This window comes from Lupinus angustifolius, unplaced genomic scaffold, assembly GCF_001865875.1.
Source record: "Lupinus angustifolius cultivar Tanjil unplaced genomic scaffold, LupAngTanjil_v1.0 Scaffold_2_2, whole genome shotgun sequence".
Lineage (NCBI taxonomy): Eukaryota > Viridiplantae > Streptophyta > Magnoliopsida > Fabales > Fabaceae > Lupinus > Lupinus angustifolius.
The window spans coordinates 108233-172176 of NW_017716413.1; the positions used below are offsets into that span (position 1 = coordinate 108233).

Genomic DNA, 63944 nt, shown 5'->3' on the forward strand with positions numbered 1-63944 from the left:
CTATTTTTGTATGAAAAGTTCAACCATAGGTTGTCGTGACTTGTGACGATGATTATCCAACAATTATTCCAACTTTGGAAAATGAAGGAAATAAATATTTGATTCATAATAACACACACATGGTTATTGGTTATTGGTGAACTTAAAAAAAAAGTCGGTTGTTGTAACTGAATAAAATTGTAACTCATTTAATATCGTTTTTGTGCTACAAAAGACTTAGACTTGGTAGATGACGCACGTGCTAGTATGAGGGAATATGAATACTTTAATTTCAACAATTTCAATCTCCTTTCATAATCAACTAACAAAAAAACATATATTATTTGTGCCTAAAACTGTCTTATTCTCTACTCTGAATCAATTAGATTGTTAAATTTTACTTTTTTAAAATTTTGTTTTTTCTTTATGTGGCAAAAGGGTGGAATCAAGATTATCTATCCCCAAATATTCATGTTCTCATGTCCCAAGTCAATTAAATCCCAAAAAATAACATAAAAAACTATTTTTGGTTTTTATGTTTTTTATTTTGAAGTATCTAACAACTTTCAATTGAATTGAGATACAATAAGAGGTAAATGGTGGGATACTTGATCTACATTCGTTATGGCAATGTCTCAAAGGGCCATCAATGTTACAAAGTCAACCAATATGAATAAACTTTGACCAAGCCCTCCCCACATTCAACCAAATTTTCTATAACCACCCTGCTATATCATTTATTACAAATGAGAAAAAAATTATTATTGAAAAAAGTAAATTGATATATATATAATATATAGTCCCAAAAGTCATTACCAAGTACCAACAAAATACCTAACAATAAAAATAATTTAGCCAAAAATCACATATGTCTATGCATGTAGTTCAAGTTTAAAATGAATCCAAAGATAAGAGGCAAATTGTTTTAGTGCATGAGACAAAGGAGAATGTTTAGAAGGGATGGAAGTTTCAAAATATCTTTATCATCATTAGGCGACATAATGTTGTGATCAAGTGGTAGTAACCTTTATCATTTAGTTTTAATTGTAATGATTGAATACATTGACCATATATAAAACCCTCTCATGGAATATCCTAGAAGTTGGTAGTAAAAGGACAAAAAGAAATGTCAAAGACTTTTGTTCCTCCCTCAATGTTAACTAGTGGGCTTGCCATACACACAACTTGCAATTATACTCATCATAACTAAGCTGAGAAACATGCTACACACCCTCTATTAGAAGGCTAATATTTTCTCCAGGTCATCAGAATAAACATTTTTTTAATAAAAAGGTTATTTGAAATAAATAGGTTAGGGTGGTGTTTCTTATAAACTATATTAAGCCTGACTTACTTAATTTTACTATATATTTATATTAATTATTTTATATAATAGATAAAAATAAAAAATAAAAATATGTAAGTCCTATTAACAATTTGACATTGGGCTTTTAGATTTGTCAATTTTAAGGCAAGCTTATTAGTCTATTTAATAACCAATTACCATTTTAAATCTCTTACTTTAAAATATATTTTTAAATAGGCTAACAAATCTAATATAAGTTTGTAAATAAAATATTAAATAATTAAATATGTTAGGTTTAAGCTACAATCTGTTAAAGATTGAACCTGAACCTGTTACGGCCAATGTCTTACTTAACTTATTTTCACCTTTAATCATAACTAAGAATGAAAACAGACTAAGCCATTTATCAGGTGCTTACTATATGATCTATGACCGATTAAGTGAGGCCATATCTTTTTAATAAACAACTAAGATTTAAGCTTCTAAAAAGTTTATTTAATATAAATAGGTTAGACTCAAACTTATTAAAAAATATATTAAGCCTAAAAAAATATCTTAAACAATCAAATAGGTCAGGTTTAAGCTACAACATGTTAAGTATTATAACATTGACAAATAATTCTACACTTACTTTCTGGTATTCTGATGCAATTAGAAATAAAAAGGAAATAACGTTATGGACTTAAATTCAAATTAGACAGTGATCTTGGTTTTTATCAATTGTAGGATTTCATCCTTTTGTTTTTGTCCAATGATGTATGGATTCTCTGTCTTCTATCATGATATGTTATAGGCTAATTTCTCAATTGTTCTTAGTTCATCAATTAAATATTGGCAAGTACCCATCTATTATTTTGCATAGAAAAAGAAAAAGAGATTAAAGATAATAAGTCAAGCACACAGTTTTGTCATGAAAATATACTATTCTCTTTATTTGTAACCTATATTCATAGTCAATTACCAGTAATCAAAATGAAAGGTCAGACATGCTCACTCATTATTTCGTATTGCTCAAAAAAGATAAAATTAATTAGTCAAAATACTTTGATTAGGTAAGCTACCCACTCTACTCAAATCGTTTCAGTCTATAGATCCATTAAGTCTAGTTCACATATAATCAACTTGCCTTTGGAATGTTTCTGGGAGATGTCAATTATTTATTTGGAAACTTGTACTAACTCACTTTTTTTTGTTTGTAGGAAATTCAAAAATGTTGCGGTTTGGGAAAACGTTCCTGATTCTTATCCAATTACTTACTTTTTTACTCCAACATATTTATTAATGTACATGAATTTAATAAATACATCGATTTTAAATACAATTTTTTCCATTTTGGATAACTAAAAAGGTATCATAGGGCATAGATCACGGGAAAATGATAAATTGTGTGAATAGGTATCTTTAGGACATCATTTAAGAAATATAAAAAAATGAATTTATATTGAAAAACTAAGCTCAACACTTATGGAAATGTGATAACATTGTTTTGAAGACAAATTTTCCTTTTCTTTTGCTTTTTATACAATGTTCTTAGAACAACTTTTAACATTCCCTAAAAAATATGCACACCATGTCTCCTATATTCAACCAGTTAATGAAACACATAACATAAATCATGATTACATAAGTTTTAAACCCGTAAGTGCTCCCCACATATATCCCTTACTCATTCTATTAAACCTTTTTCTTATATTCCTTCATTAAAAATAAAATTATACAAACTTTTGTCCAGCTCCTCCCATTAGGTTTAAATAATTAATTGATTTGACCTAATATAAAATAGCCTATGGCATCACAAATTGGCCACCGAGCTTAGATAACAAAGATATTTAATGGATATCATATTGTCATTACATGAGCTACACATATTTATTTGTATGAACTATGAAGTTTATTCAATGGCAGCCGTCACCTCATTTTTCTTCTTCTTCTATATTATCCATAGACGTGAGATTAACTCCTACCAAACGCTTACATGCTCCCTTACACTAATATTTATTTCCTACATATGAATTCAAACATAAGATGACATGTATATAACACTATGTTTTGGTTCGATGTAACCGGAGAGGAGAGGTAGGGAGAATTTTAATTAAACTTCATTGTTTGGTTCAATATTTTGATGAGAAGAGAAAGGAAAGTGACTAATAGGTTTTTAATCTTTTCCTTTTAACTCATCTTCCACAAAACAACAAAACAAAGAGAGAGATAAAGAAAAATAAATATTATTTTCCTTCTTTTTTCTTCTAAATTTTTGTGCTTTAATTCTTTCACTTTCCTTTTCTCCCTTCTCTAGTAAAATCTTTCTCTCCTTTTAAGTTAAACACACTATAGGTCACCCCTTCAACTTAAATCAAACATATAACATTTTTTATCGGGTAATTGTTAATATTTGTTGTGGACGAGACTCAAACTCTCAATTTCTTTCACTTCATTCCTAACCATCAAACCACCCTATGAATTTTTTTATTTTAAATTTATCATAAATGAAACCCAAACCCACAATCTCTTTCACTTCATTCCTTAAACTTCTTCACCTTAACCATTAGTCTTATAACTCCCAAAACCAACATATACCTATGCCATGTACCCACTTATTTTTATCTTTACTTTCTCACAAGATAAACAAGTTGGAAAAACTTCAAAATTAGAGAAAGACAGAACATCATACATTGTATTTAAAAAAAATAAGAAGAAAGAAAATACCAAAAAGGAGAAAAGATGACCAATTGATGATTACATTACACACCACAACTTATGTATGGAGAGAGAAAGATCTAATGTAATATTTTTAATTAAGAATATATTTAAGTTAATTCAGTATTAAAATCTTAGCCATTAATAATTTAAGATGGATATACTTTATTTTTTTATTTTTTATGCACCTTTATTCACTTACCTTATACTACATACATTCACTTATGAAATATTTGATCCAATTTACAAAACCTACTACGTCCATGATAAATCATAATTTCACATCCAAGCCAAGGACACATACATGCAATTTGGAATAACATTTATTAAACTTTACTTTTATCTAAGAGTGATTTATGGCAGCCATTGTTGAAGGGCTAAGAAGTTGATAAGACCGAGAAGAACGTTTCCTAAAAGCAGCACAACCTTGTCGAGTTTCTTCATTATCTCCTTCTTCATACATTTCAGCCAACACCTTGTAAAAGATTTCAACTTTGCAAGGAAGTGCTAATGGGCCTTGACTATTATAACCATATTCTGATTCTGCTTCTTCCAACAAAATCTTGAACAAAGGGTGGTTTGCATACTCAGCTTTGATATTAAACCTTTGCATTTGTGGACCAACATAGACAGAGAAGCAACCTTCAGGAGCAACCCTTCCTTTCTTATTCTCACTATTTTCCTTTTCTTCTTTCAGTTTGGAATCAATGTTAGGACATGATCTGCTCCTCCATGTTGTAGTGGTAGTCATGAGAGAGTGATGATTATCACCAATATTTGACTTTTGTCCTCCTCCAATGGATTTGCATCTCTCCCATGTTTTCGTTATCAGGCTTTTCTTCTCCTTTGCTCCTTTCATTCCACCTTTTAAATTCTGACTATGATCACAATAACTATACTTGTGTTGTTTATACTGGAATTCAAACAATTATAAGAAATTGCAGTTGTGGTCACGATTGTGTTACCACAACTTTGTTATCTCAATTGCGATTGTGAACCCTAATGATGAATCCTAATATTTGAGGTGTATATATATAAAATTAAAAAGATAGTATGGGAAAAAAACTCAAATCACAGCATACCTCGCTCTCTTATAAGAATCTGGGAATAAAAGGATGAAGCAAATATATATGTAGGAATGGATGTATATATGGATATGGAAAAAGAAGTTATGAATGAGGAGGGATGAGAGTGAAGATTGGTTGAAGTCAACCCCTATCATAATCCAAATGAAACATGACTTTGCTACTTGGACTCATCATCATGGTTATGTTCATCTTTATACAAAGGTGTTGCAACAAAAAAGAAGGACCTATAAATAGTGAAATCAGGAAGGTAAAAGAGTAATGAATCTTAAAGGGTTTGCATATTTAAGGAGAATTGCAACGCTGAGTATTAAAGGAAAAAGGAAAAGGGGTAAAGATGAGAACCTCACTGGTTATTTCTGCACCAAACGTCTCTTACTTAGTAAACACTTGTCATGGAGAGCACTGCCACTTGTTGCACTCTATATTAAACCATTTTTCGGATGATACTTAATTAATTTTGTTCATTTTCCCCATAATTATTTTAACGATTGACAAAGAAAATATTAAATGATGTATTATCCATACATAATTAACCAACAATTTGTTTGTCTAATGGGCACTCATGCACCTAAAATGGATTAGTTTCTTACCAAAAGATAATAAAATATCATTAGTAATACCAAAAAATATATCTATAATTAACACATAAATTTCATAAGTACATTATTTAAGAATTTAAAGAGAACTGTTTTTAGTTATACTCATAGTTGCATGAAAATATTGCATAAAAAAATATTATTTTTGCTCTTATATCTCATTATAAAAAATGTGGTTTTAATAAATATAATTATTCTATCTATCTATATGATATTTGTTATGTTTTCCCTAATATAAAAGTTTTCTTTATATTTATTATTTTTATAATACTTGTGTAAATCAAGAAAATAATAAATATAAATACAGAAATAACAATTAATATACTTTTGAACAGAGATAAATAAAATTAATTAAAGTAATGAAATCAAACTCCCACCCCTTTTCAATATTTTAAATACTTTCCCTTTGAAAAGCAATATACTTCATATTTTAAAAATGTTAAAAGTTGTGATTTACAATGAAGAACTTTACTTTTTTTATCCTTATTTAATTGACACTTGTTAACTTAACACATTTTGTCAAAGAGAATCATTTCATGCGTCACTAGATTAGGAAAATATTTAGTTATTAAAATTTTAATTTAAATATATTATTTTAATTAAAAATATAAAATTTCTCTTTTGCTTATTTATTTTTGAATAATGTCATATTTTCATACTATATTCCTCTACTAATTTCCCTACCAACACGAACGTGACACATGTTATTTGGAAACAAATTACTAATAAATAAAGTATCATCTTATGACATATGTCATTTTTTGTGAATATAATGATTAGTAGGAGAATATATTATTTTCCTTGTTTTTTTTATTAAGATTACTTTTTTATCCAAAAGTAATGTATTTATTTTATTTAAAAGTGTATATTTAGCTTTTTTATAAAACTTTCTTTCTTTAACATGTATTGACACACGTTAAGTAAAGAAAGAAAAAATCCTTTAATTATCGTATGCTAATGAGTAATGAGCATATATTTGTCAACGCTAAAATTTTCTTTGCTTCAATTATTATATTGTCTCCTTACGGACATGAGAGTCCAGTTTCTATGTATGCGAAATCACCATCGGAAAAGATAACAAACTTTTACTTTCATCTTTCTGTATTCTTATCTTGTTCCAATATAATTAAATTATTTTAAATAAATTTATGCTAATTTTTAGAAGCAACAATTTTTTTGCAAATAAATCTAAAGAATTCACCAAGAGATTATATTCCGCACGACAATAAAAAACTAATTCTTTTCCACATAAAGAGAACACAACAATAAATATCATCTCTTCTAAATATTATGTTTATGAAACTCATGTATCTATAAACTATGTTGGATTTTGTTAGCAGACAAATTCTTAATTTTACAATATATATTATAATTATATAATTGAGCCACTCATGATGTACCTAAAAAGTCTTTTAATATCGTAATAATGGAGATGACGAAGTTAAATACTCCTTCAAGTTGTCATAAAATTTCATTTTATCATGAGAACATAATTTTAAGTCAATGCTAACGCCCAATTGCCAAAGATAAAATAGTTTTATAATAGATAGAGCAATGCTAGATTCTCCTAAACTTTAAGCCTAAAAATTCTTTTAATATTCAATAAAGTAAGTATTTGATGAAAAAGAAATATATTCTTAAGATATACAACACTTTCTTTACTTAGTATTAAAATGATTTTTATACCAAAATTTTAAGGGGATATTCATTACTCTTTAGTCAATATTATCACATTACATATGAAGTGTATGGAGGAGATTTGAAAATCAAAACTATTTTTAATAAAAATATTATATTACAAAGTGTCAAACCTTCTTTTTAATGAAGAATAAATGATGAGATCCCCCATAGGATGATGTTCTACATTTATTTTCATACAATAAATGTCATTATTGTTTAAAAATGTATTTTCTTGGATTTAGAGAATATGGAGCCTGAAAAGTGTAAGATAAGCAAGAAAAGTCAGAATTTCTATTTTGATAAGTGGGTTGGACGACCCATAACCAAAGAAACTCGGATTGATGGTTGATAACTTAGATTTTAAGTTGTCTTTTCATTAGTTGTCTTTTCCATTTTAATATATTCTTACATGGATTTTCAATTATATCCACATCTAACAAAACTAACTAACAGTATATAAAGATATCTAACTAAATCACTTTTATGTATGTGAGCATATAGTTTCTTTATTTTTTGTAAGTACCATATAACTTTTGGCTTATTTGTAATGATTTATCACAATATTATTTAAATATTTGCATTCTAATCATATACAAAATATCATGGCATGTATAATTTATGTATACATTAGACTTTTGAGCTAACACATAGGAATTTACTATATATTCTTAACTTTAAAACTCCTTAATGCATTAATTGAGACTAAATTTGTCTTCTTTATTAATAAAGATGATCCTTAGGTTAGTATCTTGAACATATAAAATTAGGAAGATATGTTTACTCTCCTAGGTACATATATCTAACAATTCAATTCACCTCAAAAACATATGAGATGATGATTTTACCAAATTAGCTAGTATATAACTTGTTTTATGTAGCTTATAACTTAGTAAAAGAGATTAATGCAAATGAAAAATATGAAGAATAAAAAAAAGAACAGGGAAAGAGTTGAACTTAGGTTCTCCTTGAAATTTAAGATGACTTTTACCAAATGAAGTACTATGCAATTTTGTTTTTCTTGATGTCGTTTTGTTCAGATAACATCTTCAACTATGAAGTCATTTTTGTTTAACCTGACTTTACCTTCATTCGAAGTTGTATTCCACTATCACGACTTCTTCGCTGAAGTCATATAACGCTTCCACAACTTCTAAAAGATACACAAAACATCAACAAATAACCAAATTTTTCATCCAACGATTATAAAGTTGATCGCGTTTTAGCTTTGGTCTTAAAATAAATTTAATGCTCATATATTTCTTCATGCTCCGGTTTGAGAAGTTTTTGTGGTGCTAAGTACTACCTTTGCCATCTTCTGAGGCAACAAAGTAGGCAAGGATCAATATTGTATGCTGACATCAATTCCTTTTAAGTGAGTAAAGTAATTCCTTTTATTTTTTTTGTATAAAAAATAGATATTACTAAATATGCTTTTTGTTGAATGAAATTGTCAAAGGTGTTCGATTCTTGGGAGAGATAATTGTTGGAAGGGTCAACCATAAATCTCAAAAGAGATTAGTTCATTATGTGCAGATACCATTGGTAGTACCAAAAATTTGTTATTGATTATTTTCTTTCTATTAAGGTTGAAAGAAACGCATGTATGTAATGAGTGGGAGTAGAGGAGGAAGAAGTTGGGTGGAAGTATAATTAGATAAAATTTGGTGGGTATATAGAAAATAAAATAAAATAAAATACATAGTGGAGGAAATAAGATTTGGAGGGTGATTGGGATCCCAATTGAAATGAAGTGTTAATTCTAAATTGAACACATTTTTGACTTTACTTTGCTGAAATTAAATTCCCTTCATTCCTCTTAGTCTTTAGTCTTATTGGGTATCATCATTCTCACTTACTCACTCACTCACTCTTTCTTTTGCAGATTCACTAATTCTTCATCTCAATTCTCAAGGAATTCCAATCTATAAAGCTTTCATCTTTCATTCTCTCTCTCTCTTTACCAAAATGGGTTGCTTTTCATGTTTTGATTCAATGGAAGATGAGAAGCTCAATCAAAATCATCACCAACAACAACAACAACAACAACAACAAACCCATCAACAGCAACATCATCATCATCATCATAATAATAATATCCGCAATCCTAATCCTTCTCATATTTCCACTATGCCCTCTGGTTTGTTTTTCATATTCATAAATATGGATCTCTAATTCTCTATCACTTGATCTCATTTTTCATTAATTCCAATTAATTCGATTCTATCATCATAATCTTTTTTAATAATTTTAACTCTGTTTTTCATATTTGAGGACCCTTTCTAGCTATTTATCTTCACACTTGTTTCTATATAAATCTATATCATGCCACAACTAACTCTTGAAATAATTTGAAAGCTTATACTCTAGGAGCTCAAATTGAAACCTTATAAGCTAGCTTATTGAATAGATACTGTTTTATAGGATTAGCTTATAAGCTTGCTGATACACGTTAAGTAACATAAGCCCCTAGCTACTGAAAATAGCTTATCAAATATGATCTTATAAGCTCATAACTTACTGAAGTAAAATCCATTTACCAAACACAATAGTCACCTTAACTTTTTGACAAAGAAGTTATTGACTAGCTTATAAGCTACTTGGTGCTATTATAAAGCTACTTGGGACCACCTTTCGTAATTCTTTTATTGGTGTATTTTGTATTGTAGGAGCAGATAAGTTACGATCGAGAAGTAATGGGGGTTCCAAAAGGGAACAGCCTTCTCCCAATGGCATTCATATACCTGGTGTCCAGATTGCTGCTCAAACGTTTACTTTCCGTGAACTTGCTGCAGCTACTAAAAACTTTAGGCCAGAGTCCTTTATAGGGGAAGGTGGTTTTGGAAGGGTGTACATTGGGAGATTGGAAAGTACCAGGCAGGTAAAAACATTACTTTTTGTTGAAGTGATTTGATCATGGATGGCATGGTATTATGTCTTCAATATTAAAAGAAATGAGAATGAACTCGGGCCTTTAGTGATTAATCCTCGTTTACCTTTACAGACTGTTGCTGTTAAACAGTTAGACAGAAATGGTCTTCAGGGTAACCGTGAATTCCTTGTGGAGGTTCTCATGCTCAGCCTTTTACATCACCCGAATCTTGTGAGTCTCATTGGGTACTGTGCGGATGGGGACCAACGTCTTCTTGTATATGAATTTATGCCATTGGGATCATTGGAAGACCATCTTCATGGTATGATCGTGTTACACTTCTTTCCTAATTCTATTATTATAATTTCTTTGTTTGATGTTCATTTTCCTTACATATTAGGTAATCAAAATTATTATTCTCTTCTGAACTATCCTGAACACCAAAACCAGTATCTAATGTGTTTTAATTTTTTAGTCTCAACAGTATTTTCTTGCAGGGTATCCTTGGCTTTTGAGTGTTTGTTTCTTTCCCTAGTATGGGAACACCAATGCACAGTATATATGTGCTTAAAATTTATCTGTTCCATGCTTTGCCTCTAATGCACATGACTATAGCTGTTCAGCGTTCTACATTGAAGGTTGAGATTGCAACAAGATAGCAATATCATAAACTTGAGTTTTCAGCTTTGTCAATAAAACCATCATCAGCTATGATTGGGATAATTTCTTGCTGTTTTCCTTTTAAATGAGTCATTGTTAGTGTTGGCATGGTAGACCAGTTAAGGGGTAGCTGTAAAATGAAGCTGAAATTTCCTGCAAACTTTTTCAAAGTGAATTCAGTGTTTTAAATTGCGGTTGCGGTCATTGCGGCCATTGCGATGCGGATTGCGGCCATTGCGGTGTGAATTATTTTGTGAATAAAAACATATTTTTGACATTGATGCGGTCTAATGCGGCCCGATGTGGTCAAAATACGGTCCAATGCAGTTGCATTGCGGCCTGTTGCGGTCGCGTCATTGTGATCCGATATTACACACAATTGGGGTGTGATGTGGTTGTGGCGGTAACCGCAACCGCAATATTGCGGCCGCATCACGTGATGCGGTCCGCAATTTGAAACACTGAGTGGATTGTTTTATTTATTTCATATTTTTATGCTCTCTGAGTTGTTCCACATTGTGTAATAATGCATGGAGGCATAGGTGATCATTGTACTGAAATTCTGGGTTCAAGCCAGCCTTTTTACTAGTGGTAGTTCCTAAAACTCGACTCAAATATCTGTAAAAAAATCCGATTAAAATTTTTCAATGAAATATGAAGGACTTCTATTACACAAAGCTGTATAAAACTATGTTCTAAGGGGTTTCCATTCTGAAAATAAGATAACTGTTTTATATTTGGTCCAATGTGAATATGCTGCATTAATTGTTTAAGCCTACTTAATAGCCTATTCGTTTTCTAGAGATGCACGCAGGATGTGAATAGAATTTGAAATGCATTAACTGTTTCAGCCTACTTATTACCCCATTGACATTATAGGATGTAGCAGCTGTAGATTATTTGAATTTCTTGGTTGAAAGAAGATAAAATGCGGTAACAATGGTATACCCATTGATGTATTGAAATTACAAGATGGTGGTATTATATAGTGGTAAACGTAGTGTCTAATCACTAACGAAACTTCCTCATTGTAGATTAGTGTAATGTATCATGTTACCTTTTTGAAGATGGAAGGAGAGACAAGAATAAAGTAGTTATCACAATGTATAGCTCATTAATCTACAAGCCTTCCAACACATGGAAAGGATGCCATATATGATAAAAATTGAAGTTATAGCTAGGTTGCTATAGTTGTTTTCTTTTTACCTTGCCATCTTTTTTATTTTTACTTTTTGGTTTTCCAATGACCAAGTAGTGTCTCTAAACTTTTTATTTCAATCATTGTGTATGTACTTTTTTGTAGACCTTCCCCCTGATAAAGAACCACTAGATTGGAACACTAGGATGAAAATAGCTGCTGGTGCTGCAAAAGGATTAGAATACCTGCATGACAAGGCGAACCCTCCTGTCATTTATAGGGACTTCAAGTCATCCAATATATTACTTGATGAAGGATTTCAGCCAAAGCTTTCTGATTTCGGTCTTGCAAAGCTTGGTCCTGTCGGTGACAAGTCCCATGTTTCTACCCGTGTCATGGGAACTTATGGTTACTGTGCTCCTGAGTATGCGATGACTGGACAACTGACTGTGAAGTCTGATGTATATAGTTTTGGTGTGGTCTTCTTAGAGCTGATTACTGGCCGTAAAGCCATTGACAGCACCCAACCCCATGGAGAACAAAATCTCGTCACATGGGTTGTCCCTTATGCCTTCTCATGTTGTCATTTTACTTACTCTGGCATGCATCCATGCATAGAGTCTTGTACATCAAAATAGAGGTACTGATTGTTTTATATGTTTGATCAGGCACGTCCGCTGTTTAACGACCGCAGGAAGTTTTCAAAGTTGGCTGATCCAAAGCTGCAAGGGCGGTTTCCCATGCGAGGTCTTTACCAGGCTCTTGCCGTGGCATCAATGTGTATCCAAGAATCAGCTGCCACACGCCCTCTGATCGGAGATGTAGTGACAGCCCTCTCTTATCTGGCCAACAATGCATATGACCCTAAGGGATCTGGTGGCGATGATAAAAGGAATAAAGATGATAAAGGTGGACGAATATTAAAAAACGATGAAGCTGGAGGATCTGGACGCCGATGGGACTTGGAAGGATCCGAGAAAGAGGACTCCCCTCGAGAAACTGCAAGGATGTTAGATAGAGAACGTGCTGTGGCTGAAGCCAAGTTGTGGGGAGAGAACTTGAGAGAAAAAAGACGACAAAGTGCGCTCCCAGGCAGTTTTGATGGTTCTAATCCTTAGTTTCTTTTTCTGAAAATCTCAGCATACCATCTTCTATATCTTGGTTGCATAAATTATATGCCTTGTAGCTATGAAATGTTGATAATCATTTTGGCCACATAGTGGGTTCTAATTAGTTTGGAATCTGTTTAGCTGCCATTTCTTGCCATAGCCACAACATAAATGAACATGGTTCCCAAGTCTTTTCTGTCTTAGCTTTATGAACACTTTCCCCTCATAATGTATTGAGTACTTTATATAGCTTATGAACAAAAGCATAATGAAGAGTGTACATTATTTGATAGAACTAGTCATGGTCAGAGAACCCTGTATGCAGCAAGCATATAAGTGGATAGAGATTGTGTTTGCCACATAGTGTTGGTCTGAGGTTTATTCAATTGGTCAATTTAGTTTCTGAGATGATAAAAATGTCAATTTGGTCACGGGACTTGCATTTAGTCCATTTATTCCACCTTATATATATTATTGTCAAAGTGCAAGTTACAGGAAAATTGGAGTTTTTTTTTTGCAACCTAAGCGACCAAGTTGACTTTTAGTCAAATGTCAAGTTTGCAGATTTAGGTTACTTGCAAAACACGAGATATCAAGTTTCTAAGTTTCAACTTAAACAAACCTAACCTAAATAGTCAACCAATTCTTTATTCTTGAGAATAACCAGTGCTATCTTCTCGATATTTCAAATGTGAACCTCGGGTCTTTAAAGAAAATTGCTGATGTTTTGCGAGTACTGATTCGGAGTGTTGTTTCTAACTAATATGCTTTGTTTCATGTGTTGATACTTAGCCCCAAGTGAATTATCATTGAATGTGTCGTCTAAACGTACCTAAAATTAGAAAGTTTAAATGAGTTGTCCACTTATCTAATAAAAGTTTCCTTTACATCGAGGTACTTATTCAGATCACATGTGTCAATGAATTAAAATAGTATATTCGCTCTTCAATTAAATTAATCACAATCAAAATCTAATGAGCCCTAAAAAATATATGTATACAGTTAGAAAATGTAAAGCACAAACATGCTAAAGGCAAACATAGAAAAGACAATTAAATTATGTTTGTAAAAAATGCTTACTCGGTATTAGAAGGTGCAAGGACTAATCTACAATTTTGCTATTTTGGATGAGAATATCAGCTACATGTTGTGTCTGCCTCCCTCCGTTTTGATTTTTCACATTAGGATTACTCATCACCAAAGTAGTCAAGTGTGGGCACAAGAATATCACTTTTTTTATCTTTCAAAATAAGATTGTCAGACAAGTACCTGACATATAACACAAATGCTAGTTGATTATAACACAAATGCTAGTTGATTATAACACCAATAATTAAATGCAAAAGTGAGAAGTTAAGAAAACCTAATTTACCTCGTATATGCACATATAATGATTGCTCCTAACAAGTCATCTTCATATCATTCCTTCACTTCATTAATGCTAATGAATTCTTGGGTATTATACCTGAAGACTCCATAGGGAATTGATATCATCACTATAGAATGTGCATCCAAGTTTTATACATGCTTCAACAACTGAGTACATAAGTTGATCTTTTTGGAGCTCACATCCCCGAAGATCTTTTAGACTTCACCACTTTGGCCTTTTTGCTAAGCTTAGGCTTCACCATTTTGGCCTTTTTCCATACATGATCTACTATGGGAGGGATGCCATTGAGCCATCTAACTCCTTTTCATTGGGTCAAGAGTGTTCATGTTCCTGAAATATTCAATACAATACAATACACATCAAGTACAGATCAAATAAATATAATAAGAATGAGCATAAGGTGAAAATCACACCTTAAGATCTACATCTACAAGGTCTATTAGTCAAGCCACATAAGTGCATATAGTTGCTCCAACTGTCAAGGTATTCTTATCAAGAGGAATTGACAGTAATGTCTCACCATCAATTGCAACATCAATCACCACCTTCACATTATTGAGTGAGATACATGCATTATGCAGCATAGCATCTAGTATGTTGTGCACTTTACCAACACCCACTACTCGCTAAGATGGGATATCGATGTATAGTTTGCAAGAATTAATTCACTAAATGTTAGTTAAAATATATAAGTTTATGGCTATAATTAAGTGAATAAATGAAAATTAGTCAATTAAATGACATCAGGAATGTTGTGAGTAGCTTGTGTATAACTGTCATTGATGTTAGAATGAACATTGCCTTGTTGATGCACCTCTGGTTCCTTATTTTTCATTGAACTTTCAAATTCCTTGAACCTTTGCAAGAGGGTATCCAATTGGTTTTGTATCCGAGCCAAGTCGTCTTTGGTTGCACGCTTTTGAGGGGGTAAATATTTTTGCTTGCTAGCCCCAAATCCTGCACCACGGATACTGCAGAGTAATCATGCAGTCCTAGTGCCTTATCAAGTACCTCTTGACTATTCGAGGACTGTAGCTCTCCTTCCTCATCTTTTAGGGAAACCTGACACAACAAGAAAAACATAATGTTAATTAATCATGCACATTGATAAATAAAGTATGGAAATCAAGTTTAAATGAAAAGTAATTACAACATGGTTTGCCACATCTTGAACATTTTCATTATTGATGACACCGTCCTTGTTCTTATGGACATCCACCAATAGAATATCGAGGTCTATTGCATATGCATTGGAAGGTGTATCACTTTGTTCCAGTTGACAAAACATAACCAATAATAATGTAATTAGATATTAATACAAAACATAACGAATAATGGTCTTACAAATTAACAATTCTTACAATTTTTTCCTCGATTCTCCATGCCCCGCTCGAGAAGCTCGATATAGATACAAAGGCTTAGATGCCCTCTTGCAGTTTTCATCACTTAATTTATGCAAAAACAAACAACATTAACATCAACAATCATATATACAAAAACATAAATATACGAAGAAAGACATATCTTGTGTGGATGTAGTGACAAAAGTCTTCCAATCCTCCTCTTCAATGAGATTTTCAAATTTGGTTGGAGGTTTGAGGTTGACATTTCCATTAGCATCTTTACACTGGTCGACATCGGCTTTGAATTGTCAGAAAGTCTTGCCAGCAGATCTAAGGATGTAACTCTTTTGTTCCTCACCAACATCAAAGTTGACTGAAAACACATAAATACAACACATAAATATATTGTTTGGAAACACATATACATTGCATGAATACACAAAAATACATATACATTGCATGAAAACACAAAAATACATATCTACTATTCTACTGTCTATATAAGAAAAGAAAGGATTATTGAAATTACTAAATTAGATACTCTACATTTGTGACAAGTGTACAAAGAAAATGTTATTTTTGTCAATTTTAAAGGGTGACTGAAATTACTAAAATGACACTCTTCATTTATAGTAGATATAATTTCTAAATCATATCAATTTCACATATTCTGATCAACACATCTACCATATTCAACTCTCAAACTTACTCATAACTATGATTTTCTATTCTTCTCACATATATGATTTTCTACTCTTTCAATTTCTATCTTTGTTTGTAGATATACTTTATACTATTTCTCAAATTGTTTTTAACAAATTTATCATCTTCAACTCTCAAACTAACTCAGATGTATGATTTTATTTTTATATTCTTTCAAGTTTTTTTCATTTGTGGTAGATATAATTTCTTCATCATATAAATTTCACATATTTTATTCAAAAATCTATTATCTTCGGCTCTCAAACTCACTTACAAGTATGATTTTCTATTCTTTTAGTTATTGTCTTTGTTAGTAGATATATTTTATACTTTTTCAATTTTTCATTTCATATGTATGATTTTCTATTCTTTTAATTTATGTCTTTGTTGGTTGAAATATTTTGTATTATTTCTCAAATTGTGATCAACAAATTTATCATATTCAACTCTCAAAACCAACTCATAGATATGATTTTATTTTTACACTCTTTCAATTTTTTCTTCATTTGTGGTAGATATAATTTATTCATTATATAAATTTCACATACTTTATTCAACAAATCTATCATATTCGACTCTAAAACTCACTCACATGTGTGATTTTCTATTCTTTTAATTACTATCTTTGTTGGTAGATATATTATATACTTTTCCAATTTTTAATTTCTTTGTAGACTCTTTCACGTTTTCTTTTGTTGATAGATATAATTTTTTCATCATATACAATTTTGCATCATAATTATTTTTATCAATGATGTATGTTAAATTATTTCCCAAATGTGTTTATTCTCATCACATATTTTGTTCAACAAATCTGTCATCTTCAACTCTCAAACTCACTCACAGGTATAATTTTATTTTTATACTCTTTCAATGATTCCTTTGTATATTCTTTCATTTTTTCTTTGTTGATAAATATAATTTCTTCATCATATAAGTTTTTGCATCATGATTGTTTTTCTTACATGATGTATGTTAATTTTTTCCCGATATGTTTATTTTTCTCCGCTGAAATATGGATTGGTCATGATCTTTATTTCAACATTTGCACAAGACAAAATTCACCTCCTCAAACATAATTATTAGAGATTGCAATTTCTATGTGACTGTACAAGAATAATGTATTTTTTTTATTATGTGTTTATTGTTCTCACTCGAATTATAGATCAATCATGTTATTTGTTTAAGCATTTGTAGAAGAGAAAACTCACCTCCTAGAATATAATGATTAGAGGTTAGCATATGTAAATTAAGAAGAATAATGTATTTATTTTTATTATGTGTTTGTCGTAATTCATTTTCAACATAAAATTGTTCTGTATTTTTGGCATTTCCATATATGGACAAGAATAATGTCATAATTTTTTGTATTTATAGTTTATTTAAATTATTTACCATTTCCCAACTAATAAATGTTGATTATGAATACTAAGTGATTTGATTTATAACTAATGAAGAAATAATATAATCAACCATTATAACATTTTTTTAATATATACTAGTTACTAGAATAATTTATTACCTATTAAATAACATTGATGAATTCATCCTTGAATAATATAACGGATGAGATCCATATTTTTTGAATATATATTACTTACTATCATTCTCTCTCACTTTATTCTTTCCCCAACCGTCTCTCTCCCTTCTCTTTCCTACCTTCTTTTATTTCCCCCCAACAACATCTTTCCCTTCTCTCTCTTTCTCTTCTCTCTCACACGTTTTTCTTCTCCCTTATCTCTTTCTCATTTTCTCCTCTCTCTCTGTCTCCGAATTCTTCAAAAAAGTCGGTTCAATGTCTAGGCTGGGTCCTTTTTTTTAATGCAACAACCGGCCAGTTCAGTGCCAACTTGGCCGGTTCACCGGTTTTGAGGAATATCGGCCAATTTTGGCCAATTTTCATCGGATCTAGTGCATATGTGGTACAACAATCATCTCATATCGGTAAGGTGTCCGATTCACTAATTGAATAGGTTGGTATGACACAGTTTTATCAACACTGCATAAAATGAAGGCATAGACTTGTATATTGTTAAAAATACCAATCAAACTACTCACATTCCAAGCCCAATCCAAGATAACATTCATTTATCAAGCCCAACTCAAAGTCTATGTGATTTGGGAACATCTCAACTTGATAACTAAAAATTTCATTTTTTAGCATTTTTTTATAATTCTGTTAATTCTGTTTTTAGGTAAGTTTCCTTTTGGAAACTTTAGTTAATTCTCTTCTTCTTTTGCTTGCTATATAAAGCAGCTTGGTAAATCTTCTTTGTATCGATTATTAATTGAGTAATAAAAGAAGTCTCTTTGATTTTCTTCTTCTTGTTTGAGTCTTGTTGGTTGATGTTACCATTTTTTACAAGCTTGATTAATTCGTCCATGGATACCAAGTCTTCACATGGTATCAGAGCACCCTCAAGACGGTGACTCTGCTGCGCCATCATCTTTTTCTCTCTTTCTTCATTTGTCTTTCTCCCTTTCTCGATCCTTTCTATTCCTTGATTCCCTTTCTCATCAATGGCCAACCAACCTACCAACCCGATTCTTGATCCATCAAACCCTTACTACTTACACCCCAACGAAAATCCGGGGAGTGCCCTTGTTTCCACCCTACTGAATGGGCAGAACTATCATCCATGGTCAAGAGCAATGACCATGGCTTTAGAGACAAAGAATAAGTTAGAGTTCATCAATGGAACATTGACCAAACCTGCTCCCCTTGATCCAATGTATGCTGCCTGGAAAAGGTGTAACAATTTGGTAGTTTCTTGGCTAAGTCACTCAATAGAACCATCAATAGTACAAAGTGTGTTATGGATGGATAGTACTCAAGAAATTCGGGATGACTTGAAGGAAAGATATCATCAAGGTGACATGTTCAGGATTTCAGAACTCATTGGGGAGATGTATTCCATTAGACAAGGGAGTGGATCTATTGATAAATTCTACACACAAATGAAGGGTGTATGACAACAACTTGACAATAACATACCAATTCCTCCCTGTTACTGTGAAACAAAGTGTCATTGTGCACTCATACCTACCATAAAGAAGTATAGAGAGAATGAATACATAATTTGTTTTCTTAGAGGATTGAATGATCAATTCTACTCTGTAAGATCATAAATCATGCTTATGGATCCTATGCCTCCTATCAACAAGGTATTCTCAATTCTTGTCCAATAAGAAAGACAAATGTCTTTTGAGGAACCTGGGTTCTCAGAAAATATATCAAGCAACAATTATGATAACAGATCAAGAGGCAGAGGAAGAAGTATGAAAGGACCTATGGCTGGAAGATCTAACATCCAAGGCAGATTTGGCTCATTTGGAAGAGGAAGAGGACAGAAAATCTGCACCTATTGCTAGAAGACAGGCCACACAGTTGATGCTTGCTATAAGAAGCATGGTTTTCCACATGGTTACCTCACCAATTCCACAAACATCAACTGCTACTCAGGAACAAATTCTCAAATGAATGAACTGATGACATAAACTGAGCAGAGTGGACCCAAGGAAGAAAAGATTGATCCATATGTCTATTTACACCAGCTCAACACAATGCCTTGAAGAATATGATCCAGGAATCCATGAAGCAAACATCTCATACAATCAACCAAGTTAGTTCTCTTTCCACATCCGTGCCTTCTTTTGAAACATCTAAAGCAGGCACATCTCTAAATTCCTTAACTCACAAAAACATGTCAAGTTGTTGGGTCCTTGACACAGGAGCCACAGACCATGTCTGTCACTCCATTGCACTTTATCAAAATTTTAAGAGGATCAAACCTCTTCTGATTGCCTTGCCCAATGGTGACCAAGTTACAACACATCACTCAGGAACCATCGTGTTCTCTGATGACCTTTACCTCACAGATGTATTGCATGTTCCTACTTTTAGCTTCAATCTTATATCCATTTCAAAGCTCACTGTAACGCCCCGAAAAATACTTCTAAAAAACATTGCGGAAAAATGGGTAATTTTTTTTTTGAATTGGTGATATAAAATTGTTTTCTTTTAAAAACCTTTCCTTTTCCGGGACATCACTTTAAGTAACTCGAATGCAGAAAATCAACTTATCGTTATCGAATGATAACTTAACCTTATTCACAATTTCCTGAATAATACGATGTATATAATCGGTTAAGTCATAGTCAGTTCATACAGACTAGGTCAGCAAAGGCGGAAACTACATCACCACTAACATATACAAAATCAAAAGAAACACAGCCCCCACAAAAAACAAAAGGGGACATCGACTGGTCCACAAGCTGACTCAAAAGATTCCAGGAATGTTGGACCCCTCACTCGGGTCCTCCTCCTCTTCCGAGTCAGACACGAGGTCGATCACCTCCACCGAGCTCTCTACATTGACGAGCTCATCGACCTCGTCCTCCTCTTCCTCTACTTCATTATGCCATAATCCAGCGGCATAATTTGGAGGGGATGACATTCTCAACACCGGAGCCTTCCTGCATGGACCTTTTCCAAGACCACTGCTTCTCTTGGCTCTACTGGATGACGGAGCATCTAAACAATCTGGTCACGTCCTATAACCTTGGGAGGGAACAGCGCCATCACTCCTGACTGGCGGGTATCGAAGTCCAACCTTTGGAGACATCAGCCTCTTTGGCGGCAAGGTGAAGGAAGTGTCAATGTAGGTGTCGGGTTGAGGGATCATCATCGATGACCCGTTGCACATCATGTGAAACGACAGACCGCAGGGGCCTGTGTATGTATATATGTGCCCGTCACTAGTCCATTGTCTCATAGGGGACATCGTGAAGTGATAACCTCGAATGTGAGTATTGCTGTTGGTCATCTGCATATCAAATATATACAAAACAAGAACAATATAGCAGAGAGAGTAAGACATCTAATGAACATAAATTCATTGACGGCGTGGACTTACTCAGAATATCACACTCAGACTTTAAAGATATTTTAACATATAGTTCATCATTTATCATTGACATCATGAAGAAATACATAACTTACCATCTATTCCAACATTACTAATATATCAAGTAATATAATCAACATTCTACTCATAACCATATCACATGCATAAACGTAGGGATACACAATGCTTGTAACTCACACGTGGGAATTCACTTCCATAATGATAATGTATGCATGATATGTCATGATTATCCACCTTACACCAATATCCATCCAACATCCTAATCGGAAATAATCGAGAGTACAGGTCCCATACCAAGCCTCTTTGTACGCACCCGAAATAACATATCCTCGCAAGGAAGTAAAAATAGATCGATCGGTTCCCTCAGGAACAGTCCTACCCGGACCTAGGTCGTACAAACGCTTTCAGGGCATCCCTCTCATCGATCTCGAATGCAATCCAGGGGTTGTCAGAGATTGCCTAGTTTGGCCTATGAGAACTGTCCGATCCAACAGAGTACCTCCCTAGGAATACAAGGGACTCGTCTCACCAAGACTCTCCCTCAAGACATTGTTAGCGAATCACCGTCCAATCATCCAATCAGTGTCGTTCCTACTTACATCACGGTGCTCTAAGCGAGAGTTTCTCGCCCAGTCCTCGCCCAAGCGACAGAGACTTGGACAGAATACCAATTTTCCCCTTTTCGACAACCGAAACACATTTAAACATGGTTTTTCCAACACCTGCACACAGAAAAGTTCCCAACAACATTCATATACCATATTCAACACATTACATCAACAATCATATATATATATATATATATATATATATATATTCAAAAGCATTCAAACTAGAAATCTTGGGTTTCTTAAAACCCAAGTTAACCCCAAAACCTTTGAGATAGTTTAGGAGACCTGTGTGTCATATTCGGACACCACTATGTCACGATGTGTTCTCTCTCACCTTAATGAAGCGTGCTTTAAGAAATCACTATGGTTCGGTTGGGTTGCAAGGTTCAAATGCCGGAAATCTTCGTAACTACCATAATACAAACTCGTTAGTTTGCCGATATTTCAAAAATTATTACTATTAAAATACTTAAAACTCTTTCATCCATCCATTTTCCAACTTGTCCAAAGCCATGGTTAAAGGCTTAAACAAGTAAAAATTCATATATTAAAACAATGTAATAACTTCTTGAAAACAACTTGTTCATAGTTTCAAAACACATTTTTCATGAGTTCAAGAACACTCATTTTCGGTTTTGCTTCCAAAATGAGTTAGAAAGTGTTTTTTAGAAAATTTCAACGGTTGAATAAGTTCTTGACATACTCATGAACAATATACTTCAATATCATCAACATCCATTGATTGAATGTGAAGAGATTGAAGGTTGAAAGAAGAAGAAAATGAAGAAGAAAAGATGATGAGAGTAACTTACTCTCCAATCTTCAATTTGCCAACTTTTTGCAAAATGTTAATGCATGAGGATACATGGGTATTTATAGAGTTGTGGGGTGGGAGAAATCTGATTTATAAACCCATTTCTCAAGGCAATCTAGCAAATCCAAGAAGGTGAGTGAATCATGGGTTAAGTGAGTGATTTAGGGGATTTTATGGTAGTAAATCAATAAGATTTAGTAGGTAGATTTTGTGAAGTGACTCATGCGATGCGACGACTTCGATGAAACGCGCGCGATTAAAACCATGCTCGAGTACTGTCAGCCAATATTCGAGTAGCCAAAAATGATCGCCCGATTTTACTTTACGGTTGGAACTTCGAATCTCGGCATTCCGAGTGAAATTATTATGGAAAATAGTTATGGACCAACTCAGAGTCTATCTTGACTCGAAATGTGATTACGAAGTCAACGACACGATCATAATTCGATTCCGAGTTACGGAACTCAAAAGCCCCTTTTTGAGTCGTACTGGGTGAGATTTGGCCCCAATAGTGGTCCGAAACCGACTGTCTCCAAAAATCATGAAAATTTACCACCAAATTGGAGACAGAATTACAAGACTAAAACTCAACTAGAGTTTCGTCTAATTCTTTACGTAAAATTCCCAGGAATTCATTTTCGAAAATGTAATTAATATTAATAAAATCTTATAATTCAAAATCGTAAAATTCGCGGTGTTACACTCACCACCTCCTTAGCTTGCACCTTAAATTTTTACACCAATTACTGTCACATTTAGGAACCTCACTCCTTGAAGATGATTGGTGCAACTAAGCTAAAGGGAGGGCTATATGTGCTAACACAATCCAGCAGGAAATACTGTGAATCACACCATGTTAATGTGTACACTGGTTATGATGAGAGCAATGTTTGGCATTCTAGATTAGGACACTTATCTCACAAGAAAATGACTACTATGAAATCTAATTTTCCATCTATTAAATGCATTAAGTCTTTGGACCCTTGTGAAATCTGCCATTTGGCCAAACACAAGAGGCTACCATACATTGATAGTAGTTCTAAATCTCAATCTATATTTGATTTGATTCATATAGACATTTGGGGACCTGTTAGTACCCCATCTACCTTTTGTCACAAATATTTCTTGACAATTGTAGATGATAAAACTAGATTTACCTGGACACATTTCATGAAACAGAAAAGTGAGGCTACATTTCTTGTTAAAGCCTTTGTGCAATATGCCAAAAATCAATTTGATAAAGGAGTTAAGATAATTAGAACTGATAATGGGCAAGAATTTTTAATGAAAGAATTTTACATGAAATATGGCATACAACACCAAACAACATGTGTTGAGACCCGTCGACAAAATGGCATAGTAGAGAGGAAATACCAACATATAATAGGTGTTGCTAAATGCCTTATATTTTAGTCAAATTTGCCTATTTGCTTTTGGAATTTTGCTATATCACACTATGTTCATCTGATTAATAGTCAACCTACTATGTTTCTATCTAACAAATCTCCTTTTGAAGCATTGCATAGCATATTGCTTGACATCACCAACTTAAAGGTATTTGGTTGTCTTTGTTTTGCATCTACTCTAGTCACCAACAGAAAAAATTTGATCCTAGATCAAGGAAATGCGTATTCCTTGGCTACCCTCATGGGACTAAAGGATCCATTATGCTAGATCTCAACACAAATGAGATCTTTATTTCTAGAAATACTGCTTTCTTTGAACATGTGTTTCCTTTTTCTACAACTAACTTTAACAACAATGATACTGATAGTGAAACTCACCCTATACTCCCTGTACACAACCCATACATGTTCTTTTATCCCTTACCTGAAACCAATACATCTGAAACCAACAATTCTAACACAAATACCATAAATCAACCTACTCCAATAGATCAAACACTGCACAATCCCAATCCAACTAGGCATCCTCAGAGAATTAGAAATCCTCCAACTTACCTAAGAGATTATCACTAGACTCTTCTACACCAATCCAAAATTCCTGACCCTCATATCCAACACCCTATTAGTAACACTCTCAACTATGACAACCTGTCCTTTAGGCATAAGAACTACTCCCTATCCATATCAGCTAACCAAACTCTTACACACTACCTAGAAGCTATGCAACATGATCATTGGAAACAAGTCATTCACACAGAATTAGATGCCTTGGCCAAAAACCACACCTGGATCCTGACTAATCTACCTCTAGATAAGAAAGCCATAGGGTGTAAATGGATTTTTAAAATCAAGCATCATGCTGATGGATCAGTGGAAAGGTACAAAGCAAGATTGGCTGCTCAAGGATTCACTCAAGCAGAAGGGGTGGATTACATGGAAACTTTCAGTCCAGTTGTGAAAATGACCACCATAAGAGTCATTTTATGCCTTGCAGCTATGCACAATTGGCACCTACACCAGCTAGACATCAATACAACATTCCTACATGGGGATCTTAAGGAAACTGTTTACATGAAGACACCACCAGGGCTCAACATTTCAGATCCAACTCTTGTATGCAAGTTACAAAAATCCATATATGGACTGAAGCAAGCAAGTAGACAATGACATGCCAAACTCACCAACACTCTGCTGCAACTTGGTTATGTGAAATCCTCCTCTGATTATTCATTATTTACTCATAGCACTAACTCTGATTTCACAACTATCTTAGTATATGTTGATGACTTGATCCTAACAGCAACTAGTATTGATCAAATCCTACACACAAAGACTGTCCTTATTAACAAGTTCAACATCAAGGATTTAGGAGGGTTTAAATTTTTCTTTGGGATGGAGGTTGCTAGATCAAAACAAGGCATTGCTTTATATCAACGAAAGTACACTTTGGAACTTCTCCAAGAAACAGGATTCCTTGGAGCAAAACCAGCCTCTACCCCAATGGCATACAACACTCCTCTTCATTCTCAATCTGGTTCACCTCTATCAGACATAACCTCTTATAGAAGACTCATGGGAAAATTGATTTACCTTACTCATACCAGACCTGATATATCCTATGCAGTAGGGTGCCTTAGGTAATACCTTGCTTCTCCAACTGATCAACATCACAAGGCAGCCACACACGTTCTCAGATATCTTAAAAACTCTCATGGACAAAGGATTTTCTTTCAAGCAACAACACCACTGATATTCAAGGATACTCTGATTCGGATTGGGCAACTTGCATTGATACTCGAAAATCTATAACTGGTTGGTGCTTCTTCATAGGATCTGCACTTGTGTCTTGGAAAAGCAAAAAGCAAAATACCGTTTCAAGATCCTCTTCCGAAGCAGAATACAGGGCACTTGCCATGGCTGCTTGTGAGGCACAATGGCTCATCTTTTTGTTCAGAGATCTGAGAATTTCTCATCACAAACCCGTTAGCATCTTTTGTGACAATAATTTGGCTTTACACATAGCATCAAACCTGGGTTTTCATGAGAAAACGAAGCACATTGACATAGATTGTCATGTGGTTCGTGAAAGACTTCAAAATCGTACTATCCATCTTCTTCCCATACACACTTCACTTCAACTTGTTGACATTTTTACTAAATCATTGTCTCCATCCCCTTTTCGAAACATTATTTCCAAACTTGGCATTATGGATATTCATATGCCAAGTTTGCGGGGGGTGTTAAAAATACTAATCAAACTACTCACATTCCAAGCCCAATCCAAGATAACATTCATTCATCAAGCCCAACTCAAAGTCTATGTCATTTGGGAACATATCAACTTGATAACTAAAACTTTCCTTTTTTAGCAATTTTTTATAATTCTGTTAATTCTGTTTTTAGGTAAGTTTCCTTTTTGGAAACTTTAGTTAATTCTCTTCTTCTTTTGCTTGCTATATAAAGCAGCTTGGTAATTCTTCTTTGTATCGATTATTAATTGAGTAATAAAAGAAGTCTCTTTGATTTTCTTCTTCTTGTTTGAGTCTTGTTGGTTGATATTACCATTTTTTACAAGCTTGATTAATTCATCCATGGATACCAAGTCTTCACATATATTCTTAAAAGAGGGGTAAATTTACAAGTACCTGGTTATAAAAATTTCATACGGTACATAAATAATAATTAACTACATCATGATTTGCTGATAAGTATATAAGTATTGATATTTTCACATAAACGTTTTCCTCGCACTACCCTTTAATGCTTTACATATTTTATAAGTACTTGTCATATATAATTATTGTTTGCAATGTAACAATCACTTGATCAATAATTATAAAGTAAATGTAAAAGAGGTGTGAGTAATGACTGGAAGTTTTCTGGAAACTCTTCAATGTTGTATAATGATATTTTTAATAAAAAAATTTACTTTAATAATAAAGGAAGCTTGAGAAAAATGATAACCACAAAAAGCCTAAAACAATATAGTATATCAACAAAAAACCCTATGCTGTATAATAATATACATAGATTACATTTCATTTAATTTAACTCAAAAAATAGAGATCATCTTCATTTTTAAATTTTATTAGCCATGAAATTTATTGACTAATACCTACATTACACTACTCCTATCCCTTGGTTTCCACTGTCACAGTAAAGTTGAAAGAATGTCGTGAACTTTCCTTTTTCTTGATACATAGAATCTAGTGAGTTAACATCCTGATGGTTGTTGTAGAAGAATGTATATAACATGAAAATGGAATAAGGTTGATTCCCTATGTAAATGAAATAATTATTTGACTAATTGACAGAACTCCACCCACTAAAGTGGACTTCGTGTTCTTGGTAACTATGCAACCAACTAAAAAGTGCAATTCCACTACTAAAACTTCAAACGATGAATAATATATTTGATGCAACAATAATATATTGTTCCTTAACCACAAAGTTCCAAACAATAGTGGCCATGTTTCCAAACCCACACTTGTCAAGCTTCTTGATATATCATGCATGATTTACTTTGAAGCATTTCCAACAAAGATTCACAAAGCTGCTCCTCCCATGTAAATAGATTTTTTCTTCTTCAAGATACTAACCTACTCAAAACCGCTTGATTTTTTAATTACTAAACATGTCCTTATCAAATACAATAAAAAGAAACCTGGTAGTTTAATACTCAAGCATCTTATTCAATGAATTAATTAGACTTTCAGTATCTACATTTTATTTGTTGGATTAAAAAGTTGTAACAGTTATTTATTAAGCTGATAATACCCTCCTTGGTAACAAGTTTATGGTTGCTTATATTTTTAATTTCGTGGGTCATCTTATAATTATGCATTAAAGCTGAAATCAAATTATTCTCTTGGCCGTTGGTAAAGGAGGAAAACGGATTAACATCTCTCAATTTTTTAATTTCATTAATATTGACATGTTGTTTATTAGAAATCTTCTTCTTCTTTCTAGTAAAAGTCAATCAATTTCCATAAACCTCCAATGACCCTTGAACAAAATATTTGTCATTTTTTTGCTCACCCATAGATTCACATTTATTGGTCCAGTTGTAACGGACATAATAGTCTCTACTTTTCCACCAGACTTGTCAGTCATTATTAATCTAATATAAGAATATACCCACAATTAATTTCTTATTTTTAAATATGATGACTTTATATATTTAAATAATACAAAGATAGTAAGTAATATTTATTCAAAAAATAAGGATCTCACATATTATTTAAGGATGAATTCATTATTATCATTTAATTTAATAAGTAATAAATTATTATAGTAACCAATATATATTCAAAAAATGTTATAATGATTTATTATATTATTTCTTCATTAGTTATAAATCAAATCACTTAGTATTCATAATCAACATTTAATAGTTATAATTCTACAAATTTATCTCATAATGAGAATTGCATAAAATTGGGAAATTGTAAATAATTTAAATGAATTATAAATACAAAATATTATGACATTATTCTTGTCCAAATATGGAAATGCCAAAAATCCAGAACAATTTTACATTGAAAATGAATTACGACAAACACATAATAAAAATAAAGAAATTATTCTTCTACACTTATGTAGTAATGCTAATCTCTAATCATTATATTTTAGGAGGTGAATTTTCTCTTCTATAAATGTTGAAACAAATAACATGACCAATCCATAATTCAAGTGAGAACAATAAAGACATAATAAAAAATATATTATCCTTGTACATTCACATAGTAATTGCAATATCTAATAATTGTGTTTGAGGAGGTGAATTTTGTCTTGTGCAAATGTTGAAACAAAGACCATGACCAATCCATATTTAAGTTGAGAAAAATAAACACATTAGGAAAAAAACTAACATACATCGAAAAAACAATCATGATGCAAAAATTTATATGATGAAGAAATTATATTTATCAACAAATGAAATAAATGAAAGAGTATACAAATGAAACATAGAAAGAGTATAAAAATAAAAATATAAAATTATACATGTGAGTGAGTTTAAAAGTTGAAGATGATAAATTTGTTGAACAAAATATGTGATGAGAATAAACACATTTGGGAAATAATTTAACATACATCTTTGACAAAAACAATTATGATGCAAAATTTTATATGATGAAGAAATTATATCTATCAACAAAAGAAAAATTGAAAGAGTCTACAAAGAAATTAAAAATTGGAAAAGTAATTAAAAGAATAGAAAATCATACATGTGAGTGTGTTTAAAGTCGAAGATGATAGATTTGTTGAATAAAATATGTGAAATTTATATGATGAAGAAATTATATCTACCACAAATGAAGAAAAAATTGAATGAATATAAAATAAAATCATACCAGTGAGTTGGTTTTGAGAGTTGAATATGATAAATTTGTTGATCACAATTTGAGAAATAATATAAAATATATTAACTAACAAAGACATAAATTAAAAGAATAGAAAATCATACATGTGAAATGAAAAAATGAAATAGTATAAAGTATATCTATCAACAAAGACAATAAGTAAAAGAACAGAAAATCATACCTGTAAGTAAGTTTGAGAGTCGAAGATGATAGATTTGTTGAATAAAAATGTGAAATTTATATGATGAAGAAATTATATCTACCACAAATGAATTTTTTTTGAAAGAATATAAAAATAAAATCATACCTCTGAGTTGGTTTGAGAGTTGAAGATCATAAATTTGTTGAACACAATTTGACAAATAGTATAAAGTATATTTACCAACAAAGACAAGAATTAAAAGAGTAGAAAATCATATTGTGAGAAGAATGGAAAATCATAGTTGTGAGTGAGTTTGACAGTTTAATATGGTAGATGTGTTCATCAGAATATGTGAAATTGATATGACGAAGAAATTATATCTATTACAAATGAAGAGTGTCGTTTTAATAATTTCAGCCACCCTTTCAATTTGACAAAAATAACATTTTCTTTGTACCTGTCATAAATGTAGAGTATCTAATTTAGTAATTTCAATAGCCATTTCTTTTATTATGTAGATAGTAGATTAATAGATAGATAGTAGACTTCTCAGTATCTCTTTAATACAATATGTATTAAATGAGCTTATTTTTAGTCAAATTGTATAAAAATTTAATTTTTTAATAGTTTGTTATATTATGCCACTACAATGGATTTTGTATTTAGTAGATGTTTTTTATGTAATTAGCAGAGGTTTTTAACCTCCACAATATAACTTGCAGATGTTTCAAAAACCTCCCCACAGTTATGATCGCTAGAAGCGTTTTACGGAGGTTTTAGAAAACCTCTAATATCTATACATTTGTGGGAGTTTATCTATGGAGGTTTTTAACCTCCACGATTTGAGAAAGTTAATTGTGGAGATTTTCAACCTCCACAGCTCCAAATAACATATGGAGAAATGCTAAAAGAAATATATTTATAGAGGAGTTCAACGTCAATTTAATTTCATAATTTTCAACCTTTAATCTCATTAATTTATAACTATTATTGGAATATATAATAATTAATTGTCTGATCCGCCTCATTCAATTTATTTGGGGAGGTTTGTATAACCTCGACACAAAAAAACCTCTACAAAATGTAAAATGATTTGATCAAAATGGGAAGAGTATTATTTTTCCAACAAAATGATTTTGTTTTACACCATTTGCGTGCTTAAAAGGTACTTAGTGTCACGACCATCATATTGACTCCAAAAAGTTGAAAAATCATGCTTTATAACTTCCCAAACCTCCCGTTAACAATAATTGAGAGAAAAATGTAATGATTAGGTTGGACGATTGATTTAAAGAATAGTTAGTGTTACAACTGAAAAAAATCTTTAATTTTGTGATTCAACCCTAACAAGAATGCAGACTTTAATTGTGTGGTCTACATATATAGATCAGTCAAACATAAATGTTGATACTATAGAAGGAATAAAATCTGGGGTTACGTCACTTACAACCAAACTAGTACACTCTCAACCGTTAATCACTAGCTTTTTCGCTGTTAGTGAATCATCTTTGAAGAAACATATATGCGGTAACTAATACCTCTGTTAAAAGTGTCCATAAAAAATTAGAAGAGTTTTTGGAATCTTGCATCCACCCACTATATAAACAACAGTTAGGTTTACTTAAATATTAAGTTTCAACCAGTTTAATCATAAGGATTAAAAACCCAAAGATAATAAGAGCCCCGGGAACAAGCAGAGAAAAAGCTAGCAAAAGTTTAACCTAGCACATGTTACAATAATAATTAGGTTTATAATATATACAAATCATGGACTTTAGGAGTAAGATTTTGGTGATGATTATGTAGTAAAAATGGATTGAAGTTGATTAGTTTTATGATGGTATAAGTATCCTATGGGATGTATTTTAAATATGAATTTAGCCTCTTCTTAGTGTCTTGTTGAACTTCACCTCTTCTATTTAGGTTAATCATTCCCGATACTCCCTCACTATGCTAGAATTCACATTTCACAATGTTCATTCAACATCACTCATAAGTAGAATACTGTTAAATGTAAGGCGGAAGAGAACCAACAATGTTCATTAAAGTAAACACTGTTTAATATTATAGGCGGATATACTTTCAACAACATTTGCTTCAATGAGTATTGTGGAATGTATGCCTCCAGATTCAACAGTGCTCTGTGAAACAAGCGCTATTAATTTGCATATATTCAACAATGCTATTTGTAGTGAGCTTAGTTGAAACTCGTGTTTTTTCATACTTTTGCAAAAAAATTTGTAAGCAAAAGGTATATTTTTTTGGTTTTCCACAGGTATCAATTGAACCATCACCCGTTGGTAAACAAAAAGTATATGAATATTAAAATACTTTTTATATTCTAATTAAATTAAATAATTAATAGATTTTCTAATATCATATTATATATATTATATGAATCTTTTAACATTAACTTTGAAATATTTCTAGCATTAATATTCATTAATAGCAAATTCTAATTAATTAATCTACTAAATGCATGCATAAAATTCTAATTTTTTTTATTATTCAAATAAAATAATCAACCACACTCAATGAAGCAAACACTGTTGAATGTATATTCGCCTATCAAAGTTAACAGTGTTTGCTTCAACAAACGTTGTTAAATGTTACAGGTGGAAATAAATTCAACAATGCTTAGTATAGTGAACATTGTTGAATGTCAAAACTTAACACATTCGATAATGCTCACTACAATGAGCACAACTAAATATCAAGAACCAACAACGCTTAGTTTAGTTAGCGTTGTTGAATTTGTGAGTGTTTAAAATACAAAACCTATTCACTTTCCCCCTTCAAGTCTCACTATGTTCATCTAGAAAACCCCATTCACTCAGAAAACATCGACAATGACTCTCATAGTGGTGATGATGCTACCCTAAGTCAAAAAAGGACTTCACGTGCGATGGCGACGATGAAGAGAGTCATTTGTGCTAGAAGTAAGAATATCAAGTTAACGATTGAATGGAACACAAAAGGCCACTATTAAACATGAAGGGTGTCAATACATTAGTAAACTACATTGAAGTTGTGATTAAGCAAGTTATGTCGACATCATTCAACTACTGGGATGATAAGATGTTGGATATCTTGAAGGATATCATTTTGAATGATATAATAGTAAGTAACATACATTACCCTATAGCTTATTCATATTTATTTACTTATGATATTATACATTATCCTATAGATGTTTGATATGTATTAACTGTATATTTATGATCTTTTTCAGTCGGCTTTTGATATTGGTGAGGAACACAACGATTACATCCTTAAAACTACTAGCAAGAGTCATCGACAATTTAGAGATGTTGTCGAGAATTATGTTAGAGATGTTAATGGAAACATCAACCTTAAACCTGCAACCAAATATCATTTATGAGGTTGATTGGAAGACTTTTGTCACTAGATGTACAAAAGATGAGTCTTTCTTCGTAAAATAATCTTCTTTTTATGTATAACTTATCCTTTTTTATACATGATAATAGTATATATTGATATAAATTTTGTTTGTTTTGGCATAAAATAAGTGAACAAAAGCGCAAGAGAGCATCTAAACCATTGTATCCATATCGAGCTTCTCGAACAAAGTATAGAGGAATCGAGGAAAAATTATAAGTATGGTTTATTTAAATTTTATCACACAATATGTGACAAGTTCACAAGAATTTTTCTAATTACGATGGTCAATTTTGCTTACAATTGGAACAAGTTGAGACACCTTCAAATGTATTGTCAATAGATCTGGTCATTCTCTAGTTGGATGCCCATAAGAATAAGGAGGATGTCATTGACAATGCAAACGTTCAAGAAGTGACAAACCGTATTGTAAGTGCATATCATTTAAACTATTTATAACTTTGTGATATATTAGTTGTTTATTTGTGTGGTTAACAATATGTTTTTTCTTAATGTGCTAGGTTGCCCTAAACGAAATACTAAATTAGAAGGAGACATACAAAGCTCGGATAGTCATGAGGTACTTGGTAAGACACTAAGACTGTCTGAATACTCTGATTGTATTCGGTGGCGCAGGATTTGAGGTGAACAAGTGAGGCAATTGAGCCCCTCAAAAGCGTGCAACCAGAGCCGACTTAGCTGAGATGTAGGACATGTTGAAGACCCTTCTGACCCGATTAGTGTTTTAGAAAGTCGCATTCAAGAGAAGACGACTCTAGGGCATTAACAATGCGATGATCCTAACATCAAAGATAATTGCACACTTTCTAGTTATATATTCTAGAGGTAAACATAAATTGACTAGTTTAAGTTTACTTTCCCTTTAGTTTAATTATACTCATGAAAAACTAATATGTTTTACAAACATTTAAGGTGTCATCACTTGTAGCTTATATATGGATTTCATATCTAAGTACTTAGTGGGTTTTGGTAAAATGCATAACTTATCAGATGTTATGCTACATAATGCATGTACCTCTAGAATTATGTGAAGATTGAGATTTATATTTCAGTAGATGGTGATGCATTGGGGCTAATTCCTATTGATGAGGATAGATGGATAGTGAGAGGGTCCATAGGCACTTATCTAGCTTAGCCAATAAAGCTTGTAGTTGTAGATCCTATTGTATGCCAATATGATTTTCAATACATTAGCTAGTCATGCTAACTATATTTATCAATTCACCGATAATTGATATATTGACTTGAAATTTTCAGGTACATGAACACTCTATAGGCAATGAAAAATATACAAATAGCTCAACGATATCCCCTCCTAGAGAAAAAGAGCAATCTTTTGATGTTCATGTACCAAAAATGACAAAGTGGTGAGACCTAAACATAGCAAACAAAGTAATGGGTTCATTGACTTTTGATTGTCATAAATCGCATTGAAGAGCAACAATAATATTTGGATTCAATGGTCCATGACAATGTGAATAAGTACCATATTATGAAGAAAATACTCATTATATAAGTGGACTCAAGTACTTTCTTATATTTCACTATCATTTGGATTACAATTAATTAAGTGTTTTTGTTTTGTTTTTAGGGGTCTATAAATTTACATAACTCATATTCGTCATAAATCTACATCAATCAACATCAAATTGATGCAAATAAAGGTATGTGCACGAACTCTCAAACAATTGTGTGTATTACTCATATTTCAAGTAAAAATAATTATATATTAATTTTTTTAATTATAGTGTCCCTGCTAAAACAACTAGAACAATTGCAATTATTATGTGTTGTATTCCATGAAGGAGATTATTAAGCAATGAGTAACTTCATGTCAATTTGATGTAGACACATACACAGAACACCAAATTACAGAACTTATGGAAGATTGGTCAAACTTTGTTCTAAGTATTAGTGATTAGTTTAGGGAATATAATGTATAGATTAAAAGCTTAGAGAATATAATATATAGATTATAACCTTAAGGAATACAATGACACTTATTGTTTCGGTTTAACCAATTAATCAATGAATACAATTTATGGATTTTTTCTGTTCTATTTTTGTTTAAATATGGTTTTCTGGAATTATAACGTGGCACGTCCCAATTTTCGCTTGCGTGAATTTCTTAGAGTCGCCATTATATTTTTTATGGTAAAAAATATAAACAAATATTTTAGCCCAAATTCAATGGGCTTTGGATTTTTGATATACATGTTCGAGAATCGGTTACGGAATAGAGAATGTATTATAAACATATCCGCTTATTTTAAACACTGTCCTCCTAAATTGTATGACTTATATTTTACTTTAGAGTAATTTGATTATTTAATTAATTATTAAAACGAAAAAAATATACTTATTTTTTGTTGTGCCTAACAAGGTTAAACCTACTCCTACATATCCATATGATATATAGGAAATCAAAGTTGCATAGTTCTTAAAAAATTGTTTATGGGCTTAGTGTTTTAATTAGGAGTAGAAATGGTATAGCGAGACCGTCCAATTGATGAGTTGAGGAAAAGAAGCCCTCAGATGCGACCCTCCCTCTGTCCTTGATGTGGTTAGCCCATTTCATTTTGTGTGTAAAGTATAAATTTTGATAACTATTTATTAGTGATAAAATGATTTATAATTACTATTATTGATAATTATTAATTTAATTAAAAAGTATTTTTATTGTTAATTCTAGGAATTAATGGAATGAATAGAAGCATCCTAACGCTACCATTTGTAAAAGATTTGAGGATGAAAAGTGTTATCACGACCCTCCTCCATCTTTGATTAGTTCCCAAAACTTATATTATTATAATAAAGACTACCATTTAAAATATATTTTCCTAAATACTAATTTAAATATGGATATTTTTAATGATATAAACAAACCTTTATTATTTTTATTTTTAATGCTTATTATACGAGTCGTTGACAACAAACCAGCCAAAATTGAAAAGAACCTTAGTAGGAAAAACTAACCAGATTTAGTGCAAATGTTGAGACTATAAAACGTGACTTTGTCAGGTTGAAGATAGCTTACCATACTACAACTAGTCCCAAAACACCAAGGAAACCGAGTAGTGTTGTACAACTCATGAACAACTTTGTGATAGAAGACTCTAAACACAACATATGAAAAAAGGGATGTTGCAAGTTATTTTGCTACATTTTTGGAATAATTTTTTAGTTATTTGAGATTTTTGCGTGTTTGGGATAATTTCAGGGTGTCTGTGATTTGTTGTGTGTGTTTCTTTGCTATTTTTTTGGATTGAGATGTACAACTACCAATTTATTTTTTGCTATTTTTTAGAGAGCAAAATGAGTGTTTCATGAATTTTTTGGAATGGTTTTTTTGGAGAGATTTCTATGTGCACCTATCCTTCTTATTTATAACGATGAAATTTGCACATGTAAAATAAAGTAGGATCTCCCAATTAAATTATTGAAGAGAGTTAAGAGTAAATATTCCTTTACCCATAAATCAGATTTTATTTTATTTTTTTGTAGATTTGCTATGTTCTTAGTGTGTGATTCTTTTATTTAAAGAGAGATTTTAACCCTCACTATGTTGAGAATATCATAATTTTTTACTATAAACTTGCTAGCACATTATATGACCCAAGTGTAAACTTGTAGACGACCTACTCATATTAGGAACATTCGTGAAGGTCTACGACAAAGTGAGTATACCAGTGTCATTGGTACCATTTGGTATGTCACTGATTGCACTAGACCTAGTATGGAGCATTGACACACTATACAATGGGTCATAAGGTACCTTAAGAAAATAATGAATCTTAGATGATACTACCAAAGGTTTCATGTTGCTTCGATGGTGATTGGAAACTCTTTCACATGATTCCAAAGCAACCAGTGGCTATATACTTAGCATAGCTGGTGGGGCTGTTTTTTGGAAGTCAAAGAAATAGACTATTTTGTCTTAGTCCATTGTGGAGATTGCGATGATAGCACTAGTAATAGATAGTGAATAAGCAAGTTGACTGAGAAGCTTGCTTGCAGAAATTCCTTTATGAAAAAATTGATACAAGTTTTTTGATCCATTATGATAGTATCACGACTATTGTAAAGATTGAGAGCCGATTTTATAACAGTATGAAACGATATATACGTCGTAAGCATAAAACTATTAGAGAATAAATCTCAACAAGAGCTGTTAGAGTGAATCATGCATGTATTGATGATAACTTAACAAATCCTTTGATGAAAGGATTAGCTAGAGAGAAAGTCCATAATAATTCTTAGAGTACATGACTATTGTACTTAGAACGAGGATCATTCATGATGGTAACTCGACCTAACTGACTAGAGATCCTAATAAATAGGTTCAATGGTTAATAACAAGTTGTGAAAGTGATATGAGAATAAACATGCTATAAAATGATGATAAGCATGATTCTTGTAGTAGATGAAAGATGAATTAAACTTTTAATGAGATCTATACTCCATTCGGAGTTGAGTACCTAGATACAGGAGTACATTTTATAGACTCGTCTATGTGGAAATGGAAGTGGGGGCCACTTCCTATAAAATTTAGGGGCATGAAGTTCTAGAGCATACACTATACTGGGATAGATGTGCATGATCTTTAACGCACTGACTTAAAAAATACACCCTTGAAAATATTGTGTGTAGTATGATGTCGGAAATAGAGTTCAAGACTATGAGTCACTCTAGTAACATCTGAATCTTAATCACTATACAATGGTTCAAGTCTTATGACACTTTTGTTTATGCACAAACTTATAAAACTTGCATAAGTTCTCATTTTTCTATTTTCAAGTGGAAGATTGTTGAAACAAAGAGAGAACTTTGTAGTGTGAAATGAAAAAAAAACCTAATTCCCGCATAGGATGGTAGAAACATTACATGAATATTCTCCGCCTATAAATAGAGGCTTTCTCATTCAGAAAAAATGCAACAGTTGATACACATTTCCTCAATTTTTCTTCTCTCCCTCTTTGCGAAGCATTTATGACTTCATTCTCCATCTTTCTTTTTGTAGTACTAGAACTGGCACGAGTACACATATTGTGTGAAAAATTCAATAATTAATATTGATATTAATATTGTGGGAAATTCGGGAATTCGAGAGTTGGCGGTGGTAGGTATATTGTGGGTATTTTAAAAATTAATAATGATATTCGTATTATGGGTGTATTTGATATCAATTGTTATACTGCATTAAAAATATGAATCAAAGAACTAGTTTGTTTTATCTTTGGCGTGATTAATTGTTGCAATAACAATTTTCAATACCATAGTCACTCTTATTAAACTGCAAAACCATTCCATCAATCTTTATTAAATGTTATATTTCAATATCTTGTTCACTCATCTCACCACTAGAATAGGAACGTCCATTGTTCAATCTATACATATATTGCTTTTGATTATCATTTTTTATGCATGTTATATATCATTCCAACTTTCATTTCCTTGGTTTTGTTAATTAGTTGTTGGCTCTCATATGGCTACATATATCGCTTTGTTATAGCTAGCTATAGTTTGCTTTCTGCAAGTTTGGTACCGTAAAAAAATTATCCCTCTATATATATTGTAGTAGGTAGTAGACGGCTATATTTTTCTCACTTTACTTTTTACAATAATGTATATTGTACATAAGATTGTATAACAAATTTATACACCTTTTAGGTTAAGAAAAAGAAAAATATCGAGAACGATAAATTATGCCCTTCTCTCTTTATATTTTAAAAATAAAATAAAATTATTACAAGTTTGTTGTAAAACCTGACTGCATGTGTATTTCAAATTGTATATGATAGAACTTTTCTGATGATTTTGTGAGGGATATGGCACCTCCTTTGGTAGATTTATGAAGATTCTAGGATTTTGAACCCTTAATCTTGCCGATAAAGTTCCTTTCAAGACTTCAATTCTTTAGTTCAACTCTTAGAATCTTGGTAAACAATTGGGGTAGGTAATGCCATGCAAAATATTAAATACACTTCACTTTAGCCAGAATAAACCCTTGTTTTGCCCCAAATTATTTGAATATTACCTCTTAAAAGTGGTCTCATTCTTTTTGGTACTACTAAAGTATTTCTTTACCCTATGAATAAGAAAGTAATAAAAGGAACTCATTCTAATACATCACCAATTCAAATCCCAACAAAATGTTTTTTAGACAGCCTAAAAATATTATTAATGGCGTATTCTCTTTTTGCACAATTTTATTTGTTTTATTAGGCCCCAAAGTTATTGGAGAAATTGATTATACTATTAGTATTTATTATAGGATTTTTTAAACCCTAATGGCTGAGGATAAACATTAAATAACATTTTCAATTTCACAAATTTCCACCAAATTTGTGTTTATCAATTTGAATCAATTAATATATGTAGCTTATTATATGTTCTTTGATGCTTATCCTCGAGGCTGAGGTTAAAAAAGCCCTTTTATTTCTTATGAGTAAGAAAGCACCGGGTTAAAATTCACCTTAGTCCTACATACTCAATGGGCCACCCTTGGGTAGATTCATGTAATTAATCTATGATAGCTTAGAGTTTGCTATGAGGAAGTAAAAATGAATATATTATATCCGTAAATAAACCTAATTATTATTTAGTGAGGGATGCATGCAGGATTGCCTAACATTTTCTAACTTTTTTATTCACACTTTATTAATTAGTTACAAAACACAAGTAATAGTTACCCCATATATTTTTTCTTCAATCATGATTCTCTCTGACAGAGGAAAAGTATCATTATTCGTGGTTGAGAGTACTAGTCTGGTTGTAACCGTAGATTTTATTCCTTATATAGTATCAACATTTATGTTTGGCAACGGACATTGGATCAAGTGGTATATACTTAATTTTTTGTAGTAAAATCTTGGGTTCGAGTCTTGTGGATGGAAAAAATGCTCACTGTGAGAGTTAGCCTTACATACCTGTGGATATTTCTGGCTTGGACATGATTGCCATAACGTGGGAAACAAAAAAAACATTTATGTTTGGCAGGTTTATGTAGACCACACAGATTGAAACTAAAGACTGCATGCATGTTAGGGTTGAAATCACAAAATTAAATATGTTGGTGAGTTGCAGCATTATTTTTCGTTAATTAATATATGTACCTTTTTCTCTCCACTATTGTTAACGGGATGTTTGGAAAGTAATACATGATTTGTGAACACAAATCTCAACCTTTTTGGGGTCAAAGTGGTAGTCATGATGCTAAGAACTTTTTAAACAAGCAAGTCTTTCTCTCATTAATTAGACGGTTGTAAACAAATTGAGGACAGAAAAATATAATAAATATATGAACCATGTATATTTCGCCAATTAACAATCCATGCCCTCTTTTGTTTCCTTCCTGGCTAAGCATCATTAATAAAAATAATATAACTTAATGACTTCTTTTTTGCATTCACCATTGCCCCTCTCAAGTTGATGGGTCCATCTATTCTTGCTCACCACCGTTTTCCCAAAGGGGGTAAAATATATCGAAAATATGAACCATATACATGTAAGGGAGGTTGTTAGATTTCTTTTTTATTTGTACAATTGGTTAAAGTACTACTATATTTTCTAAGAATAAAGTATCTCATCATAACATTATTTTATTTAATCACTAAAATTATGACATGTGTTATATAAGATTAATATACATTTGTTTATAGCAATGTCCACTTAAAAATACATTCAAATAGGTATATATCTAAATATAGTTTTACCCCAAAATATATTTAAAATATATTTTATGTCTATTTATACTTTACATTTCTATGTATACTTGTAAAAGTGTATTTTTATACATTTAAATAGGTACTCGTTGAAATATATTCTCTTACAATTTAGACAAATACCTGATGAATGTATTTTTTTAACTTTATACCATATACTACTTACATCCAAAGTTTAGTATCCCCCACTCTAAGCTCAAGGTTTCTCTTATCTTACGAACACAAAACTTTGAATTGGATTCTAACTACAACTTGGGTACTTCTGAAAATAATTAGCTACACCATAGATGTTGAAGTTCCTTACTTGATAAAATAGTTTATGCATTCCTAGCATAAAATATACTATCAACTTGTCATTTGTTAGGAGAAAAATTTAATGAGAAAGACAATCATATATCCAAAAAATTAATTCGTTATACAAAAAGGTGAAGACACTTGATTGTACAAAAAAACATATCATTCACTATTCTTTTATTAATATATATAAATATTGATGATACACTACCCTATAAAAACTTTAAATTGATGATTTTATAATTAATTAATATTTAATGATGATTTTGCATAACTCTCTCCAACCTTTTTATAAGTGTATTTTGAATATATTATGTTTTTAGTTTTAATTTATAATGTATGAAGTTATAATCTATTAAAATTATAATGTTTGTTCGTCTTAATTGAAAACTGAATATAAATTAATCTATTTTATTTGGTTACAATATAAATGTTATATTTTTACATAATAAATTATAGACAGTGATATGAGATTATTTGTTTATGTTGTGATTATTATGATTGATTTAGATATTTTATAAAGGGTAGGGATCCACTTACTACAAGAGCAAGTTTTTTAAACTTACTCCTCATCCTAGTCATCAATTCTAGGAAAATCCAATGGTTTGAATTAGTGAGTAGATCCTTCCCCTTTTATAAATATATTTTTAATATTGACCATGATATATATATTACTATAATTTTAATTTTTTTATTAAATTATGGCTAAAAAATTAAAATAAAATATAATACAAAATTCATTTTCAATATATAAAAATAGTATATGCACCTTTTTAATATGGAATTTGGTGAAATTAAGGACAAAATGAGAATTGACATTTCAATAAAAAAATAAGTCAATTTTAAAATAAACAACTACGATTAAAACTTTATAAATGTTGATGATTTTTGATCTTGTCTTTTAGATGATTTTTTCCTACTTGGGAGTTGGGAGGATGCTTGTTCTCAAATCATCTTTATTTTTAAATAAATATTTTCCTTTCAAAAAAAAGTATGATATGATTCACAAATAATTGAAAAGCTTTCATGAAACTCTTCTAATACTTGGCATGTAACAGGGTATACATCAACCCTACTTATCTATTGTTTTGGGATTGAAATGGTGGGTGTAATATAACTATATTGTCTGTAACAGATTTATTTTAAGTTGGCAGTTTGCAATATAATATAGCTATTTTGTAAAGCTTGTTCAGCTTGAATCAAATTTTGTGCTTGAGGAAGGGATATTAAATTTATAGAAAATGTTCATCAATAAATATTCTAGTATGTTAGCTTATGATTATGTAGTGAAGTAGTGTTCATGTTTTGTATGTGTATGGATCCTAACAACAATGTAGTTGTATCATGAGGATGGGGTGATGGTTGTATCTTTGTTCATGGTTGGTTTGTACTCCAGTACCCTTCCTTCATTAAATCCCTTTTCCTGATTGAATAAATAAATATAATTTTTTCTTCAATAATTTTGATAAAACATTTTATCTAAAATAAAATAAAGAACACCTTAAAGTTAGCCCCCAAATTTTGTTTATCAAAGCGTCTATTCAATAAAATTAGTTTATAGGTGCAACTTTATAGATATATGTCTGCATTTTTAACTATGAAAGTAGTTATAAGTTTATAACTGTTAATATAGCTCAAAGTTTATAATTATGTAAGTAATTTATTGAACTAAAGCGTTTTCCTAACTTAGGATTATAAGTATGAGTATATAAGTATGAGTATATAAGTATAGGCTATCACGGTTTGCACTATCACAATAAAGTTAAAAGAATAGTCTTTGTAAATTGCTGTAGAATATAGAATATAGAAATGGAATAATGTTGATTCCATAGGTGAATGTAGGCGTGTGTTTGACTAATGATTATGAGTAATGAAAGATAAATAAAATGCATGGTTTTGTTAACAATAATAAAACCTCAATGATAATATATTTGGAGCAACAATAGTAAATTAGCATTATGCAAAACTAATTTGTAACTACTTGTACCATGTAGTTATGATCTCATAGCATGTAACTTTGAACTTTTAATTGTAAACCTAGCTATGAGTTGATAATTGTGTAGTTAGCTAACTCATCTATATCAATTCTATAAAATTTAGTTGTAAAACTGGTTTAAATTTATTAAACCACAAAAAAGACACGTATTTCTTTATCTATTTACGCATTTGTGTATTTATTGATTTATTAAATACATGTTGTTCATAAAAACTCTAAATATATATTTATTTTTTTAGTTTAACATATTTAATACTTACTTTAAATTATTGTTTACTAAAAGACACTAAAATAGCTTATTGACTAGGTTAGAACAATACAAGTTATTGAAAAAAGTACAAGCTCGCATTCCAGATGAATAATTAATTGCTCTCTAGTGTGCAAGCATGTATATATATAGAGTGGGGTTGTGAAGCCATAGTCACCACCACCTTCTTGCATTAGAATCAGGGGCTGATCGAGTACTAGAAAAACTTTGAGGTTTCTTTCTCTGTAGCCCCTAATTCTTGTGGTGAACCAAAGTAAAAACAGAGCATGACTATCAGTCATAATACTTTGGCTTTTGCCTTTGGCATGTTAGGTACGTAACATATACTACAAAACATATATATATATATATATATATATATATATATATATGAGTCTTTTCTTTTTTGGATACAAATTACTCCTTTCATTTTATATCGGTAACTACAATTTAGAGTACTGATAATATTTCTATCCTCGGCTACAATTATATACTAGTAGTATTAAGCAAATGAAAAAAATGTATTGAAGTTGATTTGGATATGCAGGTAATGTCATTTCCTTCATGGTATTCTTGGCTCCAATGTAAGTTTACATCAATTAATTAATCCGTTAGTCCAACTTAATGAATAACATGTTTTTAATTGTGGAAAAAGAAAATATTTATAAAATTGAATATTTTGTACCTTGCAGGGTGACATTTTACAGAATATACAAGAAGAAATCAACAGAGGGATTTCAGTCACTGCCTTATTTGGTTGCATTGTTCAGTTCAATGCTTTGGCTTTACTATGCTTTACTTAAAAAGGGAGCTTTTCTCCTCATTACTATTAACTCTTTTGGAGCTGTTGTAGAGTTCATCTACATCATCTTCTTCATCACCTTTGCCGACACCAATTCTAGGGTACTGTATTCATGTTCAATAAGGATTCTGAAAACACAATTTGAAGTGCTAACCAATACTCTCATGCTTTAATTCTACGCCATGCTTGTTTATACACTTTTTTTAAGTACATAAAAAGACAACATATACATATAGTAATTAACATTTTCCTATAATTATATGAATCCATACCCACTTAACCAATAATAATTGAGCTAAAATATCTGCATATATATGTTTCATTCCAATTCTGATACTAAAATTTAGTCTATTACTATTGACCGCAGAGGTTAACAATTAAGCTATTTTCTGCAATGAATGTGGGGTCCTTTGCTTTGATCCTCTTAGTTACACGCTTTGCAATGCATGATGGACCATTACGTGTGAAAGTTGTTGGATGGATTTGTGTTTCCATTTCGATCAGTGTGTTTGCAGCACCTCTAAGCATAGTGGTAAGTAAATTAATTAATTTCTATATTCTATATTATTTAACTTCATAGAAGTTGTTGTCCTTAATGAATTTCATAAACAATGTTATGCAGAGACAAGTTGTTCGGACAAAGAGTGTTGAGTTTATGCCCTTTAATTTGTCATTTACACTCACTTTGAGTGCCATAATGTGGTTTGGTTATGGTCTCTTTCTCAAGGACATATGCATTGCCGTAAGTATTTATTAATTATCATATACATACAGGGCAAATGAATTAAATTTAGAGCTTTCTATTATGTGCCTTTGAAGACATGTTTAAGATTAAAATAATATATATATTTCCTCGCATCCTATGAAAATTGTTGTTGTTTAAAAATTATGTTTAAATTTGCACTCATGGCATGCCATAAAAAATCATTAGTTTCATATTCAAGCATCTTACTCAATGAATTAGACATGGAAAAAACTTCAATTTTTTTGTGTTAATGTGTGTAGCTCCCAAATGTGCTGGGTTTTGCACTGGGGTTAGTTCAGATGCTGCTCTACGCTATTTATAGGAATAATAGCAAAAAGGTCACTGGAAATGAAAAGAAGGCATCACAAGAGACACTTAAAAACGTTGGTGGGGCTAGCCAAATTGGAAATGGTCATGAAGTGTTCCCAATGGAGGAAGATATTGAACAAGGAAATAATGAAGAATTAGAAGGAGAGAAACATTCAACATGATGACAAATGCACTGTCTAAATGCCTCAATCGTTTCGTGAAGACTAATAATTGATTGTGAAGATTATCTATCTACTTTTCTTATTACATTATGTTGTATGTAGTCACCTAAGTGTGATAGGTCATTTATTCTATCATTATATCCTGTTAGACTCCATTCATAGCCTTAAATCAATGTTCTTCGTTTCCTTCTATGTCATCAGAACTCATAATAGTAGTAAATAAAATAATTTAGCAAGTTCTTATGCTTTCAAATAATCTCTTTTAGGTAATCTCACGTTTCCCTTTCATTATTATATTCTCAGAAATGCTTTGTTCATATTTTTATCAAGCAATTCACTTTAGAAAAAAAATGTATGCAATAACATAGGAGTTTTAGGGAGTCATAAGCTGGTCTGATGGTGAAGAGGGTGGTTCTAAAGAATAGAGTGCAGGAGGTTGTGGGTTCGAGTCTCACCATCAACAAAAATGGGAGTGTGTAGGAGGTTGAGGGTGGAGTCTATTATACACTGACATTGTATCATCTATTACTCATATTTTATTATTATTAACTTTTTAAATAAGTAAAATACATAAATGATACTGACTATATATAAATCTTTACATTGAAAATACATAAATATTACAGTATTCACTTTATGTTTTTACATAGCTAATGTTCCTACTTCCTAGAAAAGAAAATGTATGTAATGATTGTGTGGCTGTTTTTTATAATGTTATTATATTATTCATTGTTCATATTTAATCATCGTTGACTATTCAAAAACAATAATACAAATGAATAATAGATGTGTATTGACAATGTATAAATCTTTATACTGACAATACATAAATATTACACTCATATTCTTATGGGCATTACCCTATGTCTAATAACAGAATTTTCTGAATGGCTACTATTTATGGAATATGGAAAATTAATTGATGATGATTGTGTTGAAATTAATATTCAGGAAGAACTTCTCATTGTAGATTATGATAACCATATTAATTCCATAGTCTCTAATACCTATCCAAACTTATATGTTCATTACAAGGATGAAAACTCCTTCAATGTAGACCAATACCATCAACAATTGAGATTTTTTTTATCAACAATGAAATCTATTAATCAAGAGATAAAGAAATTAGGAGAATAAGTGATACTTTTATCCACATAATCTCTAAAACTAACAAATAGAAAGACAACTTGAAGGGTTACTCACCCATTGTACAAATGAAAAAGAGAAGAAAAGAAAAAGGAGCATTGAGAATGCTTAAGAGTGCATGAAAATAAGGTTCATCACCTCATCAATATGGAACCTTTTGTTGTCAAAAATAGTTTTGTTCCTAATGTGTCATATAGTCCAAATTATGACAAAATAGAGAGTCACCCACAATTTTTTATTCTTATTCTCCAATCTTATAAAGTTTTCATGAATTAGAAAAAGAGACTTCACTTAGTTATGAATAATAGAAGAGAAATCAAAATTAGAGTGAAACCTTTTGTCAAACAAGATATAAAACAGAACATGTGAAAAACAAATGACTAGTAGATTCTTCTACCTCCATGAACAAGATTCACTTTAGTTGGTATCTCATGCATCCAAGACAATTTTTCATACTAGGCACTTCATCTTTGTTGGAACATTACACGCCCAAAGTCTTTTGAAGAAAACAAATCCATTGCTCCATTCCACCTTTTGTAGAGTTTCATGAGCATTCCTCACTATGTACTGTCCAATTGTGTGTAATGTCCAATTGTGTCATGAATCCAAATCCATGAGTCATTAATATGTTGCTCCGTGGAGGTGGCTTAGAAGCTCTTCGCATTCCTCTTCCTCTCAAGTGAAAAGGTCCTTCTTCATCTCAATTTCCACGACCAAACCCCATTACTCCAAACACCCAAAGAATCAATAGTTGTCTCTTTATCCATAGCCACCTGAAACAATCTAGGAAAAAAAAAATTAGAGTTTCACTCCCAACCACAACTCAGTCTAGAAGTGAACATAGAAGCCACTACCTAAAGATCTGCGAATACCAACATTCACCCAACACAACCTATTCCTTCCTTAGGTTGACTAAGAACCTTAATTCTCTCCACCAAGAAGAGACCCTTCTAAAGCAATCTATATCACTGTCTCCTGTAACCTTACAAACTCATCCCAATACCTTGATTTTAAGACTTTCACCCAAAGAGAATTACCCGTCACTTAACAATCTCCATCTCCACTTACCTAACAAGGCTAAGTTAAACAATAATAAAATTTTAATCCAATACCACCTTCCTCTCTAGGTCTGCACACTTTCTCTCATGTCACCCAATGAATACCTTTTCTCTTTCCCCCCTTCCTCCAAAGGAAACGTCTCTGAATTTTGTCAATCTCATTTATAACAGAAATCGAAGCTTTATAGAACGAAAAAATTAGATAAGCAAGGAACACATACTAACTTTAGGAGAGTTACCCTACCACCAAAGGAGATGAGCTTGTGCTTCCAAATAGAGAGCTTCTTTAGAACGAATTTCAAAGTTCACTTTAAGAATTGAGATTGTTGATCAAATCAATGACCATGTTTTGAGTAAAATTATAGGTATCAATTTTATTCATTTCTCTTTAAATATTCATTGGCTTAAACGTATTAAATTTATTATACTTATATTAATAAATATTCTAATATATAATTATAGGTGATGAAAAATAATATCTAAGTTCAAATTCAGTTGATATGTTTAATGCTAATGAAAGTAAAACATTCAAGATATTAACTCCTGAATTGGTGTGGTGATAAGGATAATAGAAATAGCACAAGTGGGTTGACAATGCAGCTGTGAGTTGGTGCTCTAAGAAACAAAATGTTGTTGCTCTATCATCATGTGAAGCATAATACATCGCAGCTTGCTTGGGAGGACAACAAAGATTATGGTTGCAAGCATTGCTCATGGAGTTGGGAATGCAAATGGATGAACCAATCTTGTTGTTTGTGGACAACAAATCAAGCATCAATTTAACAAAAAATACAGTGTCTCATGGTAGAAGCAAGCATATAGAAACCAACTATCATTTCTTGAGAGATCAAGTGGAGAAGAACAACTTGAAGCTAGAATTTTGCAAAACTCAAGAACAACAAGCTAACATACTCACCAAACGATTGAAAAGAGATGACTTTCAAGGCAAAGAAAGCAACTTGGTGTGATAAGCTTACCACTTTACCCTAATCAATTAAAATCATTTTTTCTTTCTTTTCTTCCAACAGGTTGCTCACTATTTCCTACTCGATGAATGGTGAAGCAAACACGCTAAAAGGAAGGAGCTCTCATTGAAGATTGGACGCGTTGAAGATTCAGATGCAATAAGTGGAGGGTATAAGGGGAGTGTAATAAGCAAGGAATTTAGCTATTACTATTAATGGGGAAGTTGTGTTGAGATTTAAGTTGGATTCAAAGATAATTTAGTCATCCTTAGTGTCTTATCTTCTGGCTGTTGCTGCTATTTGCATGCCTCCTAGCATGAGATATTCCTTTGAATGGAAGAGCAAGTAAATTCTTTAATAAACACCAGGCTTAACCTTTATTGGGCTGCATGGAGCACAGTAGATGCTGATTTTAATCAAAGAATTGCATGAGTTAATTATGAGGGACACTGTCACCTCAAGGTCAACAAGAAAGACCAGTAAATGCATTACTGTTAAAGTTCAAAATTGAAAAACCCAAAATCCAAAGTCAAAATGGAACTCAGTAAACAGAATCACTAAAACTTCATGATAGATAAAGGGCAATACATCCACAGTCTCAGCATGTGCACCTACCCACCATCAACATAAACAAAACGATGTCAATTCATAATAATTTTATAAAATTATGCTATTAAGGATTTATAAATTTTGGCAGAAATACAAAGGGGGGAAATTTCATGCATATATATTCACAAACAAAACTAACATAGAATAGCAATGTAAGATAATTAAATTAAGTATCTGGTGCTTCAGTTGCTTTCACAAATCGGCCTTTGACTCGTTTCCGAGTTTCAGCTCTCACCTTCCTAGATTCATACCGTACGTGCTTCTCATACCTGCAAAATAAGTAGGCGGATTAAAAGGAGAGATATTTGAAGTTGGAATTTGTAAAATAAGAGCAAGGTTCTAAATTGTGATCCATAACTGCAATTTATAATCTTGGGTAAGAGACGCACAAACAAACCTTCGAGTTTTCTTCTTCTCCTTGTAACGGAGCATGGCATTGCCTCTGTTTTGTGCCAACAGATCAGTGTCAGCCTTTGTTATTGCTGCTTTGGCGAGGCTGTCACCCGTGAGAAGTAAAGGAGGCTCCCCAAACTGTATATCTTTAGCACTACAACAACCTTCATGCTTTCCAAGAACTGAAGCAGAAGAGTGCTTCTTAATTGGTAGGTTATTGCTCTCAGATGTTGCAGGCCCCTGACTTGCTGTTGGGTTATTAGACACATTCTGCATTTTCATTACATTAAAACATGTCAACCTTTAAAAGAACCCTGCATTCTGCAACGGGAAAGAGCATAAAAAACTGCATTTATTTGCACCAAGATAAGAACCAAAGTTGTTACGACAAAGATTACTAATATTAAACAAGACAGCTCAAAGGGAATGAGTGATCCTAATGCTAGGTGTCGTCCTTTTAAACTCCCATCCTTTCCTACTGACTGTCCAAGAATAACTTCATCTGGAGTCAAATGAGTTAGTCAGCTTAACGAATACACTTGTGGGGTAGAGAAGTTGACCCTCTATATGAACAACAGGCTCGATAAAATAAGAGGGAAATCTCAGCAAAGATCACAAGGGAAGCTGGTGGAGCATGAGGCTCCCACCTAATGGGATCGGGAAAGGGTAGATACACAGCCTTACCCTCACAAACGAAGAGATTATTTCCAAGATTTGAAACTATGGCCTCCATGTCACAAGGCAAACAACCTTACTGTAGTAATATAAGTAGATGGAAATCATCAACCCTATGCAACCATGAATACTAGTTGCCACTTCAGATACCTATCAACAAGGCATTGACATCAGTGCTTCTGCTATTGAATTTCTCAGTAAAACAATAACAATTGAAGAGATTTTATGAAAGAAAACAAGCAAGGAATCACCTCCAGAAAGTCAAAATTTGCATATTTCAGTATGTTCAAGGAATGGTACTCGAACAAGTGATTCATATAAGTTTAGTCCTCAAAAGGATGTAGTTGAGTGAAATCTCAAGATTGATATGATGATATGAAGTATAAAAGATTCTAGCGATAAACTTCTTGGAACATGGACTGGAAAATCCTAACTATTACGCAGCCAGTGTAGTAAGTTCCCACCTCACAAAAATAAGTAATAAAACATAAACAGGAGGTAAGGTCAACGCTGGATGATATTTGTCTATTTTCTTCATTTTTGTTTTTTGATTAACTAAAGGTTTTTCAGTAAGAACACAAATTTTCGTCCCCTACCATATTTGTCTAGTAGAGTGGTAAGAGTGATGGAATTATAAGAGTGAGTAGAGGAGAGCAGCAAGAGCATTTACATTATATGACGCCATATCATCATAAGCAGCACTGTTAATCTCGTATAAACCTCCCAACATTTTTGCATCACTTGCTGCACATGTACAACAAGCTAACATACTCACCAAACGATTGAAAAGAGATGACTTTCAAGGCAAAGAAAGCAACTTGGTGTGATAAGCTTACCACTTTACCCTAATCAATTAAAATCATTTTTTCTTTCTTTTCTTCCAACAGGTTGCTCACTATTTCCTACTCGATGAATGGTGAAGCAAACACGCTAAAAGGAAGGAGCTCTCATTGAAGATTGGACGCGTTGAAGATTCAGATGCAATAAGTGGAGGGTATAAGGGGAGTGTAATAAGCAAGGAATTTAGCTATTACTATTAATGGGGAAGTTGTGTTGAGATTTAAGTTGGATTCAAAGATAATTTAGTCATCCTTAGTGTCTTATCTTCTGGCTGTTGCTGCTATTTGCATGCCTCCTAGCATGAGATATTCCTTTGAATGGAAGAGCAAGTAAATTCTTTAATAAACACCAGGCTTAACCTTTATTGGGCTGCATGGAGCACAGTAGATGCTGATTTTAATCAAAGAATTGCATGAGTTAATTATGAGGGACACTGTCACCTCAAGGTCAACAAGAAAGACCAGTAAATGCATTACTGTTAAAGTTCAAAATTGAAAAACCCAAAATCCAAAGTCAAAATGGAACTCAGTAAACAGAATCACTAAAACTTCATGATAGATAAAGGGCAATACATCCACAGTCTCAGCATGTGCACCTACCCACCATCAACATAAACAAAACGATGTCAATTCATAATAATTTTATAAAATTATGCTATTAAGGATTTATAAATTTTGGCAGAAATACAAAGGGGGGAAATTTCATGCATATATATTCACAAACAAAACTAACATAGAATAGCAATGTAAGATAATTAAATTAAGTATCTGGTGCTTCAGTTGCTTTCACAAATCGGCCTTTGACTCGTTTCCGAGTTTCAGCTCTCACCTTCCTAGATTCATACCGTACGTGCTTCTCATACCTGCAAAATAAGTAGGCGGATTAAAAGGAGAGATATTTGAAGTTGGAATTTGTAAAATAAGAGCAAGGTTCTAAATTGTGATCCATAACTGCAATTTATAATCTTGGGTAAGAGACGCACAAACAAACCTTCGAGTTTTCTTCTTCTCCTTGTAACGGAGCATGGCATTGCCTCTGTTTTGTGCCAACAGATCAGTGTCAGCCTTTGTTATTGCTGCTTTGGCGAGGCTGTCACCCGTGAGAAGTAAAGGAGGCTCCCCAAACTGTATATCTTTAGCACTACAACAACCTTCATGCTTTCCAAGAACTGAAGCAGAAGAGTGCTTCTTAATTGGTAGGTTATTGCTCTCAGATGTTGCAGGCCCCTGACTTGCTGTTGGGTTATTAGACACATTCTGCATTTTCATTACATTAAAACATGTCAACCTTTAAAAGAACCCTGCATTCTGCAACGGGAAAGAGCATAAAAAACTGCATTTATTTGCACCAAGATAAGAACCAAAGTTGTTACGACAAAGATTACTAATATTAAACAAGACAGCTCAAAGGGAATGAGTGATCCTAATGCTAGGTGTCGTCCTTTTAAACTCCCATCCTTTCCTACTGACTGTCCAAGAATAACTTCATCTGGAGTCAAATGAGTTAGTCAGCTTAACGAATACACTTGTGGGGTAGAGAAGTTGACCCTCTATATGAACAACAGGCTCGATAAAATAAGAGGGAAATCTCAGCAAAGATCACAAGGGAAGCTGGTGGAGCATGAGGCTCCCACCTAATGGGATCGGGAAAGGGTAGATACACAGCCTTACCCTCACAAACGAAGAGATTATTTCCAAGATTTGAAACTATGGCCTCCATGTCACAAGGCAAACAACCTTACTGTAGTAATATAAGTAGATGGAAATCATCAACCCTATGCAACCATGAATACTAGTTGCCACTTCAGATACCTATCAACAAGGCATTGACATCAGTGCTTCTGCTATTGAATTTCTCAGTAAAACAATAACAATTGAAGAGATTTTATGAAAGAAAACAAGCAAGGAATCACCTCCAGAAAGTCAAAATTTGCATATTTCAGTATGTTCAAGGAATGGTACTCGAACAAGTGATTCATATAAGTTTAGTCCTCAAAAGGATGTAGTTGAGTGAAATCTCAAGATTGATATGATGATATGAAGTATAAAAGATTCTAGCGATAAACTTCTTGGAACATGGACTGGAAAATCCTAACTATTACGCAGCCAGTGTAGTAAGTTCCCACCTCACAAAAATAAGTAATAAAACATAAACAGGAGGTAAGGTCAACGCTGGATGATATTTGTCTATTTTCTTCATTTTTGTTTTTTGATTAACTAAAGGTTTTTCAGTAAGAACACAAATTTTCGTCCCCTACCATATTTGTCTAGTAGAGTGGTAAGAGTGATGGAATTATAAGAGTGAGTAGAGGAGAGCAGCAAGAGCATTTACATTATATGACGCCATATCATCATAAGCAGCACTGTTAATCTCGTATAAACCTCCCAACATTTTTGCATCACTTGCTGCACATGTTGCTCCATCTAGTGTACTTGAATCTTCTTCATGTGCCCGAAGTTGACCAGAATTAAAATCCCAAATCTGAAATAAAGCTTTGTCAAATTTCTTTGACAATTGATTAGCATTCCCATCCCAGTATTTTAAATTGTGGACGGCATCATCTGATGCGACCGCAATATTGCGGTTACGGTGACTGTTGCAACCGCATCACACCGCAATTGTCGTGTGACTCTGAATCACAATAATGTGACCGCGTCGAACCGGGCCGCATCGGACTGCATCAGATTGCATCGAATTCAAAAATATTTTTTCAATGACAAAATAATTCACACCGCAACGGCCACAATACACATCGCAACGACTACAACAACCACATCGCAACGACCAACAACCACATAATCGTAGTAACCACAATCATTACTGTAACTGCAATTTAAAACACTGGAGTATTCCGTTTGGACACTTGAGAGCTTAATACTGAGAATTCACATGTTATCAAAGTTGTAACTTAATTGTAGACGTTAGTTATTCTAACTGTAACTGTTTTCAGTTAGTTAGATTGTTATACTAAGTATGCAAGTTGCATCAGCTAATATAAGGCTATAAGCTAGTAAGCTACAATTGTAGAGCAAATAATGATATGCAGAACCATTTTGTTTCCGTTTGTCATAGTTCTCATACATGTGTCAGTTCAACTGTTGTTTCACAAAATGTTTAGCCTTTACCAAAAATTGCAGAAGTGGAAAAAACAAGCATTTCAACACAGAGACGCAAGTATAGTGTAAAACAAATATGTAAATATTTGGATCAAGGTTTTAGATTGCAATAATGTTGTGGTTTTGGTGGTGTCTGCAACCGTGTTACTACTGCAATGGTGGATGCATTTTCCAGCAATTGAAGTAGTGAACACAACATAAACAGGTGCCACAAGTGGAATTTTGAAGAGTTGAAGGTGTAAGTGTACGTAACCTGAACAGTTTGCGGTTTGGGATTAGTGTGGGTGTTGGAAAACATATTATGATTAATGATTTGAGGAGATTCTTGGACTTGTTCATGATGGAGATACTGCTGTCGCTCTGGCATGATAGGCATAGAAGAAGTAGTGAGTGCAACATTAACAGGCTGAGGCTGAGGCTGATGCTGATGAGGCTGAGGATGATGAGGCTGAGGGTGCAATGCTACTGCTTCCTCCTGAAATAATTGTTCCATATTGTTATTAATTGTTTGAACCACAGGCACCCTGCAGTAGTTGTCTTCTTCATTAGCTCCCACAGATGTCACTATTGCAGCAGCAGAATCAGGGATGTTGAGCAATTGCAGTAGCTGCTTGTGGATGATGTGCTTGTGCTTCCCGCAGAAAGATGATGATGATGATGATGATGATAATGATGAGCTAAGAGGATTAGGAACAACCATGAGATCGTGCACCCACCAATCCAGATAACCATAATCAGAGTTACAATTGAAGCCCCACATGGAAGCGAGTTGTGAGACGGAGGGGCATCCGGTGAAGCCATGAACAGGTGTGCGGTGGTGGTTAGTAGGGGAAGAGTGAGAATCCCAATCACAATGATGGCAGAGTAGAAGGTTGTGGGTGTGACAGTGGACAGAGACAGGTTGAGAAGAGCAATTGTCACAAATAAGAGAACGTAAGTGTTTGCGAGAGAGAATATTGGCGGAGTGGACTCCTTGGTCACATAACAAACATAGCTTCGCTGAGTCAGCTCTGCAATATAGAACACCAATCTCTGAGCTGCAGAACTCACATCCTGTTACTCTATTTTCTGATTCACGATTACTCATCTTTCTTACAAACCCCAACACCACTCTCTCCCTACCTAACACTTATGTCATGCCCAAACTTCCCTTACTTTTATACTCTTCAAATTTTACTGTAACTTAACTTCCTTCACACAAAGAGCCACACACTCATCGCTGCTGCCAATGCCCATCCAACCTTTTTAAGGAATAAAATATTGTTAAATTTTATTGAAAAAACTAAAGATATGACGAACAAGGTATAGGGTGGTGACATGGAAAGTCGGACAAGTATCTTCCGTCTCAAATTAATCATATTATATTATATTAGTTAAAAAAATTAAATATTTATCATTTTATCAAATTTTGTTATATTGTGATTAGTCAGAAAGAGGGTTGGAGACAACGATAATCACCTACTTTGGAATGAATATTTACTTCCCGTCATAAAGAGTGAGTAGATATTTTTAATAATTTCATCAGGTTATAAGATTTGTTTTTGGATATATACAATATTAAAAATATATGTCTATTTATAGATTTTACTTCCATCTATTTTTCTAAATAACTACCGAGTACCGACGAACCGCCATTCCTTCACCTCGGGAAACGGATTATATGGTGCACCTTCACAACCCTATATGAGTATATGGTGCGCCCCTCCTATATTTCATACACATGGCACTTGTATGAATTTTTGAAAGTATAGTCTTAAAACTCTTAGATAATGTATCTTTTTTAGTACATTGTTCATAATTGCATGCTTCAGTGTGATAATTTTAGCACATTGTTCGTAATTGCATGCTTAAACGGGTAATGCTTCATTAAAATGAACATTTACTTTACTCCGTTAATAATTCCGATCATGGCTCATAAAACACTATTAGCCATAAATTCTATTTTTTATTTTGATCCGGAAAAGATAAAAAATTCAAACTATTATTCAAATATTATAATATCAACTAAAATAATCTCTGGGTCATAAGAACACAAAAAATGATCGATCTAACCTTAACTTGATATTTATGAAAATCATATTGAGTAATAATTTTTTAGGGATAGATTGGTACAGAAAAAAAATTTGGAGGGAGATGTTATAAAAATAACATTTATTTTGGAATCTAAACACTAAAAATCTAGCTTTGGCAATATCTTTAAAAATTAGCATTTTAGGAAGAGAAAAAAAATCTATGGAGTAACAATGTATGAATTTTATATATTATTATTATATTATTTATAAGTCATGTTTAATTAGCATGCAGGTATAATTAGTTGAATTCGTAAACAAATTTTATTGTCTTATTCTCATCTATTTATTCTTATGTCCTTTATTTGATTGTTTGTGGTTAACACTATAGAACAATCGCTTCAATTACACTAACAACTAGTATTAAAACCAATTGATAGACGACTCTTAGCTCAAGTGCCATATTATGACAAAGTAGGGTGAATGACGTGTTGGATTGGGACCAAGGTGGACATAGAAACTTAAGTGCTATGTGAATTTCTTTCTAGTTGTTGGAGAGGATAATCTCATTTAAGATGAGAAGTGGAATATTCTTATGGCGTGTCTACGACATCATGGTGAAGAATATTAATTACAAGCATATCCACAAAAGCTTACTGGCATTGACTGACTTCGATGCAGGGTGTGACACAAGCATTGGCTTGGATACAAGGTCTAACACAAACATTGGTAAAGATGCACGGTGTGACATGGTATTGGCTTGGATGCAAGCATGTGACACAACCATTGGTTGACATTGATGCACGTGTGTGCGATGAGTATACTTCTTAAGGTGGAGTATGATAGTTCTTTTAAACTATGACTGTTAGAGTAGACAATGGTGATAGGAACTAAGACTTTAAAATGAGGCTCCATGGTTCAACTAGTTGAGTAATGAAGAGGGCGTTTGTTAGTGAAATTTGGATTAGATGTTCCATAATAGCGAAATGGACCATTGGACGGTGGTACGAGAAGCTGCACTAAAAGTTTGAAGGATTGGACTCTTTGTAACCTTGCTAAGGATACTCAGAAAGACTTATGTTGAAAGGGTACAAACTCTTCGGTAGATGAGTTGGTAAAGAGAATTAGGTATTGAACAGGGTGGAGCGAAATATTCGTTAAGATGAAGATTCTTGCATATATTTCCCAAGCGAAATATTGGTCTATTTCAATCAAGGTAGTGTTGTTGGGATACTTGAAATATGTTATTATATGAAGTCCCACATAACCTAGTATTAGAATAGATGATAGTATCAATATTATATATTGAACTTAAGTCCCACAATTGGTCATACTTTGTGACGAACACTATCCAACAATCACTTCTACTACACCAACAACATTTAAAATTTTAATATTTAATAGTAGTAAAAACTCATCAGCTGGAGATGATACAGAGAGATCAGAGTGTCCATGTGAAATCAGATATAGACCAGGGGCAAATCAGTTCCTTTCTGTATATAAATCACATGTTATATATTTCAGTAAATTAACACGGCAAAGGCAATTTGGTTGCATTATTTAAAAGGTAATCAAAGTTGAAGGCCTAAACAACCCACTTTTTGTCAAGGGAGGACGGGGGTATGATATTAACAGAACTCAACAAATGCAGAGGCAGAAAATTAAACTCTAGATGGATAAAGTAGCCAGCATTATTCTTGTGTTTGTCCCATGCAAATATAACAGCGAGGTCTTGAAAACCTAACATGCAATAATAAAGCATATCATCTGAAGTTGCACCTTGCAATTATAATACATATATACTAACTATCCAGACAAGGCAAAACTCTGCTGCGTCCACTGTGAAGGATCCATCACAGCGCATGGATCTGATTTTTCAAAATCCGCAACCTACCACACATGAATACAACAATAAGAATGATATTAATTACGTAAGTTACATTTCAATTGGACATTTACAATTTTATATAAGTTACATTTCAATTAGTGTATTGGAGGAGGAGCTAGGAGTACCTTTTGGTGGCAATTTGGACAGTAGTGATATTTATGCCAAAGGCAGTCCATTGAAGGACAAAGAAAGCAAACTCCAAGCATCATTGGCATCAAACATCCAATAACTGCTGCCAGACTGGGCTTTGACCTGTGTTTCAGGAAATAAAACATCATAAAATGGAAATTTATCAAACAATACCAGGCAAACATTTCAAAAAATAAGTTCCAAATGGATGAGCACTATGAATTTTTCAAACAAATTATGCTTATAGAATGTTTGGAAATGTCTTTATTTGGGGAATCCAGTCTAAAAAGACACATCACGACCAGACAAAAGTAATAGCTGGCAACCTAAAAACGGACAAGGTGAACCCGTCCTAAACACTCTTGGATCTTGGCCGATCAATGGACAATTTAGAAAGATGTTGTTGACTGGGCAAAGGCAGCCCTACAAGAGACTAATTCTGATATCCCTCTACTACACCACCTACACAAGATTGCCATGCCGTCTAAACAACACAGACCTATGTCAAAAGCCGCATGCTACCTACACACTACGTCCCTTTCTGCCAAACAATAAGATAGACTTACAATACGATTACACAGTCTACTACATGCCATAAGTCAACTATCCACGGAGTATGGACTTCTCAGAGCCGTCCAACACAACCTACTACAAAGGAATATTCTATACACTTCTCCACTATAAGTTGTTTTGAGCACATAATAAACTAATTCCAAACACAACTGAGACATAATTGTTATGAAATTGACAAATGAATCCCAATTTATATGTTGTCAAGACAGTGCCTCGGTGGTGTCTAGGTGATTGCTAAAGTCAATTCAAATTACTCTTGTTTGTTTAAAAAACGACTAATAACCAGTCTCAATTTGTTTGTAATAAATAAAACTTGAAAGAAAGAAAGATGAAAGAATAATAGTTACTTGATGGAAGAGAGAGCAGTGGTGGCGCAGTAAGGGCAATTGAAGGGAGCAGGGGTATCCCTATAAATGGTCTGTTGGATAGGAATACCTTTGGGATCGCCGAATACCGAGTTGGGAGGGATCAATCCGTTTTGGTAATAATATGAGGACACAGGCATTCCCATCACCACTTCTTCTTCTTCTCCTCCTCTTCCTCTTTTCTCCATTTCAGATCTTTATTACTCACGTCCTTCTTCTAAATTCTTTCTTATCCTCTATCATCAGATCTCCTAAAACGCGTTTATGTAACACTTTTCTCTTCGCGATACTCAAACGTCCACAACACTCATTCCAACTATTCCATGTTTCAATAGTCAAAACGACCCTATTTTTTTATCATCTATATCATTATTACTTTCTTTCTTTTCTATACCAAACCAATAATATTACACCAACTAATATGATAACAATTTTTTTATCCTCTACCATAAACCAATAAATATTATTAGTTAACATAATTTTATTAGTTTGGTACAGAGATAGATGAATAATGGAATAAAAGATTTCACTTGGGTTAATGTTGAAATTTCAACATTTTTTTATTACAGTCCTAATGCGGTTCGTATTAGAAGTCATCCTATTCCAACATCAACCCTATGAACATTTAATAGGGACGACAAAAAACCTGACTTGTGGATACCCATGAAAATATATATAACGGGTCACAATAATAACTTATAAGTGATAATGAGTTTTATGATACCCACATTATGAGTATCCACAAATTTATAAATTTAGTTTTTAATTAATTATATATATATATATTATAGTTTTTATTATAATTTTAAGATTATATATCATATACTTTATTATTATTTCATAATAAATAAATCACGCCTACTTAACTATGATCGTAAATTTATTATATAAATATCATATTATTCATGTAACAATTATTTTTACATATTGATTATTATGAAGTACATGAATATCTATATCTATACTAATATATAAAGCAAATACTTAAAATAACTACCATGGAATAATTTTGTTGCATATTTTACCCTTTACTATTCTAATTTAATATTTCTATAAAATAATGTCTTTCAATATATATTATTGCTTATTTGTAAATGTCAGCAGTTCTTAAACCCTCTCTCCCACACAGTTTTTTCCTCATTTTTTTAACTTCCAGCATAACTGGATGGGAAAACATGGATATGTATATGAACTTACATAGTCATGTCAATTTTTCTTTTTCTTTTTGTATAAAACTTGTACAACATTGTTTATTATTGTTGATGAAACTATAAAATCAAAACACCAACAATATACACTTCTCTGTCCACTTTTAATTACAGGCAATCCAATATTCTAATTTTTTACTCTACCTCTTCTTCTTCCAACCTTCCCTTCCAGTATTTCTCTTCTGTCCCCTTTTTAATTATTTTCTCTTATGTAATAGTGAAAATGTAGTGATGATAATTATTTTATTAACCTTCTGTTTGTATGTTTATACATATCACTTGCAATATTTCTTTATCAAACGTTCATCATCTTATTTGTCATAGGAATAGTATATTGGGTTGCTTCAAGTTCATCTATATAATGGGTTAGTTCAAGTTCATCTATACATTAGGTTGCTTCAAGATCATCATCTGGCAAGTCATATTTTTTCATGTTAAATTATTAATCATAGAAAAGTTATGAAACATAATCTGAAATCATGAAAGTGAAATATTTCTCATATTTACATGTTGGGAACTTTTAGCGTGTTGGCATGAGATGCATCATTTTTTCATGAAGCCGTGATTTTGTCTAACTTTTTCAGGTATTTATCATATTTTTCATTTTAATTTTTTCCATCTTCTATAAATATATTAATAGTAGCAGTCATAATGAAGTATTAATGTCTTTGATCATATTACTTGCATTGACAATTGATTGAGCCAAGACCTTCATGCACAAATCTGACCGTGTCTCATTGCCTAGCCTGACCGTGCATCATCAAGCAACAAATATTTTTGACTATGTCAAGTTACAAGTCATGACCGGGGCAGCTGGGCACCGTGACCGTGCCACTGCTCGAGTCATGGCCAAGTCAGTTCTTAATTCTGACCGAGAGGGCTAGACATCGTGACTGTGTCACTACCTTAGTCATACGCACCAGATTATTATCCTGACCGAGTCAGGTTTCCAGAACTTGGTGCACCATGTTGAGTGATGACCGAGACAGATATGTAGGTTGGTGCATGTTGGCGCATCAGGTTTGTATCAGTTGGTGCATATGTGGCCTGTTCCTTGGCACGTCCATTGGCATTGTTTATCTTGATATGAGCTTGTGCATTATTCTTCTAGAAGAAAGGATTTCAGCAGAGCATTTTTAATTTGACATATGATAAATATGATTTAGTTTGTTAAGCCTTAGTTAGTTAAGTTAGTTATTTTAGTGAGCTTATTCTTCAAGTAAAATCTTTGCATAAATATACAATGTGTACCTATCATTCAAGATCAATAAAAAATTCAATATTTTTTCTGCTTTATCACATGAGTTCAATTTACAATAAGTCATAACAATGATTAGTACAACTATTTGTAAACATTTTCACTACAATTATTTATATGATAAGATTTAAAGTCAAAATTATTGTAAATGGCTTATAATTTGATAACTATCATTTGACATGTAAATTTGTGTTGGGAACAAGCGAACAATCAAATAGTAAAGAGTATAGAGATAAGAGAATAATACAAGAGATTTGGTAACGAGGTTCGGCCAATTGTGCCTACGTCCCCGGGAGCGTTGAGCGGCTACCACTATATATTATTAGAGAATAAGGATTAGTGTTTTACTATTCTTCTCCTTGTTACATTAGGTTTACATAACATCAATATATAGCCCTCTACCCCAACCCCTTTACATCAGCCCAAGCCCATAACTTGTATTGCTGTTATCTAGAGATATGAGTCATTGCACAACAATCTCCACCTTGGCGAATATCATCAATCTCCATCTTCCGCCATTGGGTTGGGGGCGCTCCATAGTCCATCATCAGTGAATGTTCAACAAGCTCAGGCAATGCCTGAACTTGTCCACAGTAACCGGTTTGGTTAACATATCAGCTGCATTTTCTGAAGTGTGAACCTTCTGCAATAGTATCTGCCCACAAGCTACCAACTCTCTGATCTTATGAAATCTCACATCAATATGTTTGGTTCTAGCATGATACACCTGATTCTTTGCTAAGAAGATAGCACTCTGACTGTCACAATGCAGCGAAACTCCACCTTGCTCAATGCCTAACTCATTTACTAGTCCCATAAGCCACAAGGCTTCCTTAGAAGCTTCACCAGCTGCCATGTACTCTGCTTCAGTTGTGGACATAGCAACAACAGACTGAACTGATGATCTCCACATAATTGGTCCACCTGCAAGGGTGAAGACAAACCCCGTTGTGGACCTTCTATCATCCAAGTCTCCTGCATAGTCCGAATCAACATAACCAATAACTGAAGGCTTACTCTGTTGGCTGCCAAACATGATACCGAGACCTGTAGTCCCCTTCAAATATCTGAAAATCCATTTGACTGCTTCCCAATGTTGCTTCCCTGGTTTCGACATGTACTTGCATACTTGACTAACTGCTTGTGCCAAGTCCGGTCTAGTACAAACCATAGCATACATCAAGCAACCCACTGCACTGGCATATGGAACCTTTGACATGTATTTCTTCTCTTCATCTGTCCTTGGACACTGATCTAGGGAAAGCTTGAAGTGATTTGCCAATGGAGTGCTCACTACTTTAGCATTGCTCATATCAAATCTCTCTAAGATCTTTTCAACATAGCTTTGCTGGGAGAGCCATAGTTTTCTAGCTCCCCTATCCCTGTGAATCTCCATCCCAAGAATCTTCCTAGCAGCCCCTAAATCTTTCATGTCAAACTCCTTACCTAGCATGACTTTCAGCTCATTGATATCACTCAAATGATTAGCAGCAATCAACATATCATCAACATAAAGTAACAGAAAAATAAACGAACCATCGTCAAGGCTTCTCACATAAACACAGCAATCATACTCACAACGCTTATAACCAAGCTTCAACATATAAGTGTCAAACCGCTTGTACCACTGTCTGGGAGACTGCTTCAACCCATATAGAGACTTCTTCAACTTGCAAACCAAGTGACTCTGTCCAGCTGCACTGAACCCCTCTGGTTGTGTCATGTAAATTTTCTCCTCTAATTCACCATGGAGAAAGGCAGTCTTCACATCCATCTGTTCTAAGTGCATATCCCGGCTGGCTACCAAGGCAAGCACTGCCCTGATAGAAGTGTGTCTCACCACTGGGGAGAAAATCTCATTGTAGTCGATCCCCTTCTGCTGTGAATACCCTTTTGCTACAAGACGAGCCTTGAATTTTTCCCCTTCTTTTTCTGATACTGCTGGCTTCCTCTTGTACACCCACTTGCACCCAACTGCACGCTTGTCTGGGGGCAATGGAACAAGCTCCCAAGTTTGGTTCTTCTGTAGAGACTCCATTTCCTCCATCATGGCACTCATCCATTGTTCTTTCTCCTGGCAGTTTATAGCCCCTTGAAAGCTACATGGATCTCCTGAAATGATATGGAGAGCAACTGAAGCCATATCCTCAAAGCCATATCTCTCTAGAGGTT

At 32.8% G+C, this 63944-nt stretch overlaps 5 protein-coding genes across 14 annotated transcripts; 2 read left to right on the top strand and 3 right to left on the bottom strand.

The window, feature by feature from the left end:
- Positions 1-4135: 4135 nt before the first annotated feature.
- Positions 4136-5283, bottom strand: LOC109337119. Its single transcript, XM_019574012.1, has 2 exons — positions 5065-5283; positions 4136-4860 (listed from the first exon to the last, which is right to left on the bottom strand). Exons 1-2 carry the CDS (start codon positions 5202-5204, stop codon positions 4326-4328), a joined length of 675 nt encoding a protein of 224 aa, XP_019429557.1. The 5' UTR covers positions 5205-5283; the 3' UTR covers positions 4136-4325.
- A 3658-nt stretch (positions 5284-8941) lies between these two features.
- On the top strand, positions 8942-13420 carry LOC109337130 (serine/threonine-protein kinase PBS1). 3 transcript variants are annotated; one of them, XR_002106404.1, is made up of 6 exons: positions 8942-9483; positions 10013-10224; positions 10348-10537; positions 12179-12570; positions 12682-13215; positions 13266-13420. XR_002106404.1 is itself a non-coding variant. In XM_019574031.1 (6 exons), exons 1-6 carry the CDS (start codon positions 9312-9314, stop codon positions 13129-13131), a joined length of 1383 nt encoding a protein of 460 aa, XP_019429576.1. In that variant the 5' UTR covers positions 8942-9311; the 3' UTR covers positions 13132-13420. The 3 variants fall into 3 exon arrangements, 2 of the variants coding, with proteins under 2 accessions (XP_019429576.1, XP_019429575.1); XM_019574031.1 differs by having other exon boundaries at positions 8942-9405; positions 9439-9483; positions 12682-13420; XM_019574030.1 differs by having other exon boundaries at positions 12682-13420.
- A 9323-nt stretch (positions 13421-22743) lies between these two features.
- LOC109337115 (bidirectional sugar transporter N3) lies at positions 22744-45756 on the top strand. Its single transcript, XM_019574009.1, has 8 exons — positions 22744-22754; positions 38611-38614; positions 43736-43835; positions 44050-44086; positions 44195-44405; positions 44672-44836; positions 44927-45046; positions 45310-45756. Exons 3-8 carry the CDS (start codon positions 43790-43792, stop codon positions 45538-45540), a joined length of 810 nt encoding a protein of 269 aa, XP_019429554.1. The 5' UTR covers positions 22744-22754; positions 38611-38614; positions 43736-43789; the 3' UTR covers positions 45541-45756.
- A 3586-nt stretch (positions 45757-49342) lies between these two features.
- Positions 49343-55552, bottom strand: LOC109337111 (zinc finger protein CONSTANS-LIKE 15-like). 8 transcript variants are annotated; one of them, XM_019574003.1, is made up of 6 exons: positions 54596-55551; positions 53640-53707; positions 51057-51138; positions 49887-49981; positions 49708-49796; positions 49344-49587 (listed from the first exon to the last, which is right to left on the bottom strand). In XM_019574003.1, exons 1-6 carry the CDS (start codon positions 55427-55429, stop codon positions 49550-49552), a joined length of 1206 nt encoding a protein of 401 aa, XP_019429548.1. In that variant the 5' UTR covers positions 55430-55551; the 3' UTR covers positions 49344-49549. The 8 variants fall into 8 exon arrangements, with proteins under 8 accessions (XP_019429545.1, XP_019429548.1, XP_019429543.1 ...); XM_019574002.1 differs by having other exon boundaries at positions 49348-49587; positions 49716-49796; positions 54596-55547; XM_019574000.1 differs by having other exon boundaries at positions 49343-49587; positions 49708-49981; positions 54596-55552.
- Positions 55553-57849: 2297 nt separating this feature from the next.
- Positions 57850-59651, bottom strand: LOC109337113. The gene is made up of 3 exons (XM_019574005.1): positions 59289-59651; positions 58365-58491; positions 57850-58241 (listed from the first exon to the last, which is right to left on the bottom strand). Exons 1-3 carry the CDS (start codon positions 59492-59494, stop codon positions 58158-58160), a joined length of 417 nt encoding a protein of 138 aa, XP_019429550.1. The 5' UTR covers positions 59495-59651; the 3' UTR covers positions 57850-58157.
- Positions 59652-63944: the final 4293 nt, after the last annotated feature.

Excerpts from the sequence above, each read along its gene's own strand:
- LOC109337130 (XM_019574030.1), top strand. The coding sequence starts at position 9,312 with ATGGGTTGCTTTTCATGTTTTGATTCAATGGAAGATGAGAAGCTCAAT. Across the intron at positions 9,484-10,012 it reads TATTTCCACTATGCCCTCTG|GAGCAGATAAGTTACGATCG; the intron begins GTTTGTTTTTCA and ends TTTGTATTGTAG. Across the intron at positions 10,225-10,347 it reads GATTGGAAAGTACCAGGCAG|ACTGTTGCTGTTAAACAGTT; the intron begins GTAAAAACATTA and ends TTACCTTTACAG.
- LOC109337115 (XM_019574009.1), top strand. The coding sequence starts at position 43,790 with ATGACTATCAGTCATAATACTTTGGCTTTTGCCTTTGGCATGTTAG. Across the intron at positions 44,837-44,926 it reads CAGCACCTCTAAGCATAGTG|AGACAAGTTGTTCGGACAAA; the intron begins GTAAGTAAATTA and ends AATGTTATGCAG. Across the intron at positions 45,047-45,309 it reads TCAAGGACATATGCATTGCC|CTCCCAAATGTGCTGGGTTT; the intron begins GTAAGTATTTAT and ends TAATGTGTGTAG.
- LOC109337113 (XM_019574005.1), bottom strand. The coding sequence starts at position 59,494 with ATGGAGAAAAGAGGAAGAGGAGGAGAAGAAGAAGAAGTGGTGATGGGA. Across the intron at positions 58,492-59,288 it reads ACTGCTCTCTCTTCCATCAA|GTCAAAGCCCAGTCTGGCAG; the intron begins GTAACTATTATT and ends CCTGAAACACAG. Across the intron at positions 58,242-58,364 it reads GTCCAAATTGCCACCAAAAG|GTTGCGGATTTTGAAAAATC; the intron begins GTACTCCTAGCT and ends CATGTGTGGTAG.
- LOC109337111 (XM_019573998.1), bottom strand. The coding sequence starts at position 55,429 with ATGAGTAATCGTGAATCAGAAAATAGAGTAACAGGATGTGAGTTCTGC. Across the intron at positions 49,982-51,056 it reads ATGATATGGCGTCATATAAT|AATGTGTCTAATAACCCAAC; the intron begins GTAAATGCTCTT and ends ATGAAAATGCAG. Across the intron at positions 49,588-49,715 it reads GAGAAGAAGAAAACTCGAAG|GTATGAGAAGCACGTACGGT; the intron begins GTTTGTTTGTGC and ends CTTATTTTGCAG.
- LOC109337119 (XM_019574012.1), bottom strand. The coding sequence starts at position 5,204 with ATGATAGGGGTTGACTTCAACCAATCTTCACTCTCATCCCTCCTCATT. Across the intron at positions 4,861-5,064 it reads GATTCTTATAAGAGAGCGAG|TCAGAATTTAAAAGGTGGAA; the intron begins GTATGCTGTGAT and ends TTGTGATCATAG.